The sequence below is a fragment of the Musa acuminata genome, chromosome BXJ1-7, assembly GCF_036884655.1.
Source record: "Musa acuminata AAA Group cultivar baxijiao chromosome BXJ1-7, Cavendish_Baxijiao_AAA, whole genome shotgun sequence".
NCBI classification, from domain to species: Eukaryota; Viridiplantae; Streptophyta; class Magnoliopsida; order Zingiberales; family Musaceae; genus Musa; species Musa acuminata.
The window spans coordinates 17,843,164-17,915,252 of record NC_088333.1 but is presented as its reverse complement, the minus strand read 5'-3'; the positions used below and the strand labels follow the sequence as shown (position 1 = coordinate 17,915,252).

Here is a 72,089-nt window from a genome sequence, read left to right as displayed (position 1 = left end):
GTGGATCGGTCGACGTATCGACAGAAGGCTTCGGGTCGTGGACTTGGGCATCGGGCCAAGAAGAGCGGGTATTGTGCCAAGGATATCGGAGTTGCAGAGTCAATTAGCCGATCGGGCAATAGGCCGCAGGAGAGGACGATGCGCCGAATAATCGGACGAAGCGTCGAGGGTCCAATGACATGCCGGACAACTTGGTTAATTGCTTAGGATTAATTGTCTCGATCGAAGTTTTGTTGTATATGTGCAGGATTAACTACGATGAAAGTAAGACATGTAGCAGGAGTTGCGCCGGAGTCAAGACAATGATCACGTTGGGAGTTCGAGAGCTCGACGGAAGTCCGGATGGTCGTCGGAGGTTTTGCGGGAACAAATCCAAGAAGTCTAGGAGCTTGCTAAAAGAAGCTCATCGGAACTCTCCAAGTGGATCATCGCAAGTCTAGGAGTTTGCCGAAAGTCTGCCGGAGCATCGCCGAAGGTTCGTCGGATGTTCGCCGGAAGAAGCGATTGACGCACCGGAGCAAGTTGCAGTACATGCCTTAAGAAATTCATAGTTAGCACGATGATTAAGTTCGAAATGGGAGGTGATCTCATTAACTTAATCTTGGGGCAATTGGGCCCTTGAAAGACCCAAATTGGGCCGAATGGATCAGCCCATTCGGACCCAGATTACTTGGCTAGAGGTGGCATCGCTTGGGTCGGTGGTGGCACCGCCCAGGGCTCAGTCTCCGAGCTCTAGCTGGGCGGTGCAACCGCCTCTGACAGAGGTGCAACCGCCTGAGCTCGGTCTCCGAGCTATGGCAGGAGGTGCAACCGCCCCTAACAGGAGGTGGCACCGCCCAGAGGCTCAGTCTTCGAGCTCTGCTAGGCGGTGCGACCGCCACAGTTAGGCGGTGTAACCGCCAGACCCCGGAATTCCGGGAGATGACAGTTTTGAGCTCGAAATTCAAATTGGGTTGGGGCCTATAAATACCCCACCCTTTCAGTAATGAAAGGTAACCCAAAGGCACCGAAAGCTTGATCTTACTTTGTGATTTTAGAGCTCAAAAGTGTTGTAAAGTCTAAAAGTTCTCCTCCCTCTTTTCTTCCAAGTTTTGATCTTTCAAGAGAGGAGAGAAAAGTTTGTAAGGGTTGTCTCCTAAGCCCGTCAAAAGGAGTGAAACTGTAAAAGGGTGGTTGGCCTTCGCCTATTGAAGGAAGGCCTCTAGTGGACGTCGGTGACCTCGTCGGTGGAGGAAGCCCGAAGTGGATGTAGGTCAAGATTGACCGAACCACTCTAAAATTGCGGTGCTCTCTAGTTTGCATTTACTTTGAGCATATTATCTTTACTGCAAACCTCCTCAATAGCTTACTGCTTTCTGCGCATTTACGATCGTGTTTCAAAGTTTAGTATTTTTCGAATCGGTGTTTAGACGTAAATTAGTTTTATCGTATGAACATCATATTTCAGTTTGCGCTTACATTCTAATTTCCATCATAACTGCAAACTGCCTTCATAGACTTGCTTTAACTGAATCTTGCTTGATCACAAGTTAAAGTGATTTACGAATCGACTTTTCTACCGAAATCGCTCTTATCGTACGAACAAAGTTTTAATCGTCGAAAGTTTTCCGCTGCACTAATTCACCCCCCCTCCCCTCTTAGTGCTCTTGATCCTAACAATTGGTATCAGAGCCCAGTATTTCTCATTTCGGACTTACACCCGAGAGAAATAACTCTTCATGGCTTTCAAGAGGGTTTTTCGGTTGTTCGTCCACCATTGTTTAACGGATTGGACTACACTTATTGGAAAACTCGAATGAGAGTTTTCTTGATTTCTATGAATTTGGATTTATGGAATATTGTTGAAAACGGTTTTCAACTTCCCTCTAAACCGATGAACGAATGGTCGGATTTGGAGAAGAAGTATTTTTCTTTAAACGCAAAGGCTATGAATGTCTTATTTTGCGCTTTGGACAAAAATGAGTTCAATCGGATTTCTACATGCGAAACGGCTTTTGATATTTGGCGAACACTTGAAATCACGCACGAGGGAACTAGTAGAGTCAAAGACTCGAAAGTTAACATTTTATTACATGATTTTGAGCTTTTTCGAATGCAACCAAGCGAGACTATAGGTGACATGTACACCCGTTTCACGGATGTCGTCAATAATCTAAGAGTTCTTGGTAAATCTTTTTTGAATTCTGATCTCGTAAGCAAGATCTTAAGATCCCTTTCAAAAAGGTGGGATCCTAAAATAACCACAATACAAGAAACAAAAGATTTAAATATTTTTCCACTTGAAGAACTAATTGGTTCGTTGATGACATATAAAATGGTGCAAATGCACATGATGAACATGATGAACAAAATCACCTTCCAAAGAACAGGAATGATTTGGAACTCCGGACAAATGGATACCACTTGAGCGATGACTCAAGTGATGAGGACAATGATGAACTTGAACTTTGAACGCTAAATCTTAATAAGTTTATTAAATAAAAATCTAAAATAAACAATGAACTTGAATGAAGGAAGAGGCCAAAGAAGAGGAAGGGAACCAATGATGAATCAAAAACTTCCAAAGGTGAAACGACGAATTGGGCTTTGACGAGCTTCAACTACAAGGTAAGTAACTCAACTCTCTTGAATTATTTTGAAATTACTTGAAGTTTTTCATGGGTGCTTAATTTAGATAGTAGGAATAGGAAATAAATAAATTATTTTTTAAAAATTATATCATGTTTTTCTTTTTAGCATCTTTGAAAAATTAAAAATTTGATAATGAAAAGTATATTGCTAAGATTTCATGCATGTTATGTTTGGAAATGTTGAATGATGTATTTAACATTAGGGATGATAATATGATATATGATAATGCTTAGGATTAATCCATGCATGTGTATCTTGATGATTTTATGTCATGCATGAGTTTTTGAAGTAAATGTTGATTTGAAACTCTCTTTTTAGATTAATATGTTTTTGGTCTAATCGTTTCTATAACGAATTAAGATGACATTCTCATGACATATTAAGATGACATAGTGCATGTACATCTATAGAATTTCTTGATAGTCTTTTGATGATAGATGTGATATCATGATGTGTTTGGTCTTGATGGCTTCATGATGAAACTTATGTTTTGATTTTAAATGATGATACATGTTTTCACAAAAGACTTGAATACCCTCACATGAAATCAATTGTATGAAATGGAAATAATTTTCTATCCTATTGAGATTAATGAATTTATTTTACCAATCTTATGAATCTCATGAAAATAAACATGACGAATATTTTGAAAATAAATGAGTGTATCATGCATTTGGTCTTAATGATTTCTCTTTAACATACTTTTTGAAATCATACTTGATGATGAATGTCAAGATATTAAAAGGATGTTATCTTGGAATCATGCTTGATGATTTGTTTTTTACCTTTCCATCTTAAATGTTGACACTTATTTTATTAAAGGTAAAGACATGCTTATAAGAAGCAAATCACATGAATAGAAATTTATAAAAATGAAATGTGATCCTCTATCTTATCATTTTTTCAATAAATCTATGCTTGTCATGAATGAATTTATTGAATGTGACTTTGAGGATGATTTCGGATTTTACAAATGCTTGATTCATACTTATGACATGAGACACATTTTAAATATGAATCATGTTCAATGCTTCAATCATGTTACATCTCCTTAATTCATTTTGTTCTCCTACATTTATTTACCAAAGAGGAGAATCTTCCAAATGAATGAAATGATACAAATGAATCACTTATTGATATATCTTTTTGAAATATCTTTTTAATGTGATGTTGATATTTTGAGATGCCTATTGGAATTCATGACACGAGACAATTGAATCCTTGACTTACTCTATATATGGCTTGAAAATGGATGTTTAAAATCTTGCTTGATGAGTTGTTTTATAAGATTTTGCCTTTACGTCTTGAACTTTCATGCTTATCTTGATTTGACATATAAAGACTAATGCATGCTTAGATGAAAAAGAATCACTTAAAAAATGATTTTCTCATCTGATCGAGATTAAAAATTTCATGATATTTTATGAATCTCGAAATTAATTTTGATGACTTGATTATGAGTTTCAAGTTAACGATTTGATTTAAATGAGTTTTATCTAAATCATAATCTTGATCTTGTAAAATTGGAATCACAAATAATATCTTTTGGTATTCATGAATTGATACTCACAATATGAAAGTATTGGTATTCATGACTTGAATTTGATTGAAACATTGCATGCTTAAATTAATCATTCTCCTATGTTTCAAAAATTCTTTAAATACCTTATATGATGACTGAAAATTAATTTGCTTTATGATAAATCACGAATATAACTTGATCTATGATATTGATATATTTTAATCATGATCCTTGGTCGTATAATTCTTTTGCTTTATTAAAAGGATTTGTCGAATGAATCATGTCCTTCTTGAATTTTCTTGATATCATGACATGATATGGCCTGTATAATAATTAAAAAATTTTGGCCATTGATTTCTCCCTTCTTTTCGACAAAAACAAAGGGGAGAAAACTAATGCTAGTTAGAACATGCATAGAAAAGCAAAGTGCAATCTTGCACAAGAAGCAAGTGTTGAATTGCCATGATTGAACTTAAGAATCTTGCTATGCTTTTGTGCTTATATGTTGTGATGAAAATCTAGCTTGATGTTACAAAAGCAAGTGTTGAATTGCCATGTTGAATCGGACGAAGCGTCGAGGGACCAATGACATGCCGGACAACTTGGTTAATTGCTTAGGATTAATTATCTCGATCGAAGTTTTATTTTACATATGCAGGATTAACTATGATGAAAGTAAGACATGCAGTAGGAGTTGCACCGGAGTCAAGATAATGATCACGTTGGGAGTTCGAGAGCTCGACGGAAGTTCGGACGGTCGTCGGAGGTTCTACGGGAACAAATCCGAGAAGTCTAGGAGCTTGCCAAAAGAAGCTCGTCGGAACTCGCCAGGTGGATCATCGCAAGTCCAGAAGTTTGCCGAAAGTCTGTCGGAGCATCGCCGAATGTTCGCCGGAAGTTCGCCGGAAGCTCGTCGGAAGAAGCGATTGACGCATCGAAGCAAGTTGTAGTAAATGCCTTAAGAAATTCGTAGTTAGCACGACGATTAAGTTAGAAATGGGAGGTGATCCCATTAACTTAATCTTGGGGCAATTGGGCCCTTGAAAGACCCAAATTGGGCCGAATGGATCAACCCATTCGGACCCAGATTACTTGGCCAGAGGTGGTATCGCTTGGGTCGGCGGTGGCACCGCCCAGGGCTCAGTCTCCGAGCTCTGGCTGAGTGGTGCAACCGCCCCAGTCAGGCAGTGGCACCGCTTGAGCTCGGTCTCCGAGCTCTGGCAGGAGGTGGCACCGCCTAGAGGCTTAGTCTTCGAGCTCTGCCAGGCGGTGCAACCGCCAGACCCCGGAATTCCGAGAGATGACAGTTTTGAGCTCGAAATTCAAATTGGGTTGGGGCCAATAAATACCCCACCCTTTCAGCAATGAAAGGTAACCCAAAGGCACCGAAAGCTTGATCTTACTCTGTGATTTTAGAGCTCAAAAGTGTTGTAAAGTCTAGAAGTTCTCCTCCCTCTTTTCTTTCAAGTTTTGATCTTTCAAGAGAGGAGAGAAAAGTTTGTAAGGGTTGTTTCCTAAGCCCGTCAAAAGGAGTGAAACTTTAAAAGGGTGGTTGGTCTTCGCCTATTGAAGGAAGGCCTCTAGTGGACGTCGGTAACCTCGTCGGTAGAGGAAGCCAGAAGTGGATGTAGGTCAAGATTGACCGAACCACTCTAAAATTACGGTGCTCTTTGGTTTGTATTTACTTTAAGCATATTATCTTTATTGCAAACGTCCTCAATAGCTTACTGCCTTCTGCGCATTTACGATCGTGTTTCAAAGTTCAGTATTTTTCGAATCGGTGTTTAGACGTAAATTAGTTTTATCGTACGAACATCATATTTCAGTTTGCGCTTACATTCTAATTTCCATCATAACTGCAAACTGCCTTCATAGACTTGCTTTAACTGCATCTTGCTTGATCACAAGTTAAAGTGATTTACAAATCGGCTTTTCTACCGAAATCGCTCTTATCGTATAAACGAAGTTTTAATCATCAAAAGTTTTCCGCTGTACTATTTCACACCCCCCCCCCCCTCTTAGTGCTCTTGATCCTAACAATTGGTATCAAAGCCCGGTATTTCTCATTTCAGACTTACACCCGAGAGAAATGACTCTTCATGGCTTTCAAGACGGTTTTTCGGTTGTTCGTCCACTATTGTTTAACGGATTAGACTACACTTATTGGAAAACTCGAATGAGAGTTTTCTTGATTTCTATAAATTTAGATTTATAGAATATTGTTGAAAACGGTTTTTAACTTTCCTCTAAACCGATGAACGAATGGTCAGATTTGGACTGGGTTATCAGAGTTGAATCCATAGCCCTCTTGGCGTCATGTTGTTCACCAAAGTGGAGCTTCCAGTAGCTCCGGATCATACCTATGTATGATCTAGTCCCTCACGGGACTAGATTCGTGTGTATCGCATTGCCACGAACTGTTCCACCATGATCCGCTGCACCATGTCGCCTCTTGGTGACATCTCCATTGCATTCTGATCCTTGTGGCATGAACTCGGATTGTGAACCCAGCATGTGTGGTCTCTGCCAATACATCGTAGGGTCTCTTTCACCTTTAATTTTGTTCTCTCCTTTGGCAATCGACCTTCATCCACCCACTCTTGGGTCACACCTAGATGAAGCATCGCTCTAGGACAATCCGTCGCCTAGTAGCTCCCGAAGTCCACCGACTTCGCTGCAATTAGTGCACCATTGTCTGGATCCTGGGCCTTTGCCCCTACCAGCACGATCTCCGCTATGCACCGCTTCCTTCAAGCAACTTGAATGGCAACACTATGGCATATTCTTCAAGAATACTTGCCTCCGTGTCCTCTTGCCCCGTGCCAAGACCTTCTGAACCCAACTTCGCCTCAGCAAGTTGAGTCACCTTAGTTCCTCCGTCAAATGCTTCTCTGAGAAAGGGTGCATGTGCCCAGAAGCTCCCTTCATCTTTGGCACCATGTAAGATGAGTTCGCTCCATCAGAATGAAGGACCCATGGAACAACATGATCCTGCTCTTACCTCTGCAAGAGTTCATGTCCATGACCTCTTTCCAAGGAAAGCTTTGTGCCTTCGCTCCATGTTCCATCTTCTATGTCGGCTTACTTCATACGGCTTGGGTACTTCACCAAGTTACACCCAAGTTGCTCCGCTCCTTTTTGCATTGAGTTGATGGTGGCCCTCGTGCCCATCATTCCACGAGTCAACCCTCCCTTGAGTCTGATCTTCATATCGACTCCAAGTGTGCCTTCATTTGTATTGCTCCCCCACTTGATCTCGCAATGTATCCACCAATGCATTCTCTCAAGTGAAACCATGCGACGACTCCCCGCCGCTCGCTCGGTCCATTGAGCTTCGTGGAGTTGTGTTTTCAAGTACTCCTCAACATGTGCGGTTCATCGCACATGATTCTCCCTCTAGAGAGCTGGGACTTATCCCTCCTAGACATCTATCCCGTTGGAGCAACATCTCTCTTCGTTTTGGAGACCACCATCCCCTTGGACTACTCCGATTTGCTGAACAAACTGTGCATTGTTTTGCCTCTTGCAAACGCACTTGCTAGATTGCGACTCCATGTCAATACAGCCCCCGCTGCATCACTCAAGGCCTAGCAACATGCTGAACTCACTGCACACTTCAGCCTCCTACGGACGTATCCTTCACATGCCGAAGAGAAAGTTTCAATGCTCCATGGCGCCGAGTTTCGATCGCCTTGGGATGGCCATGAACATTCCATCATCCGCATACAAGCCCTTGCATGAGTACCGAATTCTTGAAGTTAGCAATTTCCCTCACCTCTGTGAGCTTTGCACAACTCTTTCGATCGTTGAGCAACTCATTCCACTTTACATGGTCTCATCCTTTACCAAATGCCTCGCTTGCCTTGAGCACTATCAAGTATAGTTGTCAACGTCGAGTCGTAGCTCGAACTCAGCTATCCCAACCTTTATGCGCTTCGTATTCTTCCCAGCTTGCTTGTCCTCGTGGTGCCTCTTGCGTGAAAGGTTGGCCATTCTTCTGAATGCCACTCTCAGATGCCTGCTCCTCTGAGCGACTCATTTTCCCTACATCTCCATGCCCGTTTTTCCCCAAATGGTCGCGCGTGTGCCGACTGTCCTCAACGCAGCCCCGCTATGTCCCCCACATTTGCATGTCAAGTATTTCTATGAGTGCTTGTCTTGCTCTGATACCACCTGTCACGGACTTAGCTAGTTTTGCCTAAGTCGTGCGGCACCCTTGCGTGTCCGTCCGTAGGAATTCAAATTATGAAAATACCCCTAGGAATTCAAAAATTCCCTATATGTCCCTGATTTTAGAAAATATTAATTAATTAAAAAGTTTAGTTGATTATTATTTTTATCATTATCTAGTAGTCCTACATGATGATGATTATTTATACATGTGATGTATGATGTGTGGACGGATAACCATGGACCATGTGATGTGTGTACTTGTGATTATTATTATTAGGGTCTATGAGTCTCCATTATATTTCTCATTTATTGTCGGGCCTACGTGCTTATGATTAAGTTGTAATCATATGAGAAAGCGCAGCGGGAGCGTGGATGCGATAGTGGGACTCACGAGACGAACGATTGCGATGCATAGAGATGCATCGATATGTCGACGGAACCGACGAGGATGAGATGGATGATCACAGGGCATGAAGATACACCGTTGCGCACATAGATCTTGATGTGAGTGATCAGGCCTACTGGCTCGAGTCTGATCACATTAGGTTGTGGTCTATGATTATCTGGTGTGATTGCTTATACACATACTAGATATGTATATATATTTGTATGCGATGTAGATATATATTAAATATGTATATGTGTGACATGTCATATTAAGAGACCAAATCATAGAAACCCCTCTCTCGATAATATTAAGTCGATAAACGTGAGGCAATTAGATTGGCCCACGTGGCCTTCCATCGTTATAGGTAGGAACCGATTCTCGGTGTAGGTTGAGTTGGTCGAGTCCCACGACGCTCACCTATATCGCGATTTGCTATCTTGCTTACGACATAAAGATATCACCGGTGACCTGAGGGCATGGTATGCTTGGTCGAGTCCCTCGATGGTATAGCATCAAATCAGACTCATCTTGTAAGGAAGGTGTTGACTTAACCGAGCGTCATGGTTGGTCGAGTCCATCGAGACCATAGTGATTCGGAGGCCAAACAAGACGGGAATCACAAGGAGTTGTGATCAGCAAGAGTTGCCTACCTTTTGGGCTTAGCGTAATTGGTCGAGTCCCTCGAGGTTACACTAAGATGCTGATTGGATCCTAATCCCCATTAGAAGTCTGCCGGAGAAATCCGTTTCACGTGTTGAGGGTGTCGCGTGACTCGCTAGTAAAATAGTTGGAGCATATTAAGATAGAAGCCCATATCTTGATTGTTTATTTCTTATAAAATCTGCATGTTATTTATTTTTGCTGCATCTTTGTTTTTAGAAAATATCGCATTCAAATCCCTTACATGGCATGCTTGATGTCAACCGCCTCACTGGTCCAAATTATACGGATTGGCTCTGTAACTTGAGAATTGTTCTCACGGTGGAGAAAATCGTGTACGTCCTTGATATAGTAATGCCTACGCCCGAGGAAGGGGCAAGCGAGGATGAGATCGCTCGCTACGTGAAGTACATTGATAACTCCACTCTTACTCAGTGCTATATGTTGGGTTCTATGACTCCTGAGTTACAGAGACAACATGGAAAGATGGATGTCAGATCCATTCTCCTACATGTCCGTAAATTATTTGAGGAATAGGGAAGGACTCAATGATATGAGATATCCAAGAGCCTCTTCCATGCTAGGATGACTGAGGGGACACCGGTTCAGAACCATGTCCTAAAGATGATTGAGTGGATAGAGAAACTCACAGGTCTATGAATGGTCCTAGAGGATAACTTGTGTATAGATATTGTGCTTCAGTCGCTACCATATTCCTTTTCACAGTTCATAATGAATTTTAATATGAACAAGGTTGATGTGACTCTCCTAGAGCTCCTCAATATATTGAGGGAGGTAGAGAGTATTATTAAGAAAGAGATATGGTAGACCATAAAGAAAAGAAAAGCAGAAAAGTCCCTTAAGAAGGGAAAGGGCAATGGTAGACCAGGTAAAGCAAAGGTTGCTAAGAAAGACCCAGCAAAGGACAAAGGCTAGTGCTTCCACTATGGCAAAGATGGGCATTGGAAGAGGAACTGCAAAGAGTACCTTGCAGAAAGGGCGAAACAAAAGCTTGGTGAAGCTTCAGATACATTCATGATCAGTCTCCATTTGTCAGACTTTGATGATAACACATGGGTATTAGATACCGGTAGTGCTTATCATATATACAATTCGTTGCAAGTTCTGGCAAGGCCTAGGAGACTAGAGAGAGGCGAGATGGACCTCAAGATGGGCAATGGAGCAAAAGTTATTATAGTAGCTGTTGGCGAGGTCGCCCTACATCTGCTTGGTGGAGCTTTTATTGCATTAGATGCATGTTATTTTGTTTCTTCTATTATCAGAAACATTATCTCTATTTCATGTTTGACAGTTAGTGGATATAAATTAGTTTTTGAGAACAATGGTTGTTTGATATTATTAGATGATGAGATCATCATGAAAGGAACATTGCATAATGGTTTATTTATGCTAGACACTACTCCACATATCATGAATGTAAGTGTGTCTAAGAGGAAACGAGATGAGATGAACAATGCATACCTATGACATTGTAGGCTAGGTCACATCCATGAAGAAATGATTCAAAAGTTGCTAAATGATAGATATCTAGATCCATTCGATTATGAGTCATATGTAACTTGCGAGCATTGCCTTCATGGAAAACTGACCAACTCTCCATTTAGTGGAACTGGAGAGAGAGCCACTAAGATGTTGGAACTCATACATAGTGATGTATGTGGACCCATGTCAACTCATGCCATTGGTGGTTACTCCTACTTCATTACCTTTACTGATGATTTCTCAAGGTATGGATATGTGTACTTAATAAAGTACAAGTCCGAGGCATTTAAGAAATTCAGAGAGTATAAGAATGAGGTGGAGAACAATACTGGAAAGAGTATCAAGACTCTTCGATCAAATCGAGGAGGTGAGTACTTAAGTATAGAATTTACTCAATTCCTTAAGGACCATGGGATATTATCCCAATGGACACCTCCTTATACATCTTAGCTCAATGGTGTCTCTGAAAGGAAAAATCATACGTTATTAGACATGGTACGGTCCATGATGAGTTTCGCTGACCTACCCATCTCATTCTAGGGATATGCCCTAGAGACCGTAGCTTACCTTCTGAATAGAGTTCCAACTAAGTCGGTAGTGTCTACACCATATGAGATATTGAAAGGGAAGAAGTTCGATCTTAAGATTGTTAAGATTTGGGGCTTCCCTGCTCACGTTAAAAGACATAATCCCAATAAGTTAGAATCGAGGACAAAGCGATGTAAATTTGTGGGATACCCCAAGAAAACTTGTGGGTATTATTTCTATCATCTCGAGAACCAAAAGGTCTTTGTAGCCAAGAGAGTAGTGTTCCTTGAGAAGGAACACATTCTTGGTAGAGATAGTGGGAGCATGATAGAGTTGAGCGAGGTTGGAGATCCAAGCTCAAGCACCACTCTACTGCCCGAGTCTGTTCAAGTATATAATACACAAGTTTTAACTTTACGTAGGTTTGGCAGAGTATCCCATCCTCCTGAGAGATATGTGGGACATATTAGAGGAGATGTTGTTGAGGATATTGATCCTCAGACCTACGAGGAGGCTATTATGAGTATAGATTTCGGGAAGTGATAAGAAGCCATGAATTCTGAGATGGATTCTATGTGCTCCAACAAGGTTTGGAACCTAGTTGATGCGCCCAAAGATATTATACCCATCAGTTGCAAGTTGATCTTTAAGAAAAAGATCAGAGTAGATGAAAAGGTAGAGACCTATAAAGCAAGGCTAGTAGCTAAGGGGTATCGTCAAAGGCAAGGTGTTGACTATGACGAAACCTTCTGACATGTAGCAATACTAAAATCCATCCGAATTCTATTAGCTATTGCAGTACACTATGATTATGAGATTTGGCAGATGGATGTGAAACCTGCATTCCTCAATGGGAACCTTGAGGAGGAGGTGTATATGATATAACCTGAGAGATTCGTGTCCAAGAACTGCCCAGATAAGGTGTGCAGGTTGCTTAGATCCATTTATGGACTAAAGCAAGCTTCCCGAAGTTGGAACATAAGATTTGATGAGGCAATCAGATCTTATGACTTCGTTAAGAACGAAGATGAGCCTTGTGTGTACAGGAAGGTAAGTGGGAGCGCTATCACCTTTTTGGTGTTATATGTTGATGACATCCTGATCATTGGGAATGACATAGGAATGCTATCCATAGTAAATACTTGGTTATCTAGACACTTCTCCATGAAGGACTTAGGGGAAGCATCCTATATCTTGGGGATTCGGATCTATAGAGATAGATCCAAGAGGATGCTTGGCTTGTCCCAGTCCAGGTACATAGAAACCATTGTCAAAAGGTTTGGCATGAAAAATTCCAAGAGATGTCTTATATCGATGAGACATAGGATATTGCTTTCTAGGAGTATGCCCCTAAATACTCCAAAAGAAAGGGCGAACATGAATACGATACCTTATGCCTCAACGATAAGGTCTATCATGTACGACATGCTATGTACTAGGCTTGATATAGCGCATGCTCTGAGTGTCACGAGCAGGTATCAAGCGGATCTAGGCTTGGAGCCTTGGAAAGCAGTAAAGTGTATCCTTAAGTACTTGAGAATGACTAAGGATCTTTTACTAGTATATGGAGGTAGTAGCCTCAAGGTTGAAGGCTACACAAACTCAAGTTTTTAGTCTGATGTCGATGATAGCAAGATGAATTCGGGGTATGTATACACCTTGAATGAAGGAGCAGTGTGTTGGAAGAGTTCCAAGCAAGATACTACTGTTGACTCGAACACAGAGGTGGAGTACATTGCTGCATTAGATGCAGCAAAGGAGGGAGTCTGGGTGAAGAAGTTCATCACAGATCTAAGAGTCATGCCAGGTAGCGAGGAGTTGATTTCCTTATATTGCGACAACTATGGGGCGATTACTCAAATAAGGGAACCCGGGTCTCATTAGAAGTGTTCTGACGAGGTTTCAACTTATTGGAGAGATCATGACCTAAGGAGATGTAGTAATGGAAAGAGTTCAATCCGAAGATAACATTGCAGATCCACTAACAAAGCCATTGTCTCATATTGTCTTTGAGCGTCACAGGGGTCTGATGGGGATCAAACACATAGGTGATTGGCTTTAGGTCAAGTGGGAGATTGCTAGTCATAGGTGCCCAATAAGCTAATCACGTGAGTGATGGCACGTGTGACTTGACACAGAATCTTTTTTGCTTATTATATTTTAGCATTCATCACTTTATATTAACTATTGCATATATGCATGTATATATTGTGATGTCCTTGGATCTGTATAATGGGAATCGGATCATGATGAGATCATGATAATGAGATCAATTCACCTTTAAACACATATCATAAATAATCCTGGTCATAGGTTACTCATGAGGGACATCGTGATAACCGAACAGACTAGTGTGCTGTATACCCATCCATATGATGGATGCAGCTGGTCTCATAGCTACTCGTATGGGGACACTAGGGATATAGTACATGCTCATTGGAGAATGAGTTCACTTGTTGATCCGCTTACGGAATCCTGGATGGTTGATAATGCTTTATTGTTAGACAGCAATTCCGTAGTCCTAGTGGTGTATCTGGTCCTTAGACTTGAGACACCAAGGATGTCCTGTATGAGTGCTCTACTCTTTGATACCAGACTTATAGGTTTGGCTGTCCCAGATCTAGTACAGTTGGTCATTAGGAGTGACAGTCGACCTTACGAGGGCTATTGAGTGTCAATAGATGATTATCCACTCTCGGCGTCATGAGAGAAATATCTCATGTGTTCTTGCTCAGACAAATCCTTGGCTAGGATCATTCGGGTTGAGAGAGAAAGAGTTCTCCGAGAGAATCCGATTAGAGCGAGACTCGAGTAGAAACCTTATGGGTCTGACCCATGCTCGATATATGATCTCTGGGATATTAGATGAATGATGGACTATAAGTACACAGTAACTAAGGACAGACAGGTCCAATGGATTGGATTACCCTTTATCGTTTGGGGACTATGGCATAGTGGCCTAGTACGTCCGTAGTCGATGAGTCAAGTGAATTATTACAAAGATAATAATTCACTAAGTTAGAAGGAGTTCTGACAGGTATGACTCACGACCAGCTCGATATTGGGCCTAGAGGGTCACACAATATGGTAGGCATTGCGATGAGTAGAGATTCAGATATGAGATATCCGCTAGAGCCCTTATCTTATTGGATATCCAATAAGCCCCTGAATTATTGGATCCCATGGACGAGATCCAATAAGAGCTAATGAGAGATTATTGAATAGAGATCCACTAATCTAAAAAGGCTTGAGTAATTGGATACAGATCCAATACCCACTAGGGGAGGATCCATTAGGGTTTGATAGGGGACCTCTATAAATATGAGGGATTCAGAGCCTCATAAGCTAGAGCCTTTGCTTGCCTCTCCTATTCTCCTCCCCCTCTCCACCTCAAAGCAGGCCTGGAGTTTTAAAGAGCGTCGTCGCAACCCTGCTGTGTGGATCATCGCTAGAGAGGAGGATGCTTGACCTCCTTCATCCTCTCCTAAAGATTTGTAAGGAAATAGGGATATACGATCTCCTTAAATAACACAATCTACTCTATATGTAGTTTTAAGTTTCACGGATTTTGTGCACCAATCTTTGCACGATAACGAACATCTCTTTGGGAATAGGGGATTTTATTTTCTAGTTCTTCCACTATGCATGTGATGTCGCCTCTAAGATTTCCCAACACTTCTATCACGGACTTAGCTGGTTTTGTCTAAGTTGTGTGGCACTCTTGCGTGTCCGTCCACAAAGGTCAACCTCCTCGAAACCTCCCATGGTCCCTTAGGACATACAAAAGAGAAAACGGGTTAGAGAAAGCGCTTTACTCGGGATCCACAAGCAAATATTTCTGAAAACACCTCATAGACAATGCAAATTATAAACAAACTTTACAAGCTCTGAACGATTACGCAACAAAGGGTCCAAATGGTCCACTACAGACCGAATATCTCTCATAAGTGTCCACATGACAACATTTATTTATAAGCTTAAGAAGGTCACTAAATCTAACTAAAATGAGGTTGTTAAGCCTTCGACCATTCCTCTACATGCTGTGCAAAACATGAACAAACAAAAAGACATGGACATACATAAGTATTACATCAAACATCCTGTTTAGAACTTTGTCCGTGACAGTTTGTTGGAAGTTCTGCCGGAACCAACTGAGAAGTCTAGGAGCTTGCCAAAGAAGCTCGTCGAAACTTGCCAAGAAGATCGTCGTAAAGTCCGGTAGCTTGCCGGGAGTCTGCCGGAACATTACCGAGAGTTCGTTGGAAGGTCGTCGGAAGATCGCCGGAAGCTCACCGGAAGAGCAATTGACGTACTGAAACAAGAGTGCTTTGATTATGCCTTAGTTATTGTAGTTAGATAGTAGATTGAGTTAGAATTGAGAGGTAATCCCACTAACTTAATTAGGGGCCAATTGGGCCCTTAACAGGGTTGAATTGGGTCGGATTGAACAGCCCATTCAGCCCTTGAAAATATGGCCAACGGTGGTACCGCCAGGGCTGATAGTGGTACCGCCCCTGTCAGGCGATGGTACCACCAGAGCTCGGTCTCCGAGCTCTGTTAAGCGGTGGTACCATCTAGTGTCAGACTACAAGCGGTAGTACCGCCCAGTAATAGCGGTGGTATTGCTAGTACCCCAAAAATTCGGGATGAGACACTTTTTGGCTCCATTTTTGAAGTCATTGGGGCCTATAAATACCCCACCATTTTTTCTGCATGAAAGGGTAATAAAGTACTATTATATGTGTAAAAAATTCTAAGTGTTTGGGGTGTGAAAACTATTGTAAAAGAGAAAAGTTCTCCTCCTCCCTCTCTTAGCCTTGTAACCATAAAAAAAAAAGCAACGAGACTTGTAAGGGTTGTCTCCTAAACCCAACAAAAGGAGAAAGAGCTGTAAAAGGTGGTTGGTCTTCGCTTATTGAAGGAAGGCCTTTAGTAGATGCCGGTGACCTTGACGGAGGAGGAATTCAAAATGGATGTAGATCTCATTGACTGAACCACTCTAAATTCTGATTTGCTTTTCATTTTGTGTAATTTACTTTACTGTAAATCTCATTGAGCTTCTCCTTACATTCTTACGAAAGTTTTAACTTCAATATTTTATGAAACTATTTGAATCGAGACGAATTTGATGTGAAATTAGAGAATTTTTTGCTGCACTAATTCACACGACATAAATGACTGAAAATGTAGTTGCTTTTCCAAGGAAGACAATTTTTAGTTTTTTCAACAATAAAATATTATGATATATCGTGACCGTTACCACTTGTGAATATAACTGCTTGGAGGGAACATATTAATTAATATTTTATTTTTGAACGATATATATATATATATATATATATATATATATATATATATATATATATATATAACATTAAAATTATAATGACAGATGCGTTATTCCAAAGATGGATTTGTAAAAACACTTTAGTGAACTCCATTAATCCTACCTCGAGAACAATTTAAATGGCCAAGATCCCACCATTGCCTGGGGTCCCTCAACGTCGGACCGCTGGCCTTGTTGGGGGTGCCGTTTAACTTAACCATCCCTCGAAGTCCCAACTTAAGCGCCCCTATCGACGGCGAAAGCGAGAAGGCGTTCACTTCTCTGATTCCTCGATTAGATCCCATCTCGGATCCCGCCGTAAATCTCCTCTCCTGCAGATCCCGCGTGGTCCTCCGATCTTTTGCTGCATCGAGCCCGTCTCCGCGATCGGTTTATCGCTTCCGGCAGGATGAATAACCTCCTCTCGGTATTTTTCATCTGTTTTTCTGGGCATATATTTTGAGCTTTTTGGGTCTTACAAACCCGGGATTGGTTGATATTAGAGGAAAGTTTGGCTTTTTTATGCTATTGCGTTTGGTTACGGAGCAGGATTTAGTGTAGGTATGGGGTTAGGTTTGTACTATGAAGAATATAAGGGAGTTGTGGAGCCGAGTTCTTATTGGATGAGTTCGAGTTACTTCGTTGGACGTGATTCTTTAGAGAGGAAATAAAGATCGCTGCTGAATACGTCGTGGATGTTCTGAGGTGCAGCAAGAACATGTTAGAAATTTAAGAGTGAAGTTTCTTGATGGAAAGAGAAATTTTAATTGATTTGTTATCTATATGTCTGCCTATATTCTATGTGTATGATAATTTATATCAATGTGACAACTGTTATAGCTACAATAAATCAAGAAAAGGTAAAAGAAGGGAAAAGATCTTATTTTGAGCAAAAATACATTGTTATAAATACATGTGTAACTGTTATAGCTAATGTATCTTTTATTTTGCTTGTTGCTTGGACCCATAAATCATTTTCTACTTAACTAAGACACTAAGATATCATTAGAATATACTTGTTTCTCACTTCATTTGTGATATCGGTAACCATGTTACTGAAATTGATAGAAAATGTGGGGAGTAGTTGGCTTATATCCAATGATATCATTTCCTGATTTTTTTCAAAATTTTAGGAAATCTCTAATCATCTTCAGTATAAGCCTTCACCAGTGATATATGTTAAGTCTAATACGGCCAGCATTGAGCAGTGCTGAAGTGTTGTTTGGGACTTAAATGAAAACAAATTCTTATTTTGCAATAAGGTGATACTTTTGCTTGATTGTTATACGTTATCTTTTTTGTCTTTGAGATGGACAGAAATATGTTGTGTTATAACACAAGACTTGTTTAGACCATTGTTAACATAGATTCAAATACCTGTTTGTTAAGTTTCTAACTTCCAGAGCAAGCAAAGTTAGATATCCATTTGTTTCTGTACAAAAAGGATTACAATTTAGGTTGGGATATCATAATCTTTGATTGAGTAATGATGTTTTAGAGTATTCTATTGTATATTTATATTATTAACATTTACTGAGGGAATACTGCAATGTGTTACAGCTCTCAAATTTAAATCATTATCTTGTTCTTTTTAAAAGAGCATGAAAACTATGTAAATTAACTAGGTTTGAGGAGTTCCAGTGCAACTAAAAATGTAAAACAGAATGAAGTTGGACTTTGCTAGTCATTGGTTGTGATTACATGTATGAAATATTCTGTTTTGGCTTCTTGGTTTGTCACGAATTAGGTCACTGGATTGGAAAATATTTCAACTAAAATAAAAAAGAAGAAGTTTCTAGGACCTAAATGTATTAAATATCTTTTTTTTTATTTTACTTTTATGAGGATCAGATCAATGATTTAAAAAACACTAGGCGCCAAGGTCCCAAAACGCTCGAGGCGCTAGGCGCTCACCCGAGTGAAGCAAGGCTCTCTAAAATATTAAAATATAAATATATATCTTAATTTTTTAAAATATTAAAATATTAAAAATATAAAAGATATATTTTAATATTTTAAAATATTCTCTACCGTTAACAGTAGAGTGTGAGAAGGAGACCAAGGTGAGAAGCTAAGTCATAGTGAGAACTAAGTCGCTGTTAGGAGGCTGCTGTTTGAACCGGATGCAAATGAGAACCAACTAATGCAAATGCGACCGAACTAGACCTAAAAAGTTGGTTCGGTCGCTTGGTTTAAACCGGGCGCTTGCTCGAAGCGCTTGGCCCCTGGGCTCGGGTGAGCGCCTAGGCGACGCCTCTTTGAAGCGGATCACCTGGACATTAAATGAGGCGCTCGGGCCTCACCTCGCCTTGCCCGAGCGCTTAGGCGAGCGCCTTTTGAAATCACTGGACTAGATTAGGCTTTTGTTAGTTAGGTCTACCTAAACCAACCATGCTGTAGATTGAACAATGGTTCTAGTTTGTTTCTTAATTATGGATACCTCCTTTGAAGCACAAGCCATTTGTATTACACTTCTCTTTACATCAAGCTATAGCTAATAATTAAATGTCATTGTAGGGAATGACAGATAATTTTTTTTTAATGTGGATACCATAAATTAATTCTTCTTCCAAATATGTTGATTTGGTCTACAATTATGTGGATCATGAACAAATGGGTATTTAGTTTGTTTCTGTCAAGGATCTAAATATCTTTTAATGAAAAGTGAATGCACCTAGTCCTCATCATGGATAGACAATTCTGGTTGTTGTGGAATTAATAAATGTTTGTAAATATTTATGTTCATCAAGTTTGATGACAGCATACTACCATTTTGGCTGGTCAAGTTGTAATTTTGATAACTAAGTTAATGAACATCTATAGCTGTGCTTACTCTTATGCAGTTCTCATTTTAATGGTTGCATTGGATGTTAGTTTTTCCTGTGGATTTGATGTTTTCTTTCTGCAATCTTTTGTGCTCTTTCTTTTCCTAAGTGATGAATATGAATATGAATATGAATCTCATTCTCTTTGGTAGGATTCCTTTGACCTACCTCGAGATGAGCCTCCAAGAGATGGAGACATTGAATCAGGACTGCAGCATCCAAAGAGTGCTGAAGAACAAGGATTGGAAGGTTTTTTTAAGCAGGTACCGATTGTTATGACCATTAAGTTTATGATGTTTGGAATCATGGTTGGACTATTCTTCAACATGATGTTACATTTTGTGCTAGGTTGAAGAAATTGAGAAACTAATTGAGAAGCTTGCAAAGCTATCCAAGAATCTTCAGGTACGCGTTTCATCACATTTGACCTTCCTCTTGACTATATGTCCATCTTGCTCAAGTTGCCTCAGCCTACAGTGTCCTTAAAGCTCTAACTGGCTATGGTAATCTTCATCAAGAATCTTCCCCTGAAAACTCAAATTAGTCTGTAATATTAGTACGGTTCACAACTGTAGCAAAGATCAAATACTTAATTCTATTCATTATTCAATAGAACATGTTGCAAATGTTTCATGATGCATGATAGTACAGTAAATCATAGGTTCCTAGTCTGAACCCTATTATGTCAGAAATTTCATTCTTAATTCTGTATAAATTTTCCAGGAACAAAAGTTGCAACCTTATTTGCTTAATTAGAAATTTGTGTAGATAAAACCTGAGCTATTTTTTACTCTTTTTCAGAAGTTTTATAAATTTATGGATTTAATTCCTAGTGAAATATCTGCTTAAGTCAATCATTACTTTGTATCTCATGTCATTTGCTTGCTATCGGCACTTGTAGGCTGCAAATGAGAAATCAAAAGCTGTTACAAAGGCATCTGATATGAAAGGTAATTAATTTTCATCAATTAACAGTTAGAACACTATGGAATATGCATCATACTTGATCTTCATAACAATCGTTGCAATTGAGCATATTTTTGGCTGTAGCAATCAAGCAGCACATGCAGAAAGATATTGATGAAGTGGGAAAAATTGCACGGTTAGCGAAGTCAAAACTCGAAGAACTGGACCGAGATGTACTTCTACTTTGTATTTATGATGCTCAATTCAATTTTTGATAAATCAGTTAGTTTCAGACATAGTGTTTTTTTTCTTCTTATTTTTGAGAAGTTTGCATTGAAGAGTAATGCTGATGTTGAGCATCTAATTTTCTTGCTCAGTTATAGTTGTTCCTAATTGTTCTAGAATTCTGGAAAACTTCTCAAGCACCTCTTTCTATTTTGAAGTGATTTTCTTTTCTTTTTTGTTGGTTTTGTTACTGTTTTATTATTTACTTTCATATTTGTATCCTGCTTATAATTATTAAGAAAAATTATGGTTCTTTGCTAGTCCAAGTATGTTATTCTTTACAACTTCTTATATGGTCCAACTTCTAATGATTTGACTTATAAGTTTTATACTGGTGAAAATATGGATATTTAATGATTTGACTTCTTTTCCAAGAGGAAAATCCTTTTCCTATAAGATGCTGTGTCAAAGTTAACTTGCTTATAGAAAAGCTTTAAGTTGATTTAGATTTCTTGCAGCATAGTGGTAGAAGCAGTTTCAATTCCATTTTTGTTTCTGGAAGTATATTACTAATAATATTGCATAACATTTTGGGATATTTTGACTTTTCCTTTCTCATCCAAAGGACTGACTGTAGCTTGTTATATGTTAAATAGAACTTGGCGAGTAGACAGAAACCAGGATGTGGGAAGGGATCAGGTGTTGATCGTTCCAGAACTGCAACCACTATGTAAATACATCCTGATTTTGTTTGTTTTGTTTTGAGGATGTGTTATTAGATTGTTACTAATGTGCTTAGCACCATGTGACTCAGAGCACTGAAAAAGAAGTTGAAAGAGCGCATGTCTGAATTTCAGGTAAGTTCTTATTTCCACATTTTCCAAATGATATTCTGCTTGTTAGATTCATTTTTGGTCTGCTTCTATAAAAGTTTATTAACAAGCCAAAAATGAAAATAATAAAAGAAATATGCTTAGTTCAAAGGTAACTGAAAGACAAAGGTTAATGATTTAGATAGAAAAAGGGTTATGTTGTATCTTTTTCATTTTTTAAAGGCTCATTTCTGACTGTTTTAATTTTTTATGTTGCAAAAATTGCAAAAACCTCTACCGGGATCTACTTCTGATTTTTCTAATATGAAACTTGAGATTTTCGTGGAACTATTTGGATATTAAGCAGAAACCAAAAACAAAGAGAACAATGTGATTGAAATTCATTTATTTAGTTGATTTTTCCAGTTTTTGTTTGAACTTGTTACCTAAATTATTCCTGGAATTTGAATTATATATAAGCCTATGTAATGAAAACATTTTATGTTCGTTGAAAATTGAAATGCACCCTAGTGATTTTATTTTGGTTCCCTAAAAGCAACAATTAATTGTCGAGGACATACCACCACATGCAAATTCGTTATGATATAAAATTTCATGCTAAACCTATATGGGCAGATGCTAAATCAAGGATTGTCGAGCCATGTGCTGAGTACATGTAAATCTTGAGCCTCATCGTGATATGAGTCTTGTACTGTGACATGCCATACTGCAGTAAGCTGTCTGATGAGGCATGTTTCAGGCTTTGTGCCTGGAGATGGTACCTGGTTCCTGTGTATCCTACTGGCATCCTACCAGCATGGGATGTGCTGGGTGTCATTTTTAGTACAGATCAACATGCTACGCTTATACATGAGGTCTTTGAAACTTTGCAATGTGCCAGTGATGCTACTCCATATCCTGACTAGTGTCTGCTTGGGACAAACCATTATTTTCAGAACTTGCAGGCATCGCATAGAGAATCATAGTGCACCTTTTTCCATATTTGAAGTTGTGATTAAACTAAAAGAATACTGGAAATTTTCCTCCATTATAGCTTCAGTGCATAATCATCAAAAGTAATGGATGGGCTGTACGTTTTGGTTGCTCCACTGAAGCGAATCATCATCCCGATTTAGTAGCAAGACATATTCTCTAAAACTGCATAAATATCTTTTAATTTGTCCTTTTTTCATCATCTACGTCTTTGCCAAATTCTTGAATCCTATCTGTTCTTCTCCTGCAGACTCTGAGGGAAACAATCAAGCAGGAATACCGGGAGGTTGTAGAAAGAAGAGTATTTACAGGTTAGCCATAATTATCTTTGATAAAGTTATGTCATGAAGTGTTTGGAATTGGATTTTTTTGTACCTTTCATGATGCAGTAATTATATAAGTATCCTTATTATTTTTGGATTTTAACAGTAACTGGTAATCGAGCCGATGAAGAGGTAAATATCATTGCTTAAAAATTGTCCCTCGGTTTTTGCTGCTAATTATTAAATAAATATTTTACTTTTTTGTTTTACAGACAATTGACCATTTGATAGAGACAGGAAATAGTGAGCAAATATTTCAGAAGGCAATCCAAGAGCAAGGACGAGGCCAGGTTTTTTCTTATTTCATATCTTTATCTCTATGATCCTTAACCAGCAACAAGTAGGTTTTGATTTGTTTCTGATCTGCTTAATGAATGAGTGACTTCATTGTTTACGGTGTTTGTTAATCCATGTGTCAAATTTCTAGACTTTACAAATTTTTTTCACTCCCAAATGCAGGTAATGGACACACTTGCTGAAATCCATGAGCGCCATAACACTGTAAAGGATCTAGAGAGGAAGCTTCTTGAACTGCAACAGGTAGATCATACCATTTCAAACTTTTTAATTTGATCTAAGTAATTATGTTTATCTATAATTGCTTGTGGCTTGAACAGAGAGTTTTTATCTATTTTAAAAACTTGAGCAAGCAATTTGATATATTGAATAGTATATCATCCTAAACATTTTAGAAAGGCCACTGTCTCTCTTAGATGTCATTTTTATAGTCATTTAGATAATTTTGAAGGCTTCATTCAGTTATCGTAAGATCAATAGATTATTTTGCTACCTGTTGAATCATAGACTTCTGAAAGGTCCCTTTATTTTGTTATTTTACATCCTGCCAGAGCACTATATGGTGATTCTATATGATGCAGATAGAGCATGCCAAAGCCATAACAACACTGGTCACCAATTTGAGTTCTTAGCTATCTATTCCTCACAGGCTATATACCTGTTCGTTTATGTTTCTTACCTAGCTAACTGTCTTGCTAATTATGAAGGTATCTTTAAGTAGGAAATTATTTCATCTTAGTTGACTTAGTCAGACTCTTTATCTCTTTGAAACTCTGCTGGCACCTCTGTAACTCTCTATTATGTTTCCTAAAGTACCTAATTGACTGTCCTAGTTGTTCTAACCCGGTTGTCTTCCTATTTTTGAAGGCATCTTCAAATATGGATATATTTCATCTTAGCTGACTTTGTATGACTCTGTAACTATCTTTTCAACTCTTTAAACATCTTTAAATCTTCTTGTTCCAACTACATTTTTTACTCCAATCTTTGTGTTGTTGGCACATTATATGGCTTGTTCTTGTCATACTTTCACTGCAGCAGTCTGAATATCAGGTCTGCAATATCTGTTAAGTAAATTTTGGTTGATTTGTATCGTTTGACTTTATTTTGTACGAGACAGCTTCATGCAATATTGGAGTCTCATAAGACATACAAAGATATGTTTCGTTTGTGTACAGAAACAGTATGCCTGCATCATTGATGTGTGATTATGGCAATAGCAAAATACTTATCCATCTTGAGAATTTGGCCTTGATATTGGTACATTTTCTTTAAAAATGCAAAATGTAGAGATTTTGACAATAACATGTATTTATTTGCTTTTGTATCGTTTTGTAGATTTTTGTTGATATGGCAGTTCTGGTTGATGCTCAAGGGGAAATTCTGGATAATATTGAATCTCAGGTATATATTAGCAGTTCCTCTCATCCTTGAAACTAAATTGTCTTGACCAGAATGTCATGCCTCCATCATGTTTGCTCACTTTGCCTATGAAAAAAGTTTGTTTGAGAGGCTTTGAGTGGGTCCTCAGAGGTTCCTGCTCCCATTAAACTGTCATGTGGCAATTTCCTGCATAAGTCACCTAAAAAAGATAACAAAAAATCTAATAATTGATATTTTGAAATGTTTGTCCCAAAAATTTTGTATATAAACAATTGCCTGATGGGAGCAATAGGGGCTAAATCTTAAAAAGCAAATTGTATCCACTTGAGACCTTAGACATGTGAATGATTCTATGCTTACACTGGTCATGAAAGATTTTTATTTTTGAGTTGGGATTATGAAGTTTGAGTTAACTACTATATGTGTTGTTTTATATTTAAATTATAGCAAATGATGACTTGCAGTTGGTAATCATAAAATCATTATAGTTCATTAAATGCCATATGAAGAATAATAATCATTTTAGATATGTTTCCTTATAGGTTTCGAGCGCTGTGGATCATGTCCAATCTGGGACAGTTGCTCTCCAGAAGGCAAAGAAGCTGCAGAAGAACTCCCGCAAATGGATGTGCATAGCCATAATCATTCTTCTCCTAATTGTTGTTATCATTGTCGTTGCCGTAATTAAACCATGGAGCAAAGGTGGATAAAGATGAGGTTAGATGCTAATCAAAGGCAATGTGCAAATTCAATCTCCTATGTTCAATATATAAATATATTTTTTTTCTCCATAAACACTACATCCGTAACCAGTTGTCTTTCTGATTTCTGAAATTTTCTACTTGTTTAATTTGTAGAAAGCGTGACCATGTAATAAAATGAGGCTTGCAGTTTCAATATTCGTGTTTTAATTGAGCTGGAAATAGGTGCTCATCATTTATATCCTGTCTTAATTAATTGTATTCTTGTTGGTACATATATATATGATCAGGATTTGAATTGTAAAAATAGTTTATTTACTTGTATGAATAAAGCTGTATACATTCATCTTCTTTATCAATCTCAATGGCCCTTTTCCCTCTACCTGATTATACTGATTTTTTTTTGGTCAAATTGAGCTGGTAATATAGGCATTACTGCTCAAGTTTCTTTTTTATTTTATGCCTAAAGTGAAAAAGGAGGAAGAATATAAATCAGTTAATTAAACTGGGAAAGATCTTAAAGTTAGTTGTTGACAGTAAGATTTTAAAATCAAATTTTATATGACTTCACCATAAAAACTTACCCAAGTTTTTTGTTGTGTAGTTTAACTTGGTGGGTAAGGATCTTAAAGTGGCAGCTTTTTTAATGTTTTTTTGTCCTTTTGACTAAATGATCAAATCATGGATAATTAAAAAAATAGAATAATAAATCTGTTTTAAGAAATAAAGAATTATATAACACATTAAAATATTAAAAAATTATCAGATCTTATATATTTTCAGGAATTTTTTTTAAAAAAAATGATAAGACCAGATTCAAGTTTTTGGACCTTTTGATATCTGTCAAGGTTTTTAGTCGCTAAGATAGTCATCGCCTTCAAACAATTGTATACGAATAAAAAAAAAATACATGTTTATATATTTATCTTCATACATCAAAACTTTTATAAAGTAAAATGCAATAAGGATAATATCTTAATTATTAAACACATTCTAGTTAATGTATCTTTGGAGAATTGATTCAAACGGATGTACTACTTCTCTTTATGCATTGAAGTCTATTCATACTCATATTTCGATTACAACATAATAACTGAAACACACTTGATCCTGAAGTTTTTTTTTTTTTGTCTCTTTATGGTTTTTTTTTATACACACAATTGAATTTTTTATTGTAGATTACGATTATCTGATATGCAAGGATGCAGAGCCAACTCGAGTCAAATATTACACTTGTCGCAAAACTTGGAGTTGATGTTTGAGATGGTTCGACAATGCCTCATGCAAAGATTGCATTTAAGATCGGAATTAGTAAAAGTGACAATCAATGAGTGAGTCCATAGTTACCGGCCGCATGGTTCACATAAATGAGGTGAGAAGCCAGACTTATGTATCGACGTGACCAGGCGATGTTGATGATGTAGGCATGGACTTGTCGAACTCACATGATATCCGACGACACTAATAATATTAGAGGCACTCGACTGCTCTGTCCAGGCGATTGGACGAAACGAGCCGAGGCCCAAATGTCTCAAATAAGGTTCGAACGCATGTCTTCAATTGTGAGCCGCTCAAGTGCTCGTCAAGTTTGATGTCAAATCTGATTGAAATGGCCTAAGCTTGAGTTGACTATAAATCTTACAAAAGGTTCAACCAACCTATTCTTATTCTCTTCAATCCCTCGCTTCTGCTAGCCGACGCCGCCTCCTCTTCACCTGCGGCCACAGCTCCTCACCGCCGCCTCCATTTCTGCCCCTCCTCCCGACTCGCCGCCGCTCCGCCCCGCATCCGTGCGCAGCCCTCCACCAGTGGCGGTACCTCCTCCTCCTCCTCTCTCTCCCCCTCCCGGCGTTGTGCCTCCCGCTTCTTTTTCCCGTTCGCTGTCGCTCATCCTCTTTCTCCCTGCTATCTCTCTCCCTCCTCCTCCAGCGATGTCCCCGTCGAGCCTCCTCGATACCCCTTCCCTCCTCCTCGTCCTCCGTGCTTCTCCCCCCTTCCGACCCTCCTCCTTCCCTCCCGCTAACTCTGTCCCTCCTCCTCCGCAGCCGCCCCGTCGAGCCTCTTCTCCCCCCAGCCTTTCTGACGGCATCCCTCCCTATCCCTGCAATTAGACTGCGGCTGACATCCTCACCCTCTCTCTCTGCATCTCCGCAGCAATGCCGCAGATCCTCCTTTTTCTCTAATTCTCTCAGCTTCTTTCTCTACCCAACAGCCCCGATCTCTCTTGAATTTAATAGTAACGTTAATTATTAACAGTAGTTAATTTTTGTTAATTATAGCCTATGAATTGATTAAAGGATTGAATTTGTAATTGCTAGTATTTTGGAGTGGCACCGTTGAACATCTTTAATCATGACAAATGTAGTTTTAGGGTTATTATTCCTGTTGGTATATGATAAGACCCTAAAGTCTTATCGTCACTCTGATACCAATTGATAATACCCTAAAGTTTTATCGTCGCTCTGATACCAAATGATAAGACCCTAAAGTCTTATCGTGATAAGACCCTAAAGTCTTATCGTCGTTTTGATACCAATTGATAAGACCCTAAAGTCTTATCGTCGAAGAAAGGGGAGAAAAGGGAATGATAATACTCGCTTCGAGGGGATCGGCCTCGTTGATCGCTTCAAGGGGATCGGCCTCCTAGGGTTTGTCCACAGAGTGGAATAACATTTCATTGATTGATTAATTGATCCTCAAAAGAAAGGGTTACATCACTATTTATAGAGTTCCACCTAGGGTCCACCTCTTAATAATAAATAAATATTAAATAAATCTCTACCTGACTCTAACTGAACTGAACAGACTCAATAAACAACTGGACTAAACAGACTCAATAAACATTTTTCAAAAGCTGAGAAAAATGGTCCTAAGAGTTCCTCCCTCTTCAAATCAGCCTTGTCCTCAAGGCTGAGCAGCATCAATCTCGGGGAGCTTCTCTTTCAGTACTTTAGTCATAGACTATCTGCAACGCATCACAACCCGTTGATCAAGTAAGTATGGTCTACACTTTTTGATAGTGTAAGCAACAGGTCGGTCTTTCAGTGTAGTAATCATTGCAAGAAACTTCTGGCCCTGTATAATCAATTTTATCTTTGAACCGTTGTTATCACAAGTGAAAATCCGTCCATCAACGATCTTTACTTCGAATCTGTCATAGTCTTCAATGTGGTGGGCCAATCGGTCAACAGTCTCACTGTTCATAAAATTGTTAGTGCTACCAGTATCAATCAAAACTATAATAGGCTGATGCTCCAGAGTTTCGCCAACTTCCATAGTTTGCGGGTTAGAGTAGTCGGCTAATATATGCATTGTATGTATGGTAGGTTCAACATTTTCATTAGAAATTATACCTTTATGATCGGAGTCTACATTCTTAGCTTTCGGCTCCTCTCTAATTGGTTCAATCATCAGAAGTTGCCCTTGTTTACATCGGTGCTCCATACTCCATTTTTCATCATAGTACAAACCCCTTGCTGATCTTTCCTTGCTAATTTTTTTCTCATGTAGATGTGCAAATGAGATCGCAGCTATCATAGTGCAGGGTTGACGAGCCTTAACTTCACACTGGATCTCTGGAATAAGCCCTTCAATAAATGTATCCAGAAGTTGTCGGTCCTACCAATCTCTAGCTTGATTTGACAATCTTTCAAACCTACTCTGATATTCTAACACTGTAGAAGTTTGACGAATTTTGGCGAGCTGACCATCAACATTCTCATATTCGGAAGGGCTAAATCGAACAAGAAGCCCTCTTTTGAACTTCTCCCACGAAGGAACTTCGTAAACAATTTCAGACCAATCGTACCACTGGAGTGTATCTCCCTCGAGCTGGATTGAGGCCACTTCTACCTTAGATTCTTCTGGGGTTCTGTGAAAACGAAAAAATTTTTCCGCCTTAGAGATCCAACTAGTCGGATCCTCATATTCCCATCGTGGAAATTCTACCATAATGCGTGGGTAGTGTGTGTCACCATCCTGGGGCCCTTTTCCTGTACCTCCCAATCTGTTCAACATAGAACTTGAGCTCCCATCTTGTTTAAACCCGCTAAAGTACTCCAATAAGCTCTTTTTGAAATCATGAAGGGTTTCTTGTAGTCGATTCTCAATTCTTGTTTCCAACGCTTCTATTTGTGCTTTCACTGAGTTATCGGCAACCATTGCGTACGATTGCAAGTCGATAATCCCCAGTTCTTGTTTCTGATGTCTAGTCAAGGGCATCCGCACTGTAGCTACGAAGCTGTTTAGGAGGAAGATGTGCTGTCCTATGTTTTAGTCGCTGTGTGATATGAGAGCGTCGAGGGCTGGAAGGCGACGACTGCAACTATTGTGACTCACGGGAGCAATCGCTAAATAGTTAGGTCGAGGCTGCGATGATGGCATCCGGCGGCTGCGGCAGCGGAGGCAAAGCAAGGGAGAGGTAGCGTTGAAGTGGCCAGGGTTGAGGTTGCAGTGGAGAATAGGAATCGACGGTGGCACTACGAGAACAAGGGCAATCGATGATTTGCCCTGTTTCTGTCACCAGAGCAAGGGGGAGGCTGCGAGGATCACGGTTGGGCGGTGAGTAGCGTCGTCACTGGCTGGGCAGTAGCAGCGACGGTGACGGCAATCGGCGTTCGCAGCAGCAATTGTGGTGCGGTTGGAAACAAGGGCAACAAGGTGAGTTGCTTGTGCTTGCTTTGTTTCGGTTACAAAAGATGCAGAGCAAGGAGGAGCGGCGGTTGGGAGGCGAGCGGCGGTCGTCGCACGGTGGCTGGCAGCGGTGGTGGGTCGGTTGGGCGGCGACGACGCTTGAGGGGAAGAGGAGTGCTAGATGAGGCACGACTACGATCAATGAGGGGCTGCGGCAACAAAGGAAGCTTTGTTTTTTGCAACCGCTGCAAGGAGGGGCTGCGACAACCGGCGGCTGCGGCTGCGACCCCGGGGGGGCAGCACGATGGCGGACTAGGGCAGCGTCGCCGATGGTAGAAGCGTCGATGGGGTGGTTTGTTGGTTGGGATCGACGAGGGGCTGTGGTAATAGAGGAAGCTCTGTTTCTGCAACCTCTGCAAGGAGGGGCTGCGGGCAGCGGTGATCGAGCGGTCAGGAAGCAGCGGTGGCGGTGGAGAAAGAGGCAGTGAGGGTCGTTGCTGGCCGGGAAGTTGCGATGCTGGAGAGGGGAAACAGAGTGCTCTGTTTCTATCGCACCACAGCCGGAGCCTTTGGCGATGCTGGCAATGACGGTGCGACAGTGAAGGAGGCAACGGTGGTGGCGCTGTTGGGAGCAGCGTCACCAACGATCGCCGAGGAGGGGAGGTCGAGCGGCTGCGGTTGCGGTTGCGACCCAAGGGGAGCGGGCAACGGTGGAGAAGGAGGCAGCGGTGGTGGTTGCCTCGCCGAGGGCTAGGATCGATGAGGAGAAGATTGCGGCGACTAGCAGCGGCGGCGGTGGAGAAGGCAATGGTGATCGGTGGTCGGAAGCAGAGTTTCCTTCTCGGTTAAGAAGGCAGTGGTGGTCGGTGGCCGCCGGCTTCACCCTTTCGCACACGATCTCTGTCCTTCTTTTTTTTTTTCCCTGCGATCTTTTTTTTTTTTTTTTTAAGATGATGATAACTGTAGCGAGAACAGTGAAAATGCCAGCCTAAAGTGGCATTTTCACTCTGTGACGGGCGACCGATCCCCTCCTATTGAAATGGAAGAAATGATAGAAAAGGGGATGAAATGGAGGGAATGATAATGATCGCTTCGAGGGGATTGACTCCTTGATCGCTTCGAGGGGATTGGCCCAAACAGCGACGACGGTGGAGAAAGAGTTGCCTTGTAGTGGTGGTGGGGAAGAAGGGAAGCAGGGTTGCGGTGGGCTGCACCAAGGATCGTTGCTCTGATACCAAATGATAAGACCCTAAAGTCTTATCGTAAAAGAAATGGAAGAAATGATAGAAAAGAGGATGAAATTGAGGGAATGATAATGATCGCTTCGAGGGGATATGCCTCCTTGATCGCTTCGAGGGGATCGGCCCTCCTTGATCACTTCGAGGGGATCAGCCTCCTAGGGTTTGTCCATAGAGTGAAATAACATTTCATTGATTGATTGATTTAAAGAAAGGGTTACATCACTATTTATAGAGTTCCACCTAGAGTCCACCAAGACTTGGACTCTTAATAATAAATAAATATTAAATAAACCTCTACCCGACTCTAACTGAACTAAACAGACTCAATAAACAACTGGACTAGACAGACTCAATAAACATTATTCAAAAGCTCAGAAAAAGGGTCATAAGAGTTCCTCCCTCTTTAAATCAGCCTTGTCCTTAAGGCTGAGCAGTATCAATCTCGGGGAGCTTCTCTTTCAGCACTTCAGTCATAGGCTATCTGCAACGCATCACAACCCGTTGATCAAGTAAGTATGGTCTCCACTTTTTGACAGTATAAGCAATAGGTCGGTCTTTCAATGTAGTAATCATTGTAAGAAACTCCTGGCCTTTGCTATCACAAGTTAAAATCTGTCCATCAATGATCTTTACTTCGAATATGTCACAGCTTTCAATGTGGTGGGCTAGTTGGGCTGCAACTTTCCTGTCCATAAAATTATTAGTACTACCTATATCAATCAAAATAGTGACAGGCTGATGCTTCAAAGTTCCTCCAATTTTTATAGTTTGTGAGTTAGTGTAGCCAACCAATGCATGCACTGTATGTGTGATGACTTCAATATCTTCATCAGTTTTCACACCTTTATGATCGGAGTCCAACTCGTTTGCTTCCGGTTCCTCTCCAATTGGCTTAATCATCAGAAGTTGCCCTTGTTTACATCGGTACTCCATACTCCACTTTTCATCATAGTACAAACCCTTTGTTGAATTTTTCTTGAGTTCTTCTTAGGTTAGTCTTCGGGTGTCAAGGCTTTGGTTGGGAATAGATGGGGTGGGTGGCTTACTGATCATCTGGTTGTTGTCACTTCTGTTTCCATAATTTCCCTTGTTGATTTTTTTCTCATGTAGATGTGCGAATGAGATCGCAGCTATCATAGTGCGGGGTTGACGAGCCTTAACTTCACACCGGATCTCTGGAATAAGCCCTTCAATAAATGTATCCAGAAGTTGTCGTTCCGACCAATCTCTAGCTTGATTTGACAATCTTTCAAACCTACTCTGATATTCGAACACTGTAGAAGTTTGATAAATTTTGGCGAGCTGTCCATCCACCTTCATGTATGAGTAGATTGTGTCACAATCTTGGGGCTCTTTTTCAGTATTTCCATACCTGTGCAATGTAGAACTTGTGCTCCCACCTTGTTGAAATTTACCAAGGCTCCCCAGTAAGTCCTTTTTGAAATCATTAAGTATTTCTTGCAACCGGTTTTCAATTCTAATTTCCAATGCTTCCATTTGTGCTTTCACTGAGTTATCGGTGGCCATTTCGTAAGACTGCAAATTTGTAATCTCAACTCTTGTTTCTGATGTCAAGACTAGGGCATAAATCACTGCCCTACTCGGTGCTGTTGTTGTGATGCAATCGGTGGTAGCACTATTGGAATGAAGGGTTGCTGCGAGGATGTAGCTGCGTTCACTGCGTGGGAGGCAATGATGCTTGCTGTGGTCGTTGCATGGAGTGATCGCTATTGCTGAGGGTTGGGAGGCAGCGATGGTGGTGCGATTGGGGGCAGCGTTGCCAAGGGCCTATTGCTGCGGTGGTTGCGACGGTGCAGATGGAAGGCAGCGTTGCTCTGTCTCTATCGCACTACGAAAGGAGGCATTGGTGACGCCGAGGGATCGCGTGCGGTTGAGGACGTGATGGTGCCGTTGAAGCGGCCGAGGTTGAGAAGAGGAGTCGGTGCGTGTGTTGCCGAGGTTGAAGCGGCCGCACAAGAGCTTGCTATGTGTGCTGTTGGAGGGCGGTTGCGGTGGCATTGCCGAGGTTGAGGCTATAGTGGAAAATAGGAATCGACGGTGGCAGGTTGGGCGGCGAGCGGCGTCGTCGCTGGCTGGGCAGCAGCGGCTATGGTGGTGGCAACTGACGTTCGCAGCAGCAAGAGGATTGCCCTGTTTCGGTCACCAAGGGGGCAGAGCAAGGGGGAGTGGCGGCAGTCGTTCTCGCCCGAGCCAGGGGGAGCGGCGACTGGGAGGCGAGCGGCGGTCGCCGCACGATGGCTGGCAGCGGTGGTGGGTCGGTTGGAAGGCGACGACGCTCGAGGCACGGTTGCGATCGACGAGGGGCTGCAACAACAAAGGAAGCTCTGTTTCTGCAACCGCTGCAAGGAGGGCTACGACAATCGGCAACTGCGACTGCGGTGCCGGCGGTCCTTCTCACTTGAGCGAGATGGGGACGCGACGAGGAGAGGTCGCTGGCCGGGTGATCGAGCGGCGGCGAGGCGGCTAGGAAAAGTGGTGGTGACGCGGTTGGGAACAAGGGCAATCCGTGAGTTGCCCTGTTTCGGTCGTCGCGAGGAGGGCAACAACCGACGGCTGCGGCTGCGACCCAAGGGGAGGCGGGCAGCGGTGGAGAGGCAGCGGTGGTGGCGCGACCTTTTTTTGAGCTTTTGAATAATGTTTATTGAGTCTGTTTAGTTCAGTTAGAGTCGGATAGAGTGAAAATGCTAAGGATCCTAACACGTCAATGCGAAGTTGCCGATGAGGTGGACGCCGAGGGTAGTGCTGCGGTCGTTGCGTTGGAGGAAGAGTTGCTGCCCTATTTCTGTCGCTGCGTGGGGTGAGAGCGCCGGGGCTGGAAGGCGACTGCGTCGATGTGGCTGCAGCTACTGCGACCCAAGGGGCTATCGCCGGACAACGGGGTTGAGGCTGCGGTAATGGCAACCTGCCTTTGTGGTAGAAGATGCTAAGCAAGGGGGAGGCGGCGTTGAAGCGGCCGGGGTTGATAATAGGAATCGGTGGTGCGTGCGCTGCTGGAGTTGAGGCCGGGCAGCATACTTGCTGTGGTTGTTGCGTGCGATGCTAGAGGGCGGTTGCTGCAGAACGAGGGGTTGGTCGTTGGCCGGGAGCAACGGCAGCGGTGGTTACAATCGGTGGCTGCGGCAGTAGAGGATGCTACTGTTTTTTGTTGCTGCGTGCGGCGGTGGTTGCTGCGTGCTCTGTTTTTGTCGCAACACAAAAGGGGTTGGCTGTAAGGATCACGAGCGGTTGAGGAGAAGGCTGCGGTGGTTGGCAGCAGCGGTGGTCGCTGGTCGGAGTGCCACGGCGACGGTGGAGAAGGAGGCAACGAGGGTTGCGGCAGGGATCGACGGGGTTGCAGCAACAGAGGAAGCTTTGTTTCTGCAACCGTTGCAACGAGGGGCTGCGGCAACCGACGGTTGCGGCTTCGACCCAAGGGGGGGGGGCAGGCTAGGGTTGTGGCTGGGAGGCGGGCAGCGGTGATCGAGCGGTCGGGAAGCAGCGACGGCGGTGGAGAAAGAGGCAGCGATCGGAACAACGATCCTTGGCGTAGCCCACTACAGCCTTACTTCCCTTCTTCCCCACCACCACAACAAGGCAACTCTTTCTTCACCGCTATCGCTGTTTCCCCTGCCGCTCGACCACCGCTCGACCTCCTCGTTGTCCCATCTCGTTAAAAAAAAAAAAAAGGGAAGAAACAAGAGAGGAAGAAGCCGTAGCCACCCCTGCGTCCCGTGCTTCCGGCCAGCCCATCCGCCGCTGCTGCTCTCCGGCCATCGCCCACCATCGCCCCGCTTCCCAGCTAGAGGCCACCACTGCCCGCCTCCCCTTGGGTCGTAGTCGTAGTCGCAGCCGCCGGTTGTCACCCTCCTCGCAGCGACCGAAACAGGGCAACTCACGGATTGCCCTTGTTCCCAACCGCGTCACCACCACTTTTCCCAACCGCCTTGCCGTCGCTCGATCACCGCCGCCCGCCGCCCAGTCGCAACCCTAGCTGCCTCCCCTTGGGTCGCAGCCGCAGACGCTGATTCCTCTCCTTCACCGGCATCAACAACATAGCATCCTCTGCTGTCGCAGCTGCTGGATCCTCCGCTGCCTCTCGACCTTGTCAAACGCTGCCGCAGCCACCTAACCTTCAACCTGCATGTAGCCTTCCAGCCCTTAACCAGCAACCTCCCCTCCTCCTTGCGCCGTAACCGCCACAACCACATCTTCTCCCATCCGAAGCCCATCTGGTTGAAAGGGGCCCCTCCTTCCCCTGCTTTCGGCTAGCCCCACCGTCGCCGCTGCTTTCCAATCGGTGACCACCGTCGTCACTGCTCCCCGGCCAGCAGTCTTCCCTCCTTGTTGCTCCACCCTGCTCGAGCGAGAAGGACCGCGGCCGTTGCTTCCTGGCCAGCGGACCAACCCCCTCGTCACTTCTACCGTTGGCGACGCTGCCCCCAACCGCGCCACCATCACTGCCTGCCCTTGTGTCGCAGCTGCAGTCGCTTGACCATCCCTCTTCGCGACGATCAAAACAAGGCAACTACGATTGTCATAGCCATCGTCGTCTCCTCGACCGCACGTGATTCCTCGGCGTCACTAGTGCCTCCTTTCGCAGTGCGACAGAGATAAGCATCGTTCCCTCCCATCCGCACCGTCGCAGCCACCGCGGCGGCGAGCCCTTGGCAACACTGCCCCCAGCCGCACCACCGTCGTTGCCTTCCCTTGGGTCACAACCGTCGCAGCCGCTCGACCCCCCCTCCTCGTGGCGACCACAACAGAGTAACTTTGCATTTTTTGCCACAGCCACCAATCACTGCAGTTCCCGGCCAGCAACCACTACCGCCGCTGCTCCTGGCCAACGACCAACCCCTCGTTCTACAGCAGCCGCCCTCCAACAGCGAACGTAGCAACCGCAGCAAGTACGCTGCCTTGCCTCAACCCCAGCAGTGCACGCAACACCGATTCCTCTTCTCAACCTCGGCCGCTTCAACGCCGCCTCCCCCTTGCTTAGCATATTCTGCCACAACCATAGGTTGCCATCACCATAGGTTGCCATCACCACAGCCTCAACCCCGTTGCTCGGCGATCGCCCCTTGGGTCGCAGCGGCTGCAGCCACATCTACGCAGTCGCCTTCCAACCCTGATGCTCTCACCCCACGCAACGATAGAAACAGGGCAGCTACTCTTCCTCCAACGCAGCGACCGCAGCACTGCCCTCGGCGTCCACCTCCTCGGCAACTTCGCATCGACAGTGTTGATGCCCTTAACTGACACCAAAAATACAGATTTGCTGTCTTACGCAATGGCCACTGATAACTCGGTGAAAGCACAAATGGAAGCATTGGAAATCAGAATTGTGAACCGACTGTAAGAAACACTTAATGATTTCAAAAAGAGTCTACTGGAGAGCCTCAGTAAATTTCAACAAAATGGGGGCTCAAGTTCTACATTGCACGGATCTAAAAATACAGGAAAAGGGCCGCAAGATTGTGACACAAATTACTCACACATGAAAGTGGAATTTCCAAGATGGAAAGATGGAGATCCAACCAATTGGATCTCTAAGGCAGAAATTTTTTTCCGTTTTCACATAACCCCAGAAGAATTCAAGGTAGAAGTGGCTTCAATCCAGCTCGAGGGAGATGCACTCTAGTGGTACGATTGGTATGAAACTTTCCACGGAGTTCCTTCGTGGGAGTAGTTCAAAAGAGGGCTTCTTGTTTGCGTTGGCCCATCCGAATATGAGAATGTTGATTGCCAGCTCGCCAAAATTCGTCAGACTTCTACAGTGTTAGAATATCAGAGTAGGTTTGAAAGATTATCAAATCAAGCTAGAGATTGGTCGGACCGACAGCTTCTGGATACATTTATTAAAGGGTCTTATCAGTATATTTGAACAATATAGTATTTTAGTGCTTTATAGTTGGTGTTAATTGATAGGTTGGTCGTCATCATCCCAAGAAGCCGAAGATGGTCGGAGAGGAATCTGCCACTGGGATCCGGATGTTGTCCATTCTCTTAATGCGTCATCTGAGAACTTGTAGAAGATCGAGGTCAGAGGTAGCCCGACTTGATCCGCGTAAGTCAATAGTGTAGTACATTTTAACTAGTGGCGTAACTGCCTACTGAGATTACAACTTAGGTAGAACAACCTTCGCTGATGTGGCTTAACCGTATGCCAAGCTGACGTAACCATCTGTCCATTTGAGATGACGGTCTTCATTGCTGATGTAGAGGTGTCCATGTGTCAGTCTTGGGACAGTTCATTTTGTCCTCTATCATTAGATAGAGGATTATAAGACGTCGTGCAATTATCTGAATACTAAAGCAGATGGAGCCTTTATCGATCTGCCACATAATAGGGCCCACTTTGGGCACATGGGGCCTATGGTGGAGCCAAGGGACTCACGTCGAGCAATGAATCCGCTTCGTCTCAATCTACCCACATCAGGCAGATATGGTGTTGGCATGGTAAGATTTTCCCATCTCTTGATTTGCTAGGGAAGCCATCCTTTTTACCATGGTCTGCCCACATCGATATACATATGGTTGGCGTGAGAAGAATTCTTATCGTGAATTACTACATTGGAGAAACAATTCTTTATATCCTGATCTGCCCACATCGGGCAGTTATAGTTGGTGTGGGAAGAATCCTCCTCATCCCGATCTGCCCACATCGGGTGGAGTACTGCCCACATCGCAGAAGTTGTAATCCCCGTCTGCCTACATCGGGCAAGATCAAGATCTTACATCGAATGGACTCTTGCTACGCCAAGCAAGATATGCTCCTGATTTGTCCATATCATGCATGGTCTCGATCTACCCACACCGGACAAGATCATGATCTACCCACATCGAATAAGCTCTTCTACACCACATAGGATATCCTTTGGATCTCTCCATATCAGGCAGATATGGTGTTTGCATAGCATCCTCTTGATTTGTCACATCAGGTAGATTAAGTAGACGCAGGTTGATTTACCTCCTGATTTGCCATTTCGGGAACTCCTTTCTTTCCCAGATCTGCCTATGTTGAGAAACATTGGTTGCAAAATATTCTTTTATCTAATCTCTATCGCACATTAGGTGATCTCCTGATCTACCCACATCGGGTAGATTTGTTAGCAGTTTGCTCCGAGACTCATATGATCTATTATCTTACGTTGGGTGGCTTCCCGATTTAGTCATATTGGGCAGCTTTGCTAGCAATTGGCTCTAAGATATACCTAACCTGCTCTTACATTGGGTGATCTCCCGATCTGCACACAACGACCATATTTGTTGGTGATTGGCTTTGAGACATACTTGATTTACTCTCACATTGAGTGATCTCTCGATCTACCCACATCGGGCAGATTTGCTGATGATTAGCATTGAGACATACCTGATTTGCTCTTATATTGGGCAATCTCCTGATCAGCCCACATGGGCAGATTTGTTAACAATTTGCTTCATGGCTTACTTGATTTGTTATTTTACGTTGTGCAAGATTGCGATCTACCTACATTGGGCCATAAAAACTACCTTGTCTCGATCTATCCACATCAGGTAATTTAGGTGTGTTTGACTGATCTACCCACAATGGACAATTTACAAATGCTGGGCTGATCTGCTTACATCAAGTAGCTTGGTTGGACTGATTTGTCCTCATCGGGCAGTTGGCTCCAATTTAAGGTTTTTTATGTTCGCAAACGATGTGTTGGCCGTTGGGATATTTTTTATCCATTGAGGATGCATTGGATGCTATGGACGCTCTCGTATGCGAAGAACACATCACGCGTTAAAGATGCTTTTGTCCATGAAGGATGCGTCGGCTATTGAATGCTTTTGTCTGTGGAGGACTCATTGGACGCTTTGGATACTCTCGTCTGTCAAGTACACGTTGTTCAATAAGGATGCTTTTATCCACAAAGGACGTATTAAGTCTCTGGATGTTTTATCTACGGAGGATGCATCATATGCTTTGGATGCTCTCATACACGAAGGACGCACCATGTGGTCATTGGCTTTTCTTCAACATGCAGGTGAGATTTGCTCTTGTTCAGATGAGGGAAATGAGTTAGGACTTTGATCTTCTAACTGCTATATGGTTGAGGGGTCTTTGGTGCTACTTCTGATAACCATTTGGGATCAAGGAGTGGTTTCTTATCCTTCGCTAAAAGAAGATTCACGTCTTCATCCGAGGGGGCCAGGGTCCAAGATCTCCAAGAGGGGAAGGATCGTATGGCTCTAAAGAACTTCTTTGATTAAGACTCCTACTTATATTTAGAGTTCTTATGCTTTCCTCGAGATAAGTACCTTATTCCTATTAATTATGAAAATCAGCCATTAGGCCCTTTTCCCCTTTAGCCAATTTCCTTTGTGTTTATATGGATGTTGTGGTGGCGGGACTCCGATTTTTCATTCACTCATTTATTATAGTCTTTCTTAGATGGAGGATTTCACCTTCACATATGGTGCCTAACTCTTGGTGCTATTTGGTTGCCATTATAGGCGAGTGTAATCATTAAGGGATGATTCCATCTTTGAACATCTTCACTCTTGCTTTTGTGTTTGTCATAGGGAAAACAAGTACTATTTCGTTGCCTACGAGGGATTTAAAGTGAGGGGGGCTCTAATTTCCAACAAGGGTCGAAGAGTCGATTCTTCAAACTATTGGACACTGATTGTGGTTTTAGTCTTGTATGGTACGCTCGTACTCTATTGAATTTGAACCCTATCACAATCTTGAATTTTGCAAAGAGGGGGAAGTTCTCCCCTTGGCCGAGATCCTACCGTCCTTCTTGGCCATCAAGCGTATGGACAAGGAGTGGTTTCTCAAAGCATGCTTAAGTTCATTTCAGGAGGGTATGCTTTCTTACAATTGAATCTTGTAATTTACAAACATCTTGACCTCTTGTCTTGGTTTCTTGTATGCAAAGATGTTACGTCGTTCCACTTGAGCAAGATGAAGGCACGATAGCCACGAAGGTAGGAAGTTTCGATGCGATGACTTCGACCCTAGCTATAGAGACCAAAATAATTTCCTCCTAGCCTCCAAAGAAGAATGGAGTTGTTGTGAAGATTAGAACATTAGTTGGCTTTTGCACTTCTAAAGCTCTAAAAGATCAAGCACATCCTAAACCTAGAGCACCCCAACATGATGCGATGCAACAAAGGTCTCGACGATAATTGATGGCTCGATTATGCGAACTTAAGCTGAGTCTTTTTGCAACGATTTAGATGTCAAAGCTGCTTGATGGCCTCTCGAGAGAACCACTTCAACCTCATTGGAGTGGCTAAAAAAAATTATTCTCTTCCTTCAAAGGTGATGCTAGCTGAGGCATTTAAGCATATGGTAGTGGTATGTTTCCATGCCCTTGTGCATTTATTACTCATAATCGTAGCCTTCTTATTCCCTTGAATACTTTTCCTTTGTTACAGAATCACCATTATATGATGGGGTTATCCGATCGAGTGAGGGATTTTGGTTTTTTCATCGCAACAACTAAATAAAGAGATGGACAAGTTGAAGGAGAGAATGACTGAGTTAAAGGGTCAAGCTGACCCCATGGAGATATCTTAAGTGAAAGAAGCTTTGGCGGCATCCCAAGCATCTTTTGTTGCATCTCAAGTCTAAGTAGAAGACTTGAAGTGTGATTGTATCGATTAGTAGAAACAGAAAACTCTCAAAAAAGACTTGAGCCTCCAATTGAGAGATGAAAGATCAACTCTTGATGCTCCAAAGTAAGGTTGGGGCCCTAGAGGCTAAAATAGTCTATTTGAAAAGTGAAGTTATAGCCTAAGAACTTCAAGCCATCGAGAGGGTGTTTGAAGCCATTAAAGCCTATAATGAGTCCAAAGGCTTCAAGATGATCTGGGGTAGCTTCCTTCAAATATAGGTACTAGTTGGCTATGACCCATGTGTTGGCTAAGTTTCCATGCCTCAAGTTTGCAAAGATTTCATTCTCAGTTCATCAAGAGGACAACAAAGTAAAGATGAAGATGAAAAAAAGCTGACGAAAAGCAGAGGATAAAGCCTAAATGGATTGTCATCGAAGATCTAGTTCTTTGAAAAGAAGAGGTCAACGATCCAACAATCCAAATGATTCTAGAAACAAGATGACTCTTAATTGGGAACGACCTTATCGAGTTCTTCAGGAAATCCGAGTTCGAACATATTGTCTCAAAACATTGGAGGGTCTGACTATCCCAAGGGCTTGGCATGTCTTAAATCTCCGAAAGTTCTATCTGTGAGAGTATCAAGGATAAGTTTCCTTTCATTAGCTGAAATAAAAGTACATATTATTAGTTGGGAATCATGATATCTTCCAAAACTTGACACCCAATTTAGAAAAGGGAACATAACTAAGATACTACATTTATAAAAAAAGAGACATTTAGTCATCTATCGAACCATTGTCTAGCCCACCCCCAGTGCAGTCTGTGTCCTCGTTATTGTTGTCTTCCTTATTGGATGAAGTTTCCATTGAGGTCTTGAGGTTGTCGTTAAAGTCTGTCTATATCTTCATCTTCACTCTATTGTCCTCAGGACCAATCGAGAATGTTTTTTTTGCAACCTTCAGGTATGAAAACTTAACTAGCACACGGATCATATAACCATTTGGTACTCGTATTTGAAGGAAGTTTCCCTTGGTTGTCTTATACCCTCCTTGAAGCCTTTGGACTCCGTATAGGCTTTAATGGCTTCTATCACCCTCTCGGCGGCCTAAAGTTCTCGAGCTATTACTTCGCTTTTAGATTGACGATTTTAGCCTCACTGGCCCTAACCTTACACTGGAGCATCAATAGTTGGTCTTCTATCTCTCGATTGGAAACTTGAACCTTCTTGAGAGTTTCTGCTGATCGGCACAATTATGCTTCAAGTCTTTTGCTTTGCTTAAGACGCAACCAAAGATGCTTGGGATGCAGCTAAAGCTTCTTTTAGTGGAGATATCTCCTTGGGCTTAGCTTGATCTCCAGTTGAGTCACTCTCTCATTCAACCTGTCTATCACTTCATTCAGTGTTGCGATAATAAAACTCGAATCCCTCAGTCATATAACCCCATCATATAATGGTGATTCTACAATAAAGGAAAAGTATCCAAGGGAATAAGGAAGCTACGAGTTACAAACGCACAAAGGAATTGAAACATACTACCACCATATGCTTAGATGTCTCAACTAGCATCACCTATGGAGGAAGAGAGTAAATTTCTTTTGCCAACTTGGGAACTAGACCTCCTTAAAGATACTTGGGAGTCATCTGATGATGCACCCATGGTTCGTTAGTCGCCTCCAAATTCCAACGAGGTTGAAGTGGTTTTGTTGAGGCACTATCAGGTAGCTCCGACATATGAGTCACTACAAAAGGACTGGACTTAAGTTCGCATAATTTGGCCATCGACTATCGCCAAGAACTTCATGGCGTCACATCATGTCAGGGTGCTCTAAGTTCGGGATGTGCTCGATCCTTTAGAGCTTTAAAAGTGTGAAAGGTACATGATGTTCTCATCTTCACAACAACTCCTTTCTTCTTCGTAGGCTGGGAGGGAATTGTTTTTTTTTCTATGGTTCCTCCATGGCTGCCCTATCCTTTATTGTCTTCTTCATCTTGCTCAGGCAGAATGATGCAAGGTTTATGCTTAGAGGAAATCGAGATAGGAGGTTAAGATATTAGGAAATTACAAGATTCGATTGAAAGGAAACGAACCCTTTGGAGCCGGACTTAAGCCCACTCTTATAAGCCACTCATCCATATGCTTGAGCTATGGAGGTTGGTAAGATCTCGACCAAGTGGAAAACTTATCCCCTCTCAGAATTTAAGATAGGATAGGATTCGAAAGAGTACAGGTAGACCACACAAGACTAAAACCACAATAAGTATCTAGTTGAATGAAGAGGAACCGACTCTTCCAACCCTTGTTAGATGTTGGAGCCCCACTCACTTTAAATCCCAAACGGGAAGTAAGATAGTATCCTTTTTCCCAATGACAATCACGAAAGCAAAAGGGGAAGATGTTCAAAGATGGAATCATCCCTTGATGATTACACACTTCTCCTATAAAGGCAACCAAATAACACCAAAAGTTAGGCACCATATATAAAGGTGAAATCCTCTGCCATCTAAGAAAGGCTATGATAAATGGGTGAATGGAAAAGATGAGCCTTGCCTCTAGAGCATTAGAATAGACATAGGAAATTGATTGAAGTGAAAAGGGCCTAATGGCCAACTTTGGGAGAATCATTTTGTAATTAGAAAGAATAAAGCAATGATTGTTGTACCACCTGAAACAATACAAAACGGGTAGGTACGTGCCATTCCAAGCATGGACCAGTACATGATCACCCTTGTTTCCAACAGCTTAGTCTAGTTCTATAAAAATAATAAAAAAATCAAAAATAGCGATGGGCCCATCCAACTCTATATTAAAAAAAGAAAAAATCTAAAATAGAAATTAGGGCAATCAAACGCGAGCCCTCGTCCCACGTTCAATGCTGTTGCTTTGCCGTTGCCATTACCGTTGTTTGATGTCATAGTTTTCTGATGTTGCGTTCCTTCTTCCTAAGTACGCTCCCACTTCTTCTCGTCTTCCTTCCTCTTCTCACTACTTCTTACTCCATCACTTCCTCTTCTTCTTACTTTGTTCCTCCATCATCCCTTCCTTTTTTCCCTCTTTTTTTCCTCTCTGAAACACCGCTACATACTGGTGTACTAATATGGTATATAGGTATTGACCAATATGTACTAGTCCGAAAGATCACTGAAACAAATTTGATATTAGAAATGACGATCCTTGGAATAAAGTATTTCGCTCGAAGAAAGCTTAAGGAACCTGGACATAAGCAGGATTCTTGATCAAGGAAATTCTTCATATCCGTAAGATCCTTCTCTTGATGATCTTGGACTATGGCCCCCTTGGATGAAGATGAGGATCTTCCTCCCTTGGAGGATGAGGAATCACTTTCTTATCCTGAATGGTTATCAGACAAAGCACCTAAGAACCTCTCGACCACATGGTGATTGATAGATTGAAGACCTAACTAATTTCTCTCATTCGAACTAGAGAAATTATCGTACATGTCGAAGGAAAGTTGACAACCAAGAGGATGTCGAAGTTGCCAACCTAAGAGAGGGAATGGTGGAGAAACTCAAAGGAAACAAGTGAAGACTTCTTCACCATGCTACAAAGGGGAGCTCTTTGAAGCAAGGAGTTCCCACCACTTTGTGTTCAATGAATTAAATACTGTTTGAACACCTAGCTAAGCCTTTCTAATAGTTAGTAGATGACTCATTAGTTAGACAAGCTTTGACATCAGAGTTTAATTCAATCATCAGATCAACGTAGACTCACGGAAACCGATGCATCCTCCGTAGACAAAAGCATCCCGATAGTCGGTACATACTTCGTGGAGAAAGTGTGTCCTTCGCGGATAAAACCATCTTTGACTCATTAGTTAGACAAGCTTTGACATCAGAGTTTAATTCAATCATCAGATCAACGTAGACTCACGGAAACCGATGCATCCTCCGTAGACAAAAGCATCCCGATAGTCGGTACATACTTCGTGGAGAAAGTGTGTCCTTCGCGGATAAAAGCATCTTTAACGTGCAATGCACCCTTCGCGGATGAGAACATTTGTTGTATCCACCACAGTCAAGAGCATCTTGATAGTTGATGCGTCCTTCACAAACAAAAGCGTCTTTAACGCACGATGCGTCCTTCATGGACGAGAGCATCCAGAGTTTCTAATGTGTCCTTGATGGATAAAATATATTTTAACGGCCAACATATCCTTTGTAGACATGAGCATCCTGAACTTGGAGTCAATTGGCCGATGTGGGCAGATCGGTCCAACCAAGTGAGCTGTCCAATGTGGGCAGATCGGCCCAGCATGTGTAAACTGCCTGATGTCGGCAAATTAGTCCAGCATGCCTAAATTGCTCGAATTGGGCAGATCGGGACAAGATAGTTTTTATGGCCCAATGCAAGCTGATCGTGATCTTGCCCAACATAAAATAGCAGATCAGGTAAGCCTCAAAGCAAATCACCATCAAATATGTCTGATATGGGTAGATTGGGAGATCACTCATGTGAGAGTAGATTAGGCATGTCTCAAGGCTAATTGCCAACAAATGTGCTCGATGTTAGAGCAAATTACGTATGTCTCAAAGTCAATCATCAGCAAATCTACCCGATGTGGGCAGATCGGGAGATCACCCGATGTAAGAGCAGATCAGTATATCTTAGAGCCAATGGACAACAAATCTTCCCGATGTGGGCAGATCAGGAGGCCACCCGATGTGAGATAATAGATCAGATTAGTCTCGAAGCAAACTGTCAACAAATTTGTCCGATGTGGGCAAATCGGGAGATCATATGACGTGAGGTAATAGATTAGATAAAAGAATATCTCACCATAAATGTTTACTGATGTGGGTAGATCGGGGTAAGAAAGGAGTTTTCCCCGATATGGAAAATTGGGAGGACATCATGCCAACACCATATCTGCTTGAAATGGGCAGATCCGAAGTATATCCTATGCGATGTAGCAGAGTATGCTCGATGTGGGTAGATCATGATCTTGCCCGATGTGGGCAGATCAGGATCTTGCCTGATACGGACAAATTGGGATCATATCTTACATGATGTAGCAATAGTCCATATGATGTGAGATCTTAATCTTGCCTGATGTGAGCAGATCGAGAGATTCTTGCCACACCCACAATATATGCCCAATGTGGGCAGCTCGGGGTAAAAGGATTGTCTTCTCGATATGGCAAATCAGGAGATGGTAAAAGTCTTATCGCGCCAACACCATGTCTGCCCAATGTGGGCAGATTGGGACGAAGCAATTTTGTTGTCCGACATGGGTCCCTTGACTCCACCGTAGGCCCCTTATGCTTGAAGTGGGCCCCATCATGTGGTAGATCGATAAAGGCCCCATTTGCCCAAAGCAAACAACTCGACATGTTGTGGAGCTCTCCCTGCCTGATGTGGGCAAGTCGGCATCACTATAACTAATCTATAAAAGCCTCACTTGAAGTACGTAGATCAGCAACGTTAGGCACATTCAAGGCTCTCCAACCCGATAGTGGTAGGTCGGGGTCAAGGAAGAGTCAACCGAGACTTGATGCAACAACATTTAGTCTGCAGGTAGTTCTCTCCCTTGAGGCATTCAGTGCCTATTAGAAGTGGACATGGCACTTCACCTAGAAGATCTTCTACGACGAAGCACAATGAGGGGATAAGTGATAGAGGACAAAATGAATCGGGACTGACACATGGACACCTCTACCTTAGCAACGAAGGTTACCATCTCAACAAGATAGTTATGACATGTAACCACATAGAGAGCAGTTGAGCTACTTTGGTAGATGGTTACGTTAGCTTAGCATGTGGTTGAGCCACGTCAACAGAGGTTGTTCCACAACTGCCATCTCAACAGGCGGTTGCGTTATCCCTGCAAGTCTTTAACTACTGAAATTGACGACAACCACAAGGACTTGGGTATAAAATGTAAATACATTCTCCCTCATTTCCTTTCTCTCTCTTTCACATCCCTACTTTCTTTACACCTTGGACATTGCTGACTTAGGCATCGAAGGGACCTAGTCGGACTACTCCTAATCTCGGTCTTCTGTAGGTTCTTGGGCTTCATGTCGAGAGAACGGACAACATCCAGATCGCAATAGCAAATTCCTCTCTGACCATCTTTGGCTTCTCGGGACGAAGAGGGTTGCCCATCGTCGGGTCTAAATCGGGTTGGGTTGAAGTTTTCTTTGTTTGTTGGACCACCAACCTCGAAGTTAACAGGGGGTTAAATGAATTTACTTCGATGTATTAGTGCTGATATTTTGAATATGAAATTATATGAAACTCATGTATTGTCTAATTTTTACTTTAAAGATTGTTTTCCTCCTTAAATATATTTTTTATAATTTTTATATTGGTGAGCCCTTGGTTTGCTCAAGATGTTTGGAAGCTTGGAGCCTTTTAGCGCTTGGTCCTTTGATAAACACTGAACGAGACACAATGTGGTATTGAATCGTTGACGTGTTAGACCTCTTATTGGGAAGATTTAAAATAACATATTTACCATGTAAATTTTAAAGTAACATGTATATCTTTTTAATTATTCAGACACGCTCTGTAGACCATTACACACGTTGTTTTTATCATTTTAAGTTTCACAAGCATATTAAATATTGGTTTATTTCTTTTTCTATTTCATTTTTGGTTTTTTGGGGAGTCTTATCAGGCCTTTAACATGTGAACCAAATTCCAGTCATTAGATAACACAAATTGCTGCCTTCTCTCTTGTTCTCAATGCTGCAGGAAGTCTTCTCCTTCGCCCCCATGCCATGGGCTTCCCTTTCTACTGCCCTAATGAAACCATCGCCAAGGTCATCATCTCCTCCTGTAATGATTCTCTTCTTTTGTGATTCTTGATTTGAATTGATGATGATTTGCTCCTCGCAGGTATTGTCGGTGTCGATCGCTCATCGTGGTGGCAGAGGTTGCTCCTGCCATTGAAGCCCATAAAGTGAGCTTCTCGGTGACCAACAAGCAGGGGAAGTCGGTTCCAATTTTGAAGAATTGTTCCCTCCATGTCCCTCCTGGCCAGCTGTGGATGCTTCTTGGTCCCAATGGTTGTGGCAAGTCCACCCTCCTTAAGGTAACTCATCTCCTGGTGAAGCAATTGATTTGGTTTCAACATAGGAATGCTGTAGTTTGAGTGAAATATTTAGAACAAGTGGAATGGTAAACTGGCATAGATTTGGATGATTGAAATTTTTGGTTGTATTAAGGAATTAGTGAGTTTCGGCTGTTTGATATTGAGGGTTTTCTTGTAACATGACATTCGATAGAGGAGGCAATGGACCCGAAATGGCAAAGGAATGAGATTTTTGTCTAGCAGGAGAAACCAAATTGGTGGCCTTTGTGTGATGGGGGTTGGTCTTCTGTGTTCACCAAATGAGGATGGACCTATGTAAGCAAAACAAAAACCAAAAGTTGGGGATGAGAGAGAGGTCTATTTTGTTTCCTAATTTTCAAAATTTGGTTTTATGAAATAGAGAAAAAGAAAAGGTTTGAGATAATGAAAATATAACTGTGCATGTAATTGCCAATGCAGCCATCAAATTTATAGGGGCAATTTGATGGAAATAGGACCCTTATGGAAGCTTATACTAACATTCTTTAAATGTATGAATTGTGAAACGACATTCAGTGAAGATGTTGATCAAAAGTAGGCTTGTAGAGCATCAGGAAAAAAGAACCATTTGTTTGGTTATAGGAATTCTGAAAACCCTTTTTGCATTTAGGGAAGTATCAGTTATGTGTTTAAAAAAAAAAAAAAAAAAGGGTTATGTGTATTTAATGTTGTCGTGTATTCTGTTACTACTTCCTTCAGGCTTAAATTTTGTACAATTATGCTGACATAACCAATATATATAGGTCACAGCATGTGTACCTTTTTTCACGATGATTTATTGATTGTTTATAAATTTCTGAACTGATATTTTTGTTTGCTGCATAGGTCTTGGCAGGACTTCTAAATCCTTCTGATGGAACTGTGAATATAAAAAAACCAAGTAGCTTTGTGTTTCAGAATCCTGATCACCAGGTATTTCCTTCTCGTGCTTTTTATTGACTTTTTATTGTTGAGAAACAGTTGTGTCTGTTAGAAAAACAGTTGTTTCTTGTGAAGTTTGCTCAATATGTGAATTCTGTAGGTGGTATGTGGTGTTCCAACCATAACTTGAAGTTGTTTATTAAACCATGATATCACTACATACTGAAAATAAATCAAAATTAGTTAGATTCTAGTTTTCTTGGTATGTGCCCGTTATCATGTTAGAATGCTTGTTCTAGTTTGTATCATTTTCACATAGATGGTGAAATCCATGACACATGATCATAAGTATGTCACCAAGTTTTTAGAATCTGTACTAATTGAAGCCTGTCAGTCATGTGAGATTGATCGTGACTATCAAACTTGTTGGTTGCTGTTAATGCACCCTGGACACATCCCTTCATAGCTCCAGTAGATCTCAGAAAAGTAAATGCCCTTTTCTTGTCCTATTGGAGAGTACTAATTTTTCCTCTTTCTGCCGCCTCCTTTTTTTATTTTTGTTGTGTTTTCCTTGTCAATTACTTCAGGGCCTCAAAGAATATGACTATCCTTTACATGTAAATTGTTTGTTACTATGTATAAAAAGAACAAATCACTTTTAAGGGATTCTGAGTAGGTTCTTCATGGATGGTACTGACAACAAGACACATTTTCTTTCTTTAATATGTAGTGCGAGCTATTTGAAAACCTTTTTAGTGTTCTCTTTATTATCACTTTGATTAGGTGGTTATGCCAACAGTGGAAGCAGATGTGGCATTTGGTCTTGGTAAGTTTAATCTAACATCAGATGAAGTTAGATCAAGAGTATCAGAAGCTTTAGAAGCTGTTGGCATGCTGCATTACTCACAAGTAGGTGTTTGACTTTTGACATGTATGTTTGATTTCTGGTGTTGTATCTGAATTAAATGTTATGTTGTTTACCTTTGTTGCATTTATCAGAGGCAGATTCAGACTCTTAGTGGAGGGCAGAAACAAAGAGTTGCTATTGCAGGTGCCTTAGCTGAAGCATGTAAAGTGCTATTATTAGATGAATTGACAACATTTTTGGATGAACATGACCAGGTATGAGTTATACTCGAGAGAGCTACTGATTTATAAATCCATGTATTCTTGTCAACCAGCCTCTTCATTTCCAGTTACAGTGGCCTTATGAAGTTCAATTGGCTTTTTCAACTCAAATCGAGCTGTCATGCCTGTTGAAGTGTCAACTTTGTCTCAGTTTTCAGTCGATTCTGCCTCCCATTGTTTTACATCCCATCCATCGTTTTGATTCATAGGCTCCTGTTTTTCACATAAAGCACTCTTCTAAAAGCCTAGATGTTTGTTGATTTTTTTTATTTCGCCGATAGACTTTTTATCTTATCACTTGCATCTACCCTTTCAATTGCATCTTTTTGTTTCTTGATCGTTAGAAGGATAATCTTGTTTTCAAAAAGAAAAACTTTAATCATACTACTGACAGACAACATATTCTTGCTTTTGGTTACCAGATAGGAGTTATAAAGGCAGTCAAGAACACTGTGGCGGCTTCGGGAGAAGTTGCAGCATTGTGGGTGACTCATCGCTTAGAGGAACTCAACTATGCAGATGGTGCTTTATATATGGAAGATGGCCGAATAATGATGCATGGAGATGTGTGGAGTGTTTTAAGCTTTATAAAAGCGAAGCAAGTCCAGTACAGAGATCATCTTCATCTCTAACTTCTTCACTACCATCTCCTGCATTTGTTGCCACCTCTTACTCTCTGTTTTTAAGGATGATAAGTCTCAACCATCTCAATCTTATCATGTGCTACTGCGTGCAGCTCAACCTTGTTCTGTAAATACCCTAATCAGCATCTCAATATTATGGTGTGCAAGTCTTGACTTTATTGAGGAGAAAAATATATTTTCACAAATATATATATTATTCTCACATGATGAATGATTGAACCATATCAATTTTTTATTCACTTATATATGGATTTGTGCTTTCATTATTAATTCTTTCTAAATGTGTTTTGTAGTCTTCTCCTCACAAAAGAGATTATTTGGATGCTATAATTTCTTTCAATTACATGAATTTGTGTATCATGTGTGTGGATCTAAAAGATGTCTAAGAATTAATTGAAAGAAATTGTAGCATCCAAATAATCTGAGAAAACTCATTATATATCTAAATTTGAGAAAGTGTAATTTGAGAAAGATCTGAAAGAGTTCTAAAATATTATATAATTAAAAGTGTAATTTGAGAAAACTCATTATCAATTTATTGGATTAAAAACCCATTGTTTGAACATATCTCCTCCGATTATATATCTAAATTTTTATATCCCCTATTTTCTAAACATTTAACTAAGTCGTTCATATTTGTTAAATCGCATGATGATTCGTCAATTTTTTTAAAATTATTTTATCACCCATTTAAAATAATATTAAAAATTTAAAATATTTTATCGAAAAAAGGCTCACACTATTCACTTTTTGCCGGATGTTGCACCTCAATTTGTGTTTTTTTTAACCGAAGGGCATGTTAATGTGTTTTTTTTTAACGATAAAAAAAGGTCATGAATCAAACTCTAGCCCAATTGAATCAATAATTTCTCAACTGTTTGAAATTGAATCGATTTTGAATCGGCTCAATTAGATCTCATTCCCTTCTTCCTCATCTCCTCCTCCTCTACCTCCTTCCCCTCCGCCTCCTCATCCACCTCCTTCTCCTCTTTTCCTCCTCCTCCTCTTCTACCTTCTCCTTCATCTCCGCCTCCTCCCCTTCGCTACCTCATCCTCCTCCTTCGCCTCATCCCATTCTCCTACTCCTCCTCCATCTTCTCCTCATCCTCCACCTTCACTTCCATTTCCTTTCCCTTCTGTACCTCCTATGCCTTCTCCTCCACAACGACCTCTACTCGATGACGAGTTCCCTTCTTCTACGGCAGCGGATTCCCTTCCTCGGCAGCGATAAGTTCCCTTCCTCAATGGCGGTGGGTTCACTTCCTTGACGGTGCAAGTTCTCTTAGCAACGACGAGTTCCCGTCCTCAGCATTGCCGAACTCTCCTCCCGATTTCCTTGCTCGGTAGTGACTTCTTGTGAATATTTACTGGTGTGAATATTGTTTGTATCATGTATCGTTATTGTGAAAATTGTCTGATATATATCTTTGGTGTGTTCCTACGATGTGTATTGATATGTACGCATGTTTGTATCATTAATTGTATATTATTGTGATCTTATTAATGATATGCCTGTGGTCGTTATGTTTACTATGATGTGTATACGTGTTTGTATTGTATCTATTTATATGTTATTGTTGTGAAGGTTGAATAATATATATTTGTTATGTGACTACTGTGATGTGTAATATGGATACGATTTTGTAATATGAATATATTTGTTATGCTACTCAGATAATTAATAGGATGTTTTATATTTTTAATAATTTTAGGGTGATTAAATATTAAAATTAAGGAGTTTTTGGAAAAGATGATACGATCCAATGTAACTTAGTTAAAAAAAAAAAGAATATAACTCGATCAATTTTCAGGAAACATATTTGAACTTTCATAAAACTACATAACATGTTCATAACATAATTAGTAGATTTTTTTATGAATTTAGTGTGATTAATTATGAAAATTAGAGATGTTTTTGGATAAGTACCATGATCCATTGTAACTCAATAAATTTTTATAAACCTATCTAAACTTTCATAGAAATAGTATGACATAATGGGATGACTAAATATCAAAATTAAAGAATTTTTTAAAAGATATTGTGATCTAAGTGTAACTTAGTTCAAATACGAGTGTAACTCGATTAATTTTTACAAAACATATCCTAACTTCCAGAGAACTAATAGGACAAGATTGTAAGATGATTAGTATTATTATTTTTTTATTTTTTTGAAGATTTTAAGATGATAAAATATTGAGATTGGAAATTTTCTTTTAAAGATACTGTAATCATCGAGTGTAACATTGTTCAGAAACAAGTATAAGTCAATGAATTTTTACGAAACCTATTCAAACTTTTTCAAAACTAGTAGTACATGATTGTAAGATTATTAGTGATAATTTTTTTATTTTTTTAAGGATTTTAAGCTGAGAAAATATCGAAATTGGAAAACTTTTCTAAAGATGCTGTGAGGAGTATAACTTAGTTCAAAAATAAGTGTAACTGAGTCAATTTATAGGTGTCCAAACTTCTATAGAACACCAGGACATATGGTTAGTAAGATTTTTTTTTTTTTTGATGATTTTATGGTGACTAATTATCAAAAAAAAAGATTTTTTTAATAGATATTATGATAGAGTGTAACTTAGTTCAAAACTAAGTGTAACTCAGTGAATTTTCACGAAACCTATCGAAACTTCTAAAGAACTACTTGAACATATTGGTAAGATGATTAGCAGGATTATTTTTATTATTTTAATAATTTTAGAATGATTGAATATCAAAATTAGAGATTTCTTAGATATGTACTATGGTCGAGCCTAGTTCAGTATAACTAGATGAATTTTTATGAAACCCACCCAAGCTTTTACAAAACTATCACGACATATTTATAAGATAATTAATAAGTTTTTTTATTCTTTTATTATTTTAGGTTGACTAATTATCAAAATTAGAGATTTTTTGAATAACTTACATAAAAAAAACTAGTGTAACTCAGTGAATTTCTATTAAATCTATCCAAAGTTTTACAAAACTACTAGGATATGCTTTTAAGATGATTAATATTATTTTTATATTTTTTAGGATTTTAGAATAATTAATGAAATTTGATATGTTGTGGTAGGATTATAAGATCATATCAACTAAACTATAATTCTAACTCAACTAAAATCTATTTTTACAACTCAACTAAATTGTAAAAGTGATTGCACAATGGTGACTTTATTCTTAAAGTTAATACCAGTTTCTAATATTTTATAATGTTGTGGCACATTTCTCAAAAACTTCTATAGATATACTATAGACAATAAGACCATTTCCTGTAGCAAATGTAAATAATAAAAAACTGAAGATAATTGATAATATTGAGTTATATAATCATTAAAAATTTGCATGAGTATCGATAGTGACGTATGACACCACGTATATCTTCAGATGATTTTGCCATTATCTCGATAGATTTGAAGTGTTTTCAGATATTCTATGTAAAACCACCCAATTCTCATTAAAAAACAAGTTTCATAAGACTAATATTTCAACATCTAACAAAGGAACAATGCATCAATTTAGTTAAAAAAACTCAAAGAACTCCTTAAACTTTGCCAAATGAATTAATGATAGGATTAGTCGATGTAGCCGAGGCTTCAACGATGCAATGGCAACATCTTCATCAAATAGTTTGACATAGTGATAACACCCACAAACTCTTTGGCAATGCAGCAGCAATGCCTTCCATGAACACTTTGTAAATACAATGATAAAGGATGCAACGATGTAGCCTTGCACATCGTGAATGCAACGAAGAATTTGCTAATGCAATTGAGGCTTAATCGATGTTGCTAAGACTTCAGCGATATAGTAGCAGCGACGTTTTCCTCCAACAGTTTGAATAAACATCAACCCAACCTTAACGGGAAGTATTTTCTATTATCCGCATGGATATGGGACGGGGATAAGTAGAGCACTCCCCATCACATTATCATCCTCAGGCTCACCTTATCAATATATGAGCCTAGATGCTTGATCCGCTCGATTCAAATCAGACTAGGTTTAGTTGAGTTGATTATGAGTCATTTGATTCAATCCGATTGAATCAAATGAAATAATATTAACATTCAATAGTAACATCCCTATCCTCTCTATCTATGTTCTTGAGAAATGGATTCAATATTCAATAGTTATTATTATTTATATATTTTGATATTATTAATTAATTTTAATAATATTTTTTAATTAAATAAATAAATTAGGAGAATATGAAGAATCCATAAGTTCTGCCTCCAATGGGGATTGCTTGTCCCCACCCCTGACCTATCTAAATGGGGAATTGAGTGGAGATCGGAAAATTTTCATGATTTTAGAAAATTATTCGTTTCGTTTAAAATCGATTCCGATGAAAATGATTTCGATTCAATCTGTTTCGGAGAGAAGTTGAACTTGAAAGCTTTCATAAAAGTGTAAGAGAAGATTAAGTAGGTTTGTAGTAAAGTAAATTGCACAAATGAAAAGCAAACCAGAATTTAGAGTGATTCAGTCAAGATAACCTACATCCACTTTCGGATTCCTCCTCTGACGAGGTCTCCAACGTCCACTAAAAGCCTTCCTTCAATAGATGAAGACCGAACACCTCTTTACAGTACTTTCCCCTTTTCCTGGGTTTAGGAGAGAACCTTTAGAAGTCTCACATTTCTCTTGAATGATCTTAAAATTTAGAAAGAGAGGAGGACTCTAGCATTTGTTTACAACACTTTTATACCCCAATAACTCAAGATTATAATCACACTTCGGTGCCTTTTCATGCTGAAAAGGGTGGGGTATTTATAGGCCCAATGACTTTCAAAAATGAAGCCAAAAAGTGTCTCATCTTGGATTTTCGGGGTACTAGCGGTACCACCACTTGACACCTAACACTGAGCGGTACTATCGCTCAGTCTGGATGGTACCACCGCTTAACAGAGCTTAGAGATCAAGCTCTAGCAGTACCACCGCCTGACAGGGGCAGCACCACCGCTTTGACAGGAGTGGTACCACTGCTTGATAGTGGCGGTACCACCACTGGCAACAATAACTACCGGTGGTACCACCGCTGGTAGTAATAATTACCGGTGATACCATCGCTGGCAGCAATAACTGTCGACGGTACCACCGCCCAGTCTGGGCGGTACCACCGCCTAGACCACCTGGGGTGTTGCTTTCCAAGCAGTGCCACCGTCGGCCAGGAATTCAACATCCTGGTTACACATTGACTCTGGCCCAAACCAGCCTAACTTCGAGCCCAGTTGGCCCCTAACAGAGTTGATAGGATTACCTTCTAAATCAACTCTAATTATCATTCTAACTATGATTAAGGCAAGCATGGTCTGGTATGTCGATTTTTCACTCGGTGATCTTCCGACGAACTTTTCGGCGAGTCTTCCAGTGAGCTTCTAGCGAACTCCCGGCCAACTCTCGTCTAGTCTTCCAGCGTGCTTCCGGCGATCTTCCGATGAGCTTTCAGCGAGTCTTCCAATGTGCTTCCGGTGATCTCACGATGAACTCTCGGCAAGTTCCTAGTATATCATACGAGTCTTCGACTCCAACCCATCATCTGCTTTACGCCTTACTGCTATCATAGTTAATCCTACACACTTATCTCAACACATGGATTAGATCAAATAATTTATCAATTGATTTTATTATCAAAATCCAAGATTCAATAATCTCCCCCTTTTTTATGATGACAACCAATTGGTAATGGAGTTAATCTTAACTCCCCCTATCTATATGCTATAATTGAGAAAAGATACTCTTGAATTCAATGCCTTTGAATTCAAGCATTAAATTGATAATTTAGACTTATTATAATCATGCACATCATGATTTACCAAATCTAAAGATGATACCACGTATTCATCGATAGAAATGATGTCAAGACATGATATCCATTTTTGAGTCAAAATCACATATATTTTCAGCATCAAAGTAAGCATGATATTGACAGAAATTTTCAGCATCAAGGTAAGCATGATATTGACAGAAATTTTCAACATCAAGGTAAGCATGATATCATACTCATCATTTGAAGAGATAACATGGAAATCAAAGTACAGAATTGTAATCATCAAAGTGAGTAGCATTTTAAGTTTACAACATCAAGGTAAACAATATAGGATTACAACATCAAAGTAAGCAGAATAAAAGAAGGGGATTTCATCAATTTCTCCGCCTTTGTCATCAGCAAAAAGTCACAATTAATTATTCAAGTGGTGGCCAATCAAAATATCTAAACAAGATATTGAGTTGTTGATAAATCTATTGCAACTTAGTCAATATTTGATCTTGGCATTGTTCAAGTCGATTTTGATGTTGTTCAAATCGATCCATCCGAGTCCCTATGTCGTCGATAGATGAGGGAGGTGCTTGCTCTACTGGAGGTGATTCCTCAAAGGGACCAGTTGGAGGAGATAGATTGCCCTTAAAAATTGGTGTTTCAAGTTCTGGTTCAGGTTAGAGGGGATCAGTCCTTCTAGGCAGTCTAGTCCATATACCATTTCTGAATATATATCTCATAGGTGTGTGGTGCTAAATCTGTCTAGTTTTATAACTTCTTCATGGAATGATAATATCATAGATATGGAGTAGTCTTATAATTAAGCTACCATATGGAAGCATCATGTCTTTTTTTGATAGTTTAATCATGTTTTATTGGATTAGGTACCAAAACAATTGTTATGTCCCTTCATAATCTAATACATGGTACCTAGTTCCATTTACCTTACTTCATCTTGATGATATTGCTTTGTGAGAATGATACTTATAAGGATGTGATGAAGTATTTTTGTGCTTAAAGATAATAAATGTTCGCTGTTGAATCTCGGATTTTGATGATGAAGTCAATTGTCATTTGTTATCTAATCTATGTGTTGAGATAAGTGTGCAGGATTAACTACGATAAGAGTAAGACAAGCAGCAGGTGTTGCGCCGGAGTCAAGATCATGATCACGTTGGGAGTTCGAGAGTTCGACGGAAGTTCGGACGGTCGTCGGAGGTTCAGAGAGAACAGATCCGAGAAGTCCAGAAGCTTGCCAAGCGAAGCTCGTCGGAACTCGCCAAGTGGATCGTCGCAAAGTCCAGGAGTATGCCGGATGTCCGCAGAAGGATCACCGAGGGTTATCGGTTGATCGACGGAAGTTAGCCGGAAACTCGCCGGAAGAAGCGATTGACGCATCGGAGCAAAGCTGCAGAAGTTGTCTTTGAGTTAATCGTAGTTAGCATGATGATTAAGCATGAAAATGGGAGGTGATCCCATTAGCTTAATCTTGGGGCAATTGGGCCCCTGAAAAGATTCAAAGTGGGCCGAATGGAGTGAACCATTCGGACCCAGATTGCACCAGGAGGTGCAACCGCCCCAGCCAGGAGGTGCAACCGCCTGGGCTGTGGGGTTGGGAGGTGCAACCGCCCCAGCCAGGAGGTGCAACCGCCTGGGCTGTGGGGTTGGGAGGTGCAATCGCCCCAGTCAGGAGGTGCAACCGCCTGGGCTGTGGGGTTGGGCGGTGCAACCGCCCCAGCCAAGAGGTTGCACCGCCAGAGCTCAAGTTCCGAGCTCTGCCAGGCGATGCAACCACCGAGCTCAGTCTTCGAGCTCTGGCAGAGAGGTGCATCAGCCTGAGCTAAGTCTCGAGCTCTGCCAGGTGATGGATTCACCAAGCTCAGTCTTCGAGCTCTGGCAGAGAGGTGCATCAGCCTGAGCTCAGTTTCGAGCTCTCCCAGGTGATGCAACCACCGAGCTCAGATTTCGAGCTCTGCCAGGTGATGCAACCACCAAGCTCAGTCTTCGAGCTCTGCCAGGTGATGCAACCATCGAGCTCAGTCTTCGAGCTCTGGCAGAGAAGAGCAATCGGCTGAGCTCAGTCTTCGAGCTCTGCCAGGCGGTGCCACCTCTCCAGTTGAGAGGTGCAACCGCCTGATCCCAGAATTCTGGGATTTGATCGATTTGATCGTTTTGAGCTCGAATTTTGAATTGGGTTGGGGCCTATAAATACCCCACCCATTCAGCACTGAAAAGATACAGACCAGTACCGAAATCTTGATCTTTTCTGTGATTCTAAGAGCTCAAAAGTGTTGTAAAGCCTTTAAGTCTCCTCTTTCTGTTCTTCAAGTTTTCAATTGTAAAGTGAGGAGAGAAAGGTCTGTAAAGGTTGTCTCCTAAGCCTGTCAAAAGGAGAGAAATTGTAAGAGGGAAGTTTGGCCTTCGCCCATTGAAGGAAGGCACCTAGTTGACGTCGGCAACCTCATCGGTGGAGGAAGCCAAAAGTGGAGTAGGTCAAGGCTGACCGAACCACTCTAAATCTCTGGTTTGCGTTTATTTTCGAGCACTTTATCATTACTGCAAACCTCCCTCATCACTACTGCTCTCTACGCTTTCACGAACGAATTCTAAGTGCTGTTCTTCCAAATCTGCATTCAGATGTAAATTCGTATTTTCATACATTGCAGTTTACGTTTACGTTTGATTCTGCAGAACTGTTTTCCGTGCTTTTACGAACGAGCTTCTTTGCAGTTTACGCTTACATTTTAATCCTATTAATAACTGCAATCTGTCCTCTATGATTTTACGAACGAGTTTCAACATTTAGATGCAAAACTGCATTCAGACGTAAATCGGCTTTCCTCGCTCAATCGTCAGATTTCAGTTCACGTTTACGTCTTGATTTCAACTGCATACTGCCTTCTGCGAGTATACAAACGAGTTTCAAAGTTTAGACGTAAATCTGCGTTTAGACGTAAATCTGCGTTTAAACGTAAAACTACGTTTAGACGTAAATCTGCGTTTAGACGTAAAACTGCGTTTAGACGTAAAACTGCGTTTAGACGTAATTCTGCGTTTAGACGTAAATCTGTGTTTAGACGTAAATCTGCATTTAGACGTAAATCTGAGTTTAGACGCAAAACTGCGCTTAGACGCAAAACTGCGCTTAGACGCAAAACTGCGCTTAAACGCAATCTGCGCTTAGACGCAAACTGCACCTAGATACAAACTGAGAATTTGCTTTTGCATCATAATAGTTTTTGAACGAACGCAGCTTTTGGTTTTTAAATTAATATAAGATTTCCGCTGCACTAATTCACCCCCCCCCCTCTTAGTGCTCTCGATCCTAACAATTGGTATCAGAGCAAGGTTAACTCTCTAAAGGTTTAAAACCCAAGAGAGATGGCATACGCCGGAAACCAAGAGGGGCATTCGATTACACGTCCACCCATGTTCAGTGGAACGGACTACACTTACTGGAAGACCCGAATGAGGATCTTTCTTATTTCTATGGATTTTGAACTATGGAACCTTGTTGAAAATGGATTTTCAAAATCTTCTCTTCCAATGATCGATTGGAACGATTTGGAGAAGAAGGCTTTCGCTCTTAATGCAAAGGCTATGAATGCCTTATTTTGCGCACTTGATAAAAACGAGTTTAATCGTGTTTCAACTTGCGAAACTGCTTTTGATATTTGGCACACACTTGAAGTGACCCACGAGGGCACAAGTAGAGTGAAAGAGTCAAAAATCAATCTGTTGCTGCATTCTTTTGAACTTTTCCGAATGAAACCGAGTGAAACCATTGGCGACATGTTTACCCGTTTCACGGATGTCGTCAACGGTCTAAAAGGACTCGGAAAGAGTTTTTCGGATTTTGAGCTTGTTAATAAGATACTAAGATCCCTTCCTAAGAGTTGGGATCCTAAAGTCACCGCCATTCAAGAGGCAAAAGATCTGCGAAATTTCCCTCTTGAAGAACTAATCGGGTCATTAATGACCTACGAAATGACCTGCAAAGCTCATGAAGAGCAAGAAGACATCCTTCCAAAGAACAGGAAGGATATGGCACTTAAAACTTCTGAATGCCACTTGAGAGAAAACTCAAGTGATGAGGACTGTGATGATGACTTAGCACTTTTGACAAGAAAGTTTAAAAAATTCTTCAAAAGAAACAAGTTTAAAAACGATGTGAAAAATAAACTTGAACCTAAGAAGGACCAAGTGATCTGCTATGAATGTAAAAAGCCAGGACATTACAAAAGTGATTGTCCCCAAGTCAAGAAAAGAACAACAAAGAAGAAGGCGCTCCAAGCAACATGGGATGACTCGAGCGCATCTGAGGAAGACGAATCCAACACCGAGCAAGTTGCTCATTACGCCTTTATGGCAATCGAAGAGGAGGTAACGGATTTATTAGATGCTGATTTATCTTTCGATGAATTATTAAATGCCTTCCATGATTTATTTGATGAATGCAAAGTTATAAATAGAAAATACAAGTTGCTAAAAAAGGTACATGATAATCTTACTTATGAGTTTGATAAATTAAAAGTCGAACATCATGATAGTTTAAAGTCATGTATCAAATGTCATGATTTAGAAACTATACAAAAAGAAAACTTGCTACTTAAGGACACCTTGAAGAAATTCGAGGTTGGTAGCAAGTCATTAAACATGATCCTTACAAACAAGGGTCATGCTCCCAAAAGAAGTGGGATTGGATTTGTGAGGGGTCCTCACCGAAATCCAACTACCTTTGTAAAAGGCCCCATCTTACACGTTCATCACCAAACCAAGTGCAACTTTTGTTGCAAATCTGGACACAAGACACATTGTTGTCCATTCAAGAAAATAAGTCCAAACAAATTAATTTGGGTTCCTAAAGGAACCATGATAAACTCTATGCAACATGATAGAAAATGTAGATCTATTTATGAGGCACCCAAAAGCAAATGGGTACCTAAACATCATTCTTTCTTGTAGAAAACTAAACAATCACAAGCTAGGAGCAAGAAATGGTACCTTGATAGTGGATGCTCAAGGCATATGACCGGAGATCCATCTCAATTCTCTAAGCTCTCTAGCATAGACGAAGGATATGTCACCTTCGGAGACAACAACAAGGGTAAAATCATTGGCAAAGGAACCATAGGTAACAAATCCAACCTCTCTATTGAAGATGTTTTACTAGTTGATGGTCTAAAACATAACCTCTTGAGCATTAGTCAATTATGTGATAAAGGATATATTATAAGATTTGAATCTAATGCCTGCATCATTGGAAAACCACACAAAAATATATCTATGATTGCATTAAAACAAAACAACGTATACACTATTGACATCAATGACTTATGTGATGAAATGTGCTTTGCCGTTATGAATGAGGATGCTTGGCTATGGCATAGAAGATTAGGTCATGCTAGCATGAAACTAATCAATCAAGTATCATCTAGAGAACTTGTAAGAGGAATTCCTCATATCAAGTTCATCAAAGATAATGTATGTGATGCTTGCCAATTAGGTAAGCAAATTAGGGGTAGCTTCAAAGCTAAGAATCAAATAAGCACCTCTAGACCCTTACAATTGATCCATATGGACTTGTTCGGACCAATCTCTACATCGAGTCTAGGAGGTAGCAAATACGCCTTTGTCATTATTGATGACTACAGCAGATATACATGGACCTACTTCTTAAAACAAAAAAATGAATGCTTTAGACATTTTACCAAGTTTTGTAAACTTGTTCAAAATGAGAAGGAATCTATGATTTCGTCAATTAGAAGTGATCACGGTGGAGAATTTCAAAACCATGACTTCCAAGAATTTTGTGAACTCAATGGATACAACCATAACTTCTCTACTCCAAGAAATCCTCAACAAAATGGGGTAGTAGAAAGAAAAAATCGAAATTTGCAAGAAATGGCAAGAACCATGTTGAATGAACATAGCCTACCCAAATATTTTTGGGCCGAAGCTGTAAACACTGCATGTTATATTTTAAATAGAGTCCTAGTAAGACCCTTACTCACCAAAACTCCCTATGAGTTATGGAATAACAAAAAACCCAATGTCTCATATTTTAAAGTCTTTGGGTGTAAGTGTTTTATCTTGAATGAAAAGGATAACTTAGGAAAATTCGATGCTAAATCTGATGAAGGAATCTTTCTTGGTTATTCTTCGGTTTCTAAAGCTTTTCGCATCTTCAATAAAAGAACCTTAATTATTGAAGAATCCATCCATGTTGTTTTCAATGAGATTTCAGAAATTAAGAAAAATGATCTTGATGATGATGTTAATTTTGATTCCTTGAATTTAAACGAAACCCCGTCTCCAACTAGCAACTTGGTTGCATCCACTTCCAAAACATCCTTACCCAAGGATTGGAAGTATATTGATGCTCATCCTAAGGAGCTAATCCTAGGAGACACATCAAAGGGGGTTCAAACACGATCTTCTTTTAAAAACTTTTGTGCCAACGCCGCTTTTCTCTCCCAAATTGAACCCAAATGTATTGATGAAGCCATGAAAGATGATTCATGGATCATCGCAATGCAAGATGAATTAAATCAATTTGAGAGAAATGAGGTGTGGACGCTTGTTCCTAGGCCAAATGACCATTTAGTAATTGGTACTAAATGGGTCTTTAGAAACAAGCAAGATGAAAATGGTATCGTGGTTAGAAACAAGGCTAGATTAGTGGCCAAAGGTTTCAACCAAGAAGAAGGTATCGATTACGAAGAAACCTTCGCACCTGTGGCTCGATTGGAAGCCATAAGGATGCTCCTTGCCTACGCTAGTTGCAATAATTTTAAGTTATTTCAAATGGATGTTAAAAGCGCTTTTTTAAATGGTTTCATTTCCGAAGAAGTTTATGTTGAACAACCTCCTGGATTTGAAAACAATGGCTACCCTAATCATGTGTTTAGATTAACTAAAGCTCTCTATGGTTTAAAACAAGCCCCAAGGGCTTGGTATGAGAGACTTAGCTCTTTTCTCATTGAAAATAATTTCATAAAAGGCAAGGTTGATACTACATTATTTATCAAGAATTTTGAAAATGATTTTCTCATTGTTCAGATTTATGTTGATGATATTATCTTTGGTTCTACAAATGAATCTCTTTGTGAATCCTTTTCGAAAACTATGAGTCATGAATTCGAAATGAGTCTAATGGGAGAGTTAACATTCTTCTTAGGCCTACAAATCAAACAACTAAGCAATGGCATCTTTATTAGTCAAACCAAATATGCTGTGAGTCTGCTAAAGAAGTTCAAAATGAATAATTCAAAAGCCATTGACACTCCTATGAGCACCTCCACTAAGTTAGAAATTGATGAGAATGGAGAAAGCTTCGATCAAAAAACCTATAGGGGTATGATAGGAAGTTTACTTTACCTCACTGCCACCAGACCAGACATCATGTTCAGTGTAGGACTCTGTGCTAGATTTCAATCAGACCCTAAGATATCTCATCTCAAAGCAGTCAAAAGAATACTCAGATATCTTAATGGAACTACCAATCTAGGATTATGGTACCCAAAATCAGAAAATTTTGAATTAACAGCTTATGCTGATGCGGACTTCGCTGGCTGTAAACTAGACAGAAAAAGCACATCAGGATCATGTCAATTTTTAGGACATGCCCTCGTATCCTGGTCATCTAAGAAACAAAACTCGGTTGCCCTATCAACAACCGAAGCTGAATACATTGCAGCAAGTGCATGCTGTGCACAAGTTGTATGGATGAAAAACACTTTAGAAGATTACAAAGTGAATCTTAAAGATATTCCCATTAAATGTGATAACACGAGTGCAATATGCTTAACTAAAAATCCTATACAACACTCAAGAACAAAACACATCGATATTAGACATCACTTTATACGAGATCATGTCACTAATCATGATGTAACCATAGAGTTTATTGACACCAAACATCAACTAGCTGATATCTTCACAAAACCCCTATGTGAAGAACAATTTGATTACATAAGAAGAGAATTAGGAATGTTGATATGTCCGAATACTTAAACTAGTTAAAATTATCTTTCGGATGTTATTACTATTACATGCTTTGACAACGCTTGATCAAATAACATGTTACAAAATATGTGACAAATACTTTTAACCAAATGCATGTAAGAAGTTCATTTTTCGATGTGATGTTCCTGTACACTCTTATAAAAACTCTTCGAAAAATAACTTTCCTCCGTCAAGCAAAAACAATAAAGAGATATATGTGTCATGACTTCCTTTATATGCTTGATAATGCTATCATGCTTTTTGTTGATGACAAAGGGGGAGAAACATATGAATTGATAAACACTATGTCATAACTGAACTGCCATAATCATATGTCATAGTTGCAAATACTTGAGTGATGCTATAAACAATGTTATGCCATCCTTGCATCACCAAGAGATATGTGAACATGTGCTATAGTTTGCATCATATCTTGATTTGATATTCTATAGAAAATGCAAACTTGCTAGAAAATCTCAAATGTGAGCATCATGTAAAAAGTCCTTCGTAGCTTTATATGATTACATGATGAATGGTTACAAACACTATCATACAAACTTGATGATGTATGTCATGCCTTGACATCATTCTTGAAGAGATACATCATGATGGGCATCATGATGGGAGCATTGATAAGTTTAACTGATCTAACTTATCAATACTCACTTGAATTCTTAGGTCTTGAATTCAAGGTTGACTTATCTCAACTATGGCATATAGATAGGGGGAGTTAAGGACAACTCCTTTATCAATTGATTGTCATCATCAAAAAGGGGGAGATTGTTGAATCTCGGATTTTGATGATGAAGTCAATTGTCATTTGTTATCTAATCTATGTGTTGAGATAAGTGTGCAGGATTAACTACGATAAGAGTAAGACAAGCAGCAGGTGTTGCGCCGGAGTCAAGATCATGATCACGTTGGGAGTTCGAGAGTTCGACGGAAGTTCGGACGGTCGTCGGAGGTTCAGAGAGAACAGATCCGAGAAGTCCAGAAGCTTGCCAAGCGAAGCTCGTCGGAACTCGCCAAGTGGATCGTCGCAAAGTCCAGGAGTATGCCGGATGTCCGCAGAAGGATCACCGAGGGTTATCGGTTGATCAACGGAAGTTAGCCGGAAACTCGCCGGAAGAAGCGATTGACGCATCGGAGCAAAGCTGCAGAAGTTGTCTTTGAGTTAATCGTAGTTAGCATGATGATTAAGCATGAAAATGGGAGGTGATCCCATTAGCTTAATCTTGGGGCAATTGGGCCCCTGAAAAGATTCAAAGTGGGCCGAATGGAGTGAACCATTCGGACCCAGATTGCACCAGGAGGTGCAACCGCCCCAGCCAGGAGGTGCAACCGCCTGGGCTGTGGGGTTGGGAGGTGCAACCGCCCCAGCCAGGAGGTGCAACCGCCTGGGCTGTGGGGTTGGGAGGTGCAACCGCCCCAGTCAGGAGGTGCAACCGCCTGGGCTGTGGGGTTGGGAGGTGCAACCGCCCCAGCCAAGAGGTTGCACCGCCAGAGCTCAAGTTCCGAGCTCTGCCAGGCGATGCAACCACCGAGCTCAGTCTTCGAGCTCTGGCAGAGAGGTGCATCAGCCTGAGCTAAGTCTCGAGCTCTGCCAGGTGATGGATTCACCAAGCTCAGTCTTCGAGCTCTGGCAGAGAGGTGCATCAGCCTGAGCTCAGTTTCGAGCTCTCCCAGGTGATGCAACCACCGAGCTCAGATTTCGAGCTCTGCCAGGTGATGCAACCACCAAGCTCAGTCTTCGAGCTCTGCCAGGTGATGCAACCATCGAGCTCAGTCTTCGAGCTCTGGCAGAGAAGAGCAATCGGCTGAGCTCAGTCTTCGAGCTCTGCCAGGCGGTGCCACCTCTCCAGTTGAGAGGTGCAACCGCCTGATCCCAGAATTCTGGGATTTGATCGATTTGATCGTTTTGAGCTCGAATTTTGAATTGGGTTGGGGCCTATAAATACCCCACCCATTCAGCACTGAAAAGATACAGACCAATACCGAAATCTTGATCTTTTCTGTGATTCTAAGAGCTCAAAAGTGTTGTAAAGCCTTTAAGTCTCCTCTTTCTGTTCTTCAAGTTTTCAATTGTAAAGTGAGGAGAGAAAGGTCTGTAAAGGTTGTCTCCTAAGCCTGTCAAAAGGAGAGAAATTGTAAGAGGGAAGTTTGGCCTTCGCCCATTGAAGGAAGGCACCTAGTTGACGTCGGCAACCTCATCGGTGGAGGAAGCCAAAAGTGGAGTAGGTCAAGGCTGACCGAACCACTCTAAATCTCTGGTTTGCGTTTATTTTCAAGCACTTTATCATTACTGCAAACCTCCCTCATCACCACTGCTCTCTGCGCTTTCACGAACAAATTCTAAGTGCTGTTCTTCCAAATCTGCATTCAGACGTAAATTCGTATTTTCATACATTGCAGTTTACGTTTACGTTTGATTCTGCAGAACTGTTTTCCGTGCTTTTACGAACGAGCTTCTTTGCAGTTTACGCTTACATTTTAATCCTATTAATAACTGCAATCTGTCCTCTATGATTTTACGAACGAGTTTCAACATTTAGACGCAAAACTGCATTCAGACGTAAATCGGCTTTCCTCGCTCAATCGTCAGATTTCAGTTCACGTTTACGTCTTGATTTCAACTGCATACTGCCTTCTGCGAGTATACAAACGAGTTTCAAAGTTTAGACGTAAATCTGCGTTTAGACGTAAATCTGCGTTTAAACGTAAAACTACGTTTAGACATAAATCTGCGTTTAGACGTAAAACTGCGTTTAGACGTAAAACTGCGTTTAGACGTAATTCTGCGTTTAGACGTAAATCTGCGTTTAGACGTAAATCTGCATTTAGACGTAAATCTGAGTTTAGACGCAAAACTGCGCTTAGACGCAAAACTGCGCTTAAACGCAATCTGCGCTTAGACGCAAACTGCACCTAGATACAAACTGAGAATTTGCTTTTGCATCATAATAGTTTTTGAACGAACGCAGCTTTTGGTTTTTAAATTAATATAAGATTTCCGCTGCACTAATTCACCCCCCCCCCCTCTTAGTGCTCTCGATCCTAACATTCGCAACTTTTTGCAAGAATCGTTAAGTGAGGATTGCAAAAAATTGTTCCTAAGGCATCAACGTAAGTAGTCCCAACTTTTTCATCATCCCATTATCCTCTAAAATAATACCCTCTTTCTTTTACCAGAATTTCTATGATGTTGCAAATTGATCTATCCGTAATGGGTATATGATGTCCTAATAGATAGGTAGATACCCTTTCATCTTCATCTACATGTAAATTGTTATAAAATAGCCTAACAAGTCTAGAGTAGATAGGTTTACTCATTTGAAGGGTTGAGAGAATGTCTAGATTAGTAAACCATTGAATAGGTTCTAAATCACTTAATTCGTCTAAATCATCATATTTACCCTTATGAACATGTCTAGACTCTATTGATGAAAATTTTAGGGCATGTTGATTAGAATTAAAAAGTAGGGAGTTATAATTTTTATCTAATCTCCTCTTCCCTTTGTCCCTAGAGGATCTTCTAGAAGTCATGAGACTAAACACATAAATGATGAGAGAACTGCACATAAGAGGCAAGATCTATTAATAAATTGAGAGAAGAGGTTTAAGAATTACCATTGTAGTAATCTTCTTGAAAGATTGAGATTGATCCTTGAATTTGAAGAAGAGGAGAGTTTCCTTGAGTTTCTAGAGGAGGATGAAGTAGAATGAGGGGTGGAGAGGTGTTTAGAGGTGTGAGGAAGGAATATAGGAGGGCTTAGGGTCAGTTCTACCACCGACCCTAAGTGCATTTTTATAGGGTAGAGATTGCGGGCGGTGGCATCGGTAGCCGGGCGGTGCTACCACATGCCACCCATGACAATTGGTAGTGCTACCACCAGCTGGGTGGTGCCACTACCTACAGGCAGTGAGCACTGCTCACATTGGTGTGTGGTGCTATCATAGGTGATTTCAATTTTGTAAGATTTTTATTGTTGTGAAGCACATAACCTTATTTACTTCATCATGTAAAATTTGCATCATAAGAGAAGATGATTCGTATTGAAGATTGTACGTTCATGATTCATAATATAAAATACATACCATACTCAAATATTGTATATAACTCATAAAAAATGCATACTGTAATATCATGATTCACTATATAAAATTTGTACGCAAGCATCATAACAACTCATATAGAAAAATGCATATGGCTCATTGCGCATACTATAAGATCATGATTCAGGTGAGTGATCAAGAAAGTTCGAAAATGAAAATTTAACAAATTCATGAGTTCGGACAGTTTAACATCCCTAATTCCCTTCTAATAAAACCAAATGATTCTTCATTTAAGGGTTTTATAAAGATATTTGCTAATTGATGTTTCGTATTAATAAACTCTAATATTACATCATGATTTTAACAAGATCTCATATAAAGTAATGCCTAATGTCAATATGTTTAGTTCTAGAGTGTTGAATAAGATTTTTAGCTAAGCATATTGCACTAGTGTTATCACACTTTATAGGTATGTTTTTTAGGCCAATTCTATAATCCTTTAAAGTGTATTTCATCTATATAACTTAAGCACAACATGCACCTATAGCTATGTACTCAGCTTCGGTTGTATATAATGTAACCGAGTTTTGTTTCTTCGAAGACCAAGAAACGAGTGCGTATCCTAAAAATTGACACATTCTAGATGTGCTTTTTCTATCTAAACTACATCCAGCAAAATCCGCATTAGCATAACCAAGCAATTCAAAGTTCTTAGATTTAGGATACCATAATCCTACTTTAGGAGTTCCTTTTAGGTATCTAAATATCATTTTAACAACTTTTAAATGAGATTGCTTAGGGTTAGATTGATATCTAGCATAAAGTCCTACGCTAAACATGATGTCCGGTCTAATTACGGTGAGGTAAAGCAAACTACCTATCATACCCCTATAAGCTTTTTGATCAAAGCTTTCTCCACTTTCGTCAATGTCTAACTTAGTGGAGGTACTCATAGGAGTCTTGATAGCTTTTGAACTATCCATGTTAAATATTTTTAGCAAGTCTAAAGCATATTTTGTTTGATTAAGAAAAATGTCATTGCTAAGTTATTTAATTTATAAGCCTAAAAAGAAGGTTAGTTCCCCATTAGGCTCATTTCAAATTTTAGGCTCATGCTTTTGGCAAATGATTTACAAAAGGATTTATTTATAGAACCAAAAATACTATTATCAATATAAATTTGAATAATAAGAAAATTATTTTTAAAATTTTTAATAAACAATATAGTATCGACCTTGCCTTTAGAGAAATTATTATGAATTAGAAATGAATTAAGTCTCTCATACTAAGCCCTTGGGGCTTGTTTCAATCCATAGAGAGCTTTAGTCAATTAAACATATGATTAGGAAAATTATCATTCTCAAATCTGGGAGGTTGTTCAACATAAACTTCTTTAGAGATAAAGCCATTAAGAAAAGCACTTTTAATATCCATTTGAAATAACTTAAAATTATTACTATTAGCATAGGCAAGGAGCATCCTTATGACTTCTAATCGTGTCAGAGGAGTGAAGGTTTCTTCATAATCGATATATTCTTCTTGGTTGAAACCTTTGGCCACTAATCTAGCCTTGTTTCGAACCACGATACCAAATTCATCTTGCTTGTTTCTAAAGACCCATTTAGTACTAATAACTAAATGGTCATTTGGTCTGGGAACAAGCTTCCATATTTCATTTATCTTAAATTGATTCAATTCTTCTTGCATTATGATGACCCATGAGTCGTCTTCATGGCTTCGTCAATATATTTAGGTTCAATTTGGGAGATAAAAGCATCGTTGGCATAAAAATTCTTAAAAAAAGAACGAGTTTGAACCCCTTTGAATGTGTCTCCTATAATTAGCTCATTAGGATGAGCATCTGCATACTTCCATTCCTTTAGCAAAGAAGGTTCGCAAGAAGATGCATCCAAATTGCTAGATGGAGAAAGGGATTCATTTAAATTCAAATTATCAAATTTAAGATCATAATCAAAATCATTTTTCTTAACTTTAAAATTTTCATTAAAAATAACATGAATAGATTCTTCTATAATCAAAGTTCTTTTGTTAAAGATACAAAATGCTTTAGAAACAAAAGAATAGCTAAGAAAAATTTCTTCATCGGATTTTGCATCGAATTTACCTAAGGTATCTTTTTCATTCAAAATAAAATATTTATATTCGAAAACTTTAAAGTATGAAACGTTTGGTTTTTCGTTGTTCCACAACTCATAAGGAGTCTTGAAAAGTAGTGGTCTTACTAGAACCCTATTCATAACATAGCATGCTGTATTTATGGCTTCGGCTCAAAAATATTTTGGTAGGCTATGTTCGTTTAATATGGTTCTTGCCATTTCTTGTAAGTTTCTATTCTTTCTTTCTACTACTCCATTTTGTTAAGGATTTTTTGGAGCAGAGAAGTTGTGGTTGTATCCATTAGATTTATAAAATTCTTAAAAATTATGGTTTTGAAATTCACCACTATGATCACTTCGAATTAATGAAATCATAAAACCCTTTTCATTTTGAACAAGTTTACAAAATTTAGAGAAATACCTAAAGCAATCACTTTTGTGTGCCAAAAAATAAGTCCATGTGTATCTACTATAATCATTCACGATGACGGTATTTGCTACCTCCTAGGCTTGATGTAGCAATTAGTCCGAATAAGTCCATATGAATCAATTGCAAAGGTTTAGAGGTGCTTATTTGATTCTTAGGTTTGAAGCTACCTTTTATTTATTTTCCTAGTTGACATGCATTACACATGTTATCTTTGATGAATTTGATATGAGGAATTCCTCTTACAAGTTCTTTAGATGAAATTTGAGAGATTAGTTTCATGCTAGTATGACCTAATCTCCAAACAACTTTCGATATTTGGTGCACTCTTGAAATCACACACGAAGGCACAAGTAGTGTAAAAAATTCTAAACTTAATCTTTTGATGCACGATTTTGAGATGTTTTATATGGAACCAAGAGAGACTCTTAGAGACATGTACACCCATTTTATAGATGTCGTCAATAGTCTAAAAGCACTTGGTAAAATTTTTTCGAACTTTGAACTCGTGAATAAGATTTTGCGTTCTCTTTCTAAGAAGTGGGATTCAAAAGTAATAGCTTTACAAGAAACAAAAGATTTAAATATTTTTTCACTTAAAGAACTTATCGTTACATTGATGACTTATGAAATGGTGCACAATGCACTTGATGAACATGAAGAACAAAACCACCTTCCAAAGAATAGGAAGGATTAAGGACATAGAACATTTGAAGACCACTCGAGCATAAGCTCTAGTGATGGTGAACAAGAACTACTCACTAAGAAATTTAAAAAGTTAATGAAATAAAAATTAAAGAACAAAAAGAACGAAACTACTTACTTTGAACGCAAGAAGATAAACAAAAATTTGGATGAATCAAGCTCTTCCGAAGACGAGGAGAAAATCAAGAAAGGCCAGATGGTAAACTACGCCTTAATGACATTCAACGATGAGGTAATCGAAACCCCCTTAATTTATTTTGAAACTACTTTATGTTTTTCATGATGCATTTTATTTTATTAAATAATTATTTTTCTTAAAAATTACATGTTTAAAAAATTAAAAATGCAAGAATATGATCATGCTGGTAATTTTGAAAATAATAATAAAAATTATATGTTTTATGTTAATGAAATAAAATGTTAGATTTAAATCTAATGATCATATGTATTCTTTTCTTAAGAAGAAAAAATGTGTATCTTGTTGATTTCCGATTTTGATTGAAACCATGCTTGATGTTTTAATAAAAATATTAAGAAGTTTAATATCATGCTTAATGATGATGCATGGCTTTTGTATGGAAAACTAAGCATGAAAAGATAGATTTACCTAAAAAGAAAAATGCATGACTATAACAAATAACAAAA

General features: G+C 40.2%; 2 protein-coding genes across 4 annotated transcripts; both read left to right on the top strand.

Annotated features, from left to right (window-relative positions):
* Nucleotides 1-16,933: 16,933 nt before the first annotated feature.
* LOC135678954 (syntaxin-132-like) lies at nucleotides 16,934-25,392 on the top strand. 2 transcript variants are annotated; one of them, XM_065192228.1, is made up of 14 exons: nucleotides 16,934-17,158; nucleotides 19,709-19,819; nucleotides 19,905-19,961; nucleotides 20,458-20,506; nucleotides 20,607-20,695; nucleotides 21,344-21,417; nucleotides 21,502-21,544; nucleotides 22,743-22,803; nucleotides 22,922-22,947; nucleotides 23,028-23,105; nucleotides 23,275-23,355; nucleotides 24,451-24,516; nucleotides 25,038-25,212; nucleotides 25,353-25,392. In XM_065192228.1, the coding sequence occupies exons 1-13, from the start codon at nucleotides 17,141-17,143 to the stop codon at nucleotides 25,203-25,205; spliced, it is 921 nt and encodes a 306-aa protein (XP_065048300.1). In that variant the 5' UTR covers nucleotides 16,934-17,140; the 3' UTR covers nucleotides 25,206-25,212; nucleotides 25,353-25,392. The 2 variants fall into 2 exon arrangements, with proteins under 2 accessions (XP_065048300.1, XP_065048299.1); XM_065192227.1 differs by having other exon boundaries at nucleotides 16,935-17,158; nucleotides 25,038-25,392.
* A 1,461-nt stretch (nucleotides 25,393-26,853) lies between these two features.
* LOC135584043 (ABC transporter I family member 10-like) lies at nucleotides 26,854-50,607 on the top strand. Of its 2 annotated transcripts, XM_065192226.1 has the most exons (7): nucleotides 26,854-27,010; nucleotides 47,374-47,441; nucleotides 47,518-47,713; nucleotides 48,578-48,664; nucleotides 49,397-49,522; nucleotides 49,613-49,735; nucleotides 50,164-50,607. In XM_065192226.1, the coding sequence occupies exons 2-7, from the start codon at nucleotides 47,395-47,397 to the stop codon at nucleotides 50,371-50,373; spliced, it is 789 nt and encodes a 262-aa protein (XP_065048298.1). In that variant the 5' UTR covers nucleotides 26,854-27,010; nucleotides 47,374-47,394; the 3' UTR covers nucleotides 50,374-50,607. The 2 variants fall into 2 exon arrangements, with proteins under 2 accessions (XP_065048298.1, XP_018684046.2); XM_018828501.2 differs by lacking the exon at nucleotides 49,397-49,522.
* Nucleotides 50,608-72,089: the final 21,482 nt, after the last annotated feature.

Bases quoted from the DNA above. Each gene is read 5' to 3' on its own strand.
- LOC135678954 (XM_065192228.1), top strand. The intron at 21,418-21,501 runs GTAAATACATCC...CATGTGACTCAG, and splicing joins TCCAGAACTGCAACCACTAT to AGCACTGAAAAAGAAGTTGA. The intron at 21,545-22,742 runs GTAAGTTCTTAT...CTTCTCCTGCAG, and splicing joins AGCGCATGTCTGAATTTCAG to ACTCTGAGGGAAACAATCAA.
- LOC135584043 (XM_065192226.1), top strand. From the start codon at position 47,395: ATGCCATGGGCTTCCCTTTCTACTGCCCTAATGAAACCATCGCCAAG. The intron at 47,714-48,577 runs GTAACTCATCTC...TTTGCTGCATAG, and splicing joins GCAAGTCCACCCTCCTTAAG to GTCTTGGCAGGACTTCTAAA. The intron at 48,665-49,396 runs GTATTTCCTTCT...CACTTTGATTAG, and splicing joins TTCAGAATCCTGATCACCAG to GTGGTTATGCCAACAGTGGA.